At 37.9% G+C, this 72,089-nt stretch overlaps 1 protein-coding gene across 3 annotated transcripts; it reads left to right on the top strand.

Moving 5' to 3' along the window:
- Positions 1-23,837: 23,837 nt before the first annotated feature.
- On the top strand, positions 23,838-52,617 carry P2RY1 (purinergic receptor P2Y1). Of its 3 annotated transcripts, XM_081953674.1 has the most exons (4): positions 23,838-24,207; positions 27,238-28,318; positions 49,548-49,591; positions 52,237-52,617. In XM_081953674.1, the coding sequence occupies exons 2-4, from the start codon at positions 27,295-27,297 to the stop codon at positions 52,270-52,272; spliced, it is 1,104 nt and encodes a 367-aa protein (XP_081809800.1). In that variant the 5' UTR covers positions 23,838-24,207; positions 27,238-27,294; the 3' UTR covers positions 52,273-52,617. The 3 variants fall into 3 exon arrangements, with proteins under 3 accessions (XP_081809800.1, XP_081809802.1, XP_081809801.1); XM_081953676.1 differs by lacking the exons at positions 49,548-49,591; positions 52,237-52,617 and adding an exon at positions 33,366-33,847; XM_081953675.1 differs by lacking the exons at positions 49,548-49,591; positions 52,237-52,617 and having other exon boundaries at positions 27,238-33,354.
- Positions 52,618-72,089: the final 19,472 nt, after the last annotated feature.

The raw sequence follows: 72,089 nt of genomic DNA, 5'->3' as shown, positions 1-72,089 counted from the left end.
ATTCCAAGGACAGTCACTTGAGGAGGCTGTATGTCACCACCTCTTTCAAGATTGGGGGCATTACCTTTTTGTCTAAGAACACAGCATTGCTGTAGGGACCCAAACAAGGAACATCTAGATTCATAAGAAATATTATGAATCATGCCCCTTAGCCATGCAGTAATGTTGACAGATTCGACTTATCAAGGAACATAGATGGGTGTGGAATGTTGCAAGTACTGTAGACAGTTGAGGAAGAAAAAAGGGCATTAGAATAAGATATGAAGCATAGCGAAGAAGATGCACTGAAGCTAGTACACTATGAAGGCTTATTGAATACTGGAGAAACTGGAATCTTGTCAGTGGCTAAGAGCAGGAAACTTGAAGGAAGAGATTGTGGGGGGTTCTGGCTGCACAAAGATCAACCTTCAGTAACAAGGGATACAAAGCCAGAATTGAGAGCACACAACAGCCATTTCTCCATACAAGCTAAAAAAAATGGTGAACTACTTAGTTTGCTGCTACAAGATCACACAGAATGCAAACAATGACATGATAAAAGTACCAATAATGGTGCGCTGGAATATCTACAAGAAATATCATTTTTTTCCCTGCAAGCAAGAACTAGTGAGGCCACAAAATAGACAACATAATAGAAACTGAAAAAATTAAAGTGCTCCGGGACTTTACAATTAGAACAGAGAAGCACCTGCAACATAACACCCCAGACTTAACAACCGTTGAAAAAAAATCTGGATAGTGGATGTTGCAATACCCAGACCCAGCAGAAAAGAAGACAAATAACTCACTAAATGCAAAGAAAAAGAAGTAGAAAACAAAAGATAGTACCAATTACAAATAGTAATAGGTGCCTTGGGTACAATTCCAAAACATCTGGATCACCACTTGAATATCATTGGCATTGATAAGATTACCATCGTCTCTCAAGCACCAAGAACCAAAAAGAGCATGTACTGATACAGCTAAGCAGATTTTTCTTTTACAGTTCCACACCTATTGACAGAATTTTGCCAAACTAAAGCAGTCTGCTATCTACACAAACTGATACTCAGAAAACTATTGGAAAGGGGATATCTTCACCCTCTTTCTCTCACAGAAACTATTGGGACTGAGTTGTCTCTTACGCTTCTGGAATGCATGCCCTCCCTCCTGGCAATCCAACCCATTACATCTCATCTCATCACTATTACAAAAGGTAGTTTGACTTGGAGGAGTTTACCCACACAGATATCTTTAACACTATCAAAGAAAAACATCTGCCTACCTCTGGTCCCTCGGAAGAATTCAATAAGTGGCTAAAAATGCAATCTAAACATCTGGCTGACTATGCAACCAACACCAAGAAGGATAAAAATAATGGTAATATATTTTTAAACATCTTAAAAGTGGATGATTGACAGATTTAAGTTTCCTAAGGAATTATCAGACTAGTACGCATTTATTAAGGAGATCCTAACCTAAATGGGACGCGGTTGACGCTGTCAATCAAAAAGGTCAGTGGTTCAGCAGTTCAAATCCTTAGCACCACATAACAGAGTGTTACTTGTCCCAGCTTCTGCCAACCTAGCACTTTGAAAGCATGTAAAAATGCAAGTAGAAAAATAAGAATCACCTTTGGCGAGAAGGTAAGAGCATTTCGTGCACCTTTAGTCATGCCAGCCACATGACCACCGAGACGTCTTCAGTCAGAGCTGGCTCTTCAGCTTTGAAACTGAGATAAGCACCCCCCCCCCCAATAGAGTCATGAACGAATAGCACATATGTGCAAGGGGAACCTTTACCTTTCATCTAGCTAAAATGGAATTGAATATACTAAAAAAGAAGGGTTAATTCTCAGAAAAGATATGCAGGATACTTCTTTTCAATGGGAGGAAGAATTCCTTCCAGTTCTAAGACCTTTAGACTTGTTTTGCCTTGAGCAGGAAGAGTTCTTTTTAATGTCTACAAAAATAAATGGACAGCTGACACCCCATTGTAATTCTCCCTTCAGTTGTCAGATGCTAAATTAGGAGAACACGAGCAGATCCACCATCATCTGTAAAAGAGAGCAAGGCAGCTCACAAGGCATCTCCTCTGGTTGCTGCCATTGGAAACGGAGATCTGTTTTGAGCTTAAAGAACTGTCCCCATTAATGTAGCAAAGTCTTGCAGAGATTGCGAGAATACAACATTTGAACATATTTATGAATGCATCAATTTTGCTTATTATTTATTAAAATATTTATAACCAATTACTTTCTTATGATTGTAGGGTATGAAATTAACAGAATAAAATGAAATATAAATAAAATTTTAAAAAGCTCATTTCAGTTTATTATGTGATTATCTTGATTTAGAACAACTTTGTTCATCCAATTCACCAGATACATTTTTAAAAAAAGTGTCAGCAAAGAGAGAGAGAGAGAGAGAGAGAAAGAGAGAGAGAAAGAGAGAAAGAGAGAGAGAGAGATGAGTTTCCCTGTGAATGCTCCTTTTTTCCCTCTTCTTGGTTTTTTTTTGGGGGGGAGGGGGTGCTGCTTCATTTCTTTGATGTGAATTTAATGGTGACATTTAATAAGCTTTTGAAAAGTTTGTCTGATATCTTCAGTTAACATAAGCAATATAGTGAGAACTGAATATACATTGCTTTAATAAATAATATATTTTAATAAAGAACAATGAAGTGTATTCCAGTGCTTATTTTTCTATATTTGTGTTAGACAGAAGCAATTAAAAGTAGATGTGTATTTGACCAAATGCATACCTTTAAATTATACAATAGGCTGCAGCAATATTCATAGTCTTGAAGTTAGTTCAATTGAGGCTGGCTGTCTTTGATTTTTCCTTCAACAGCTGCTATGAATCAATCTAATTTCATTAAAAAGAAAATATCAGAATCTTCTCTTTAACACATTAAGCACTGAATTTAACTTACCAATTTGCAGAAAAGCCCAGTATTGCTACAGTGGAAGCAATGGGGAGCTGTCTTTGGCTAAATGTACACAACCATGTGCATCTTATATGTAGGAAATTACATCCACTGGGGAAATAGCTATGAGAATTTAATCTGCTCACTAAGGCTGATCATCACATGGTCAGCTATGTTTAGAAATGTGCAGCTCTGTCTGTCTCTCTCCTTATACAACATTTATTCAAGAAAGTTTGGTTGCAATTTCTATTCCTGTCACTGGCATATCAGACAAATGTGGTGTGTCATTAGCCTTGACAATGGGATTGAATGTTTAAAAAATGGCATTCTCTGTCAAACCATTGTCAGATGTAATATACAACATACACAGACATGCATAAAAGCATGAGGTTTTAGTGTCATGGTAAATAGACATTCCCCACCCCACTTTCACCTACGATCATTCTTGCCTTTCTTCTCCTATTCTGCTTGCATCGCTTCCATCTTTCTGATATAGCATTTTGTTTAAAAAAAATATCAAGAATATGTACAGTTTTGCATAATGGCTTACAAAAGAAATGAGAAGCTAAGATTTCATTTGGATGAGTTGGTGCCCCTATTTCCTAAATCTGATTTGAGAATACATTGACTATTGTATCTAAAGTCTGTAGTTTAAAAAATACCACTGCATACATTTTGGTGGTGAAATTAAAAACTGCATCTCCTATTTATCAATGAACCAGGGTTATCCTTATTCTAGAAAGTTGTATTTCACAGCCCATTCTGATGACAAGTAATCTCTTAAATGGAGGAATTAAAGTAGAAGAAGAGAGGATTACTAAATGCCTTTTGGGGTCTGATATAGCATAGAGGTATGAATTTTCAGGCTTTCAGGTATTGCTGAGTTACAATTTCCAAGTCTTCTCACGAGATGGATGGATGGTACTTTTAGATATGAAAAAAGTGCCACTTCATTTCTCAGGCAAAGATATCACCTGCAACAAATTTGTAACAATTGTACACTTATTTCAATTTAAAAAGGGGGATAGGAAGGATCCCAAAAACCATAACCTTAAAAATAGCTGCCATTTACCAATTTTAGCATACTCTTCAAGAGCTAACAAGAGCAACTTACTAAAGGATTGTAAAAATAACAATCAATCATGAAAGTAGTGGATAATTTCAAGAAGATGTGATATTTCAAGTCTTCTTGCTCTCCTGCTTGTGGATAAATTGGTTGCAACAGCCATTAGATAAAGAAAAAGGCTTAGCCCTAGATCAGGGGTGTCCAAACTTGGGAACTTTAAGACTTGTGGACTTCAACTCCCAGAATTCCCCAGCCAGCAGTTGAAGTCCACAAGTCTTAAAGTTCCCAAGTTTGGACACCCCTGCCCTAGATGATGAAGTCTCAACACATGAGAAAAATAGCAGTTTGGATGCTTTCACTTTTTCTTTATCTTTCCATGCTGGGTGTGCATCTTTTGTGTGGAACTATTCACAAGCATGTGTGCATTTCTCTTATGGGATAAGGCCAGAAGTGGCATTCGGCAGGTTCTGACCAGTTCTGGAGAACCAATAGCGGAAATTTTGATTAGTTTGGAGAACCAGTAAATATAACCTCTGACTGCCCCCACCCCCATCTATTCTCTGCCTCCCAAGTCCCAGCTGATCGGGAGGGAATAGGGATTTTGCAGTAACCTTCCTGTGGAGTGGAGAGGGAATGGAGATTTTACAGTATCCTCCCCCCGCCACGCCCACCAAGCCATGTCCATCAAGCTATGCCATGCCCGCCAAGCCATGCCCACAGAACTCGTAGTAAAAAAAAATTGAATCCCATCACTGGATAAGGTCTCTTTAAGGTCTCTGCTAATGCAAGATTTTTTTTTTCTTTTTCAGGCTATATCATTTTTGCATGCAATCAGGTTCTCTAATATCATTATTTCACTGCACAAACTCTTGCACAAGAAGGAAAATAGAGTAATATGTATACATACATATTGCAATATTTTTCCTATGTGGGGTATGGCACAGTCATTTCCTGAGTAAAAGATATCCTCAGCATGCTAAAACGAACTTTTTAGAAAAAATACCATGCTTTCTTTTCTTTCTTTCTTTCTTTCTTTCTTCTTTCTTTCTTTCTTTCTTTCTTTCTTTCTTTCTTTTTTTTTTGAGGAGCAGAAAAACAAACAAAACATTTTGACTCAAATAATGAACCTAGATTGGTGGATCTGGTCTTTCAATATTTTAAATACAGGGGTCTTTAATTTTTTTGTTCTGAACTCTGAACTTCAACTCTGAAACATGTTGAGATAGCCAGCATGGTTTGAGTGTTTCCTTTTGCTTACAGTTTAACACAAGTAGGATCAGAGAGCCAGGCTTTCAAGTACAAGAATAAAACTGTGGTTTCCAGGCACCGGCTTAACTCAAAAACTTTGTTCTGCAAAAATGAATCCAGAATACTTCAGTGATGTATTAATCATTATGCAGACTAAGCACATGCTTAGGGCACCAGGCCCGAGAGGGCACCACGAAGTTGAGAAAGAAAAAGAAAACCAATGAAGATTTGTACAGTATGTACAAAGGAAGGGGCACCAAGATTTGTCAGTGCTTAGGGCACCAGTGGCCTTAATCCACCACTGGAATACTTAAAGGCAGATGTAGAGAAATTAAAACAAAATAGGTAACCATTGACTGAGAGAATCAGTAGTCTGTACAACCTGGACTGAATTCTAAAAATTGTAGCGATGCTCATGGTTCAAAAAAACTATATTTGTATTGGAATGTACAGTTCATAATGCTAAAATTACAATTTTGGTTTCCCGAGGAATTGGATTATTTATCCAGCACCTGCTGTCATCATAACTGTCCTGTGAATTATTGTTATACACATTTCATGAATATCCAGGACTTGCTATATCTTAAAATTCAAACAATAGAAACCACCTGGGTCACATAATCCTATTACATTTTTGACAAAGAGTGAACATTGCCAAAAATTCATTTCTGGAATTTCTTTGGCTCATAAGTACCATATTTTTCAGATTATAAGATGCACCGGAGTATAAGATGCACCAAGATTTTGAAGAGGTAATTTAAAAAAAAAAGTTTTTGCACTCTGCAGTTCTCGCAAATTCAATTTTTGTGAAAAATGAGGCATGCAGAGAGTTTGAGAAGATTGCAAAGTGCTCCTGGGGGCTGGGCCCCCCAAAAAGAAGCAAAAATGGTCCATTGTTTGTTTGTTTTGCCCTCCCCAGCCCCCAGGAGCACTTTGCAGGCCTCCCAAACCCTCTGCACGTCCATTTTTATCAGCGGGGGGGGGAGGGTTGGGAGGCCAAAAATGCTGTATTCAGTGTATAAGATGCACCCAGATTTTCACCCTCTTTTTGGGGGAAATATGTGCATTTTATACTCCAAAAAGTTTGGTATTTACAAACTCCGGGTTTAAAGTCTAGCAGGAAGAGTGTTGACTCAATGAAGGAAGACCAGCCCCTTTTGGAGCCTCTGAAAAATAATTTGCTTAAGAATAATGCCATAAGACATCCAATAAAAATATTCTTGTGACTTAGCAGGGACTCTGTATAGCAGGACTTGGCAGCCTAGAGCTTCAGCAACTGTAGCTGTTCTTCACATAGAACATATAATTGTGATGAAGTGAAAAAATACATTTTTCTCCTCTTTAAGGAGAGAAAGAGAAAAACCCTGCTGTAAGCCTTGTCTGAAACGCGTCAATTTTATGAAACAAAGAGTTCCTCAAAACTTCTCCCAAACGAATGTTATGCATTTCTATGATGTCCCCTCCCTGACTTTGTGGCCTTCAGCTCTCGAGAAATGATAAGTGCATCCTTGGCTACAAGGACTTCCCTCCTCCCATCCTCTGATTGTCCCCCTGAAGCTCTGCAAAGCTGGATGCAAACAATTCATCTGTCCCATGTCTTTAATTTTGGTACCCTGCAGGCTTGTTCTGCATATTAGTATTGGCAGACTTCAGGATTGCAAGAATGTTTGTGCTTACTCAAACCCTGCTGAATTTATTTTGTTTGCTATTAGAATCCTGCTATGCATCACCAAGAGACAGATGCCAGAGAGTGGCTCAGGGGCAAACACACGCTTGGAATTAAAGAACAAGGTGCCCTTGAGCAGATGCTCAGCTCGGATATTTGATTTTAAGAGGGCACAACTCACATTCTTTTCATGTGAAGCTACATTCTGGGTTTCCTTCCAATCTAATTGAGAGAATGGAATAATTTGGCTATCTGTTATTCCTCTTCCTGAATCACAAGAAATGAACTTGCTGAACAGCTAAAGATCACCTATTGGTCTGCCAGCTGATCACAAAGCCACCTTTGCCATTTCTGGTTTCCCTTTTCCTTAATGATTCCCATCTAAAAGTACAAGCAGAGAGCCTAGAAATCACTGCATCAGAAATGTCTTGGGGAGATATATGCCTTCTGTCCAGGATATGAGATCAGTAATGGCACATTAAGTACAGAAGTTATCCAGGGATGAGCTTTCCTTTGTAAAATACCTCTGTGAAATTGAGATTTCCTTCATAGCAGGAAAGGGGAGAAGGACAGCCAAGCCTCCCGCCTTCCAGAGCTGATTTTGAATATTGTTAACAAGAGACTCAGTCGGTCAGATGTGACCATAGTTATTCGTTTTGATAACATCAAAATAACAGCAGGCTGAACAACAATAAGAACACTCTACATGGCTGCCATTAAAGAATACCAGAATCTTCAATTGATCCCAGTTGCAAAGGAATCTTGATTGGGGCTGGCAGGAGGTTGCCTAATAATCCTTCTAATTTTGAATCCAGGTGGTAAGTGCTGACAGACATAGAACCAAAATTAGGCCACTGAAAGGATGGAAGATGTTTCATATTTGGACTGCAACACTCTGTACAGAAATAAAGAAATAATTAAAACTCTGATTTGTTCTACTATCTAGTGCAGTGGTTCCCAAACCTTTTCAGTCCACCACCCCCTTGGTGCTACAAACTGATCCTCAGTGCCCCCCCCCCCCACCCAGTGGTGGAATTCAATTTTCTTCTACCACTTCTGTGGGCGTGGCTTGGTGGGCGAGGCTGGGGGTCATGTGACTGGGCTGTTTGCATGATGGAAGGAAGATAGCAACAGTAAAATTCAAAACTGTAACAATTAATTGCACATTTATTCAAAATCAATTTAAAACCCTTTTTAGTTAATGTTAATTCAACAAAATTGTTGAACATGATCCAGTGATACCAGGTTTTCAAAGTCTGATAGTCATTTGTCAAGAACCTTAGTGACTAGTAACTTAGTAAACTCAGTAAAATTTAGTAACTACTTCACTGTTCAGTAAATTCTTAATGTGATGAATGGGCTTGATGAAGTGATACCAGTTTCCCAATGTCTGGTTTTAAGTCACTTAGCAGGAGTCTTAAATCACCATGTTCAGTAATCTGGAGATGATTTTTTTGCTTGGAGAGAAGTTGGATGACCACACTAAAGCCATGTTCCACCAAATATGATGTTGGAATATGATGTCCCCTGTCATGGTCAGATCACTCATTTCTCCGGCTGGACTTCCCTGGCGCTACCCCCCACCTCGAGGAGGCGGAGCCAGACTGTCCAAGTTGGTACCGCCCCAGACACCTGATGGAACCGGATAGGTTCCAGACGGAGCTTGGGCCACTACCTGTAGCCCTGACCCGCTCTCGGTCGGAGGACCTAGTGGCCGCCTGGAATAGGGTGGCGGCTGGGGCCTTGGACCGGGTTGCGCCTCTGCGACCTCTTCTGCGGCAGCGACCCACCCGGGCTCCTTGGTATACCGAGGAGCTGAGGGTGATGAAGCGCCATAGGAAACGTCTAGAGAGCAGGTGGAGGTCCTCACGCTCCGAATCTGATCGAACACAGGTAAGAGCCTATTTACGGACCTACCTTGTGGCATTAAGAGCGGCCAAACGTAGACATTGTGCCGCTCTTAATGCGTCTGCTGATAACCGCCCTGCCGCCCTGTTTAGGGTAACCCGCTCCCTCTTATCGCAGAGGACGCGGGAAGCCCCCTTGCAGGGCAGAGCAGAGGAGTTTGGGGAATATCTGCAGGACAAAGTCGCTCAGATCCGGAGCGGATGGGCCCCCTTCAGTGGACCAGGGGAGCCGTCAACAGTGAGTCTTGTGAGACCATTCTGGGAGGAGTTTGACTCTGTTGCCCCCGAGGATTTGGACAGGTTACGTGGACGGCTGTGACCCACCACATGTTCAATGGACCCGTGTCCCTCCTGGCTGGTACTGGCATCCTGGGAGGTGACACGAGGCTGGCTTCTGGGCCTGGTGAACGCCTCGTTGGGCGAGGGATCCTTACCAACTGTCTTGAAAGAGGCCGTGGTGAAGCCCTTACTCAAGAGGCCTTCACTCGACCCGACAGAACTAGCTAATTACCGTCCAGTCTCCAACCTTCCCTTTCTAGCGAAGGTTGTTGAGAATGTGGTGGCACAGCAATTTCCGCGACACCTTGACGAATCCGAATATCTAGACCCACGCCAGTCCGGCTTCCGACCCGGGTACAGCACGGAGACGGCCTTGGTCGCGTTGGTTGATGATCTCTGGAGGGCCAGAGATAGAGGCTGTTCCTCTATCCTGGTCCTATTAGATCTCTCAGCGGCTTTTGATACCATCGACCATGGTATCTTATTGCGCCGGCTGGGGGGGGGATGGGAGTCGGAGGCACCGTTTTGCGGTGGTTCGGCTCCTACCTCTCCGACCGGATGCAATGTGTGTTGACAGGAGGGCAGAGGTCGACCCTGAGGCCACTCACTTGTGGGGTGCCACAGGGGTCGGTCCTCTCGCCCCTTCTGTTCAACGCATATGTGAAGCCACTGGGGGAGATCATCCGTGGTTTTGGGGTTGAGTACCACCTGTATGCTGATGATACCCAGCTGTACATTTCAACCCCAAACCACCCCAACGAGGCTGTCGAAGTGATGTCCCGGTGTTTGGAAGCCGTCAGGGTCTGGATGGGGGACAACAGACTCAAACTCAACCCCTCCAAGACTGAGTGGCTGTGGTTACCGGCATCTCAGTTCAGCCAGTTGACTCCATCACTGGCCATAGGGGGCGAACAATTGCCCCCCGTGGAATGGGCGCGCAATTTGGGCGTCCTCCTACATGCCCGGCTGTCAATGGACGATCATGTGGCAGCCGTGGCAAGGGGGGCGTTCCACCAGGTTCACCTGGTGCGCCAATTGCGCCCCCTACTGGACCGGGATGCCCTACGCACGGTCACTCACGCACTGGTGACGTCTCGCCTGGACTACTGCAATGCTCTCTACATGGGGCTTCCCTTGGGACGCGCCCGAAGACTGCAGCTAGTCCAGAACGCAGCCGCGCGGGCTATCATGGGGAGTACTAGGTACTCCCACGTAACACCTCTCCTGCGCGAGCTGCACTGGCTGCCTGTGGTTTTTCGGGTGCGTTTCAAGGTTTTGATTACCATCTTCAAAGCGCTCCATGGCACAGGACCTAGCTACCTGCGGGATCGCATCCTGCCACACACATCCCTGCGACCAATCCGCTCTCACAGGGAGGGACTTCTCCTAGTGCCGTCCACCAGGCAATGCCAACGGGCGACGCCTAGGAGTAGGGCCTTTTCTGTGATGGGCCCAACCCTCTGGAATGACCTCCCCCCCGACATTAGAACCACCACCGACTTCCGCTCCTTCCGACAAAAATTGAAGACTCACCTGTTCCGATTAGCTGGCCTGGCACATTCATAACTTCTACCTCCTGGCAGATATATTCTAACTGGTATTTTAGGGGAACTGTTTTTAAATTTAACTTATGGGATATTTTTTAAGGGTTTTTAAAACTATATTTTAGATACTTTACTTAGATATGCAGTTCTTCTTTTAACCTCCTCCATAACTATTTAATTATTTAACTATTTAATTATTTAATTATTCATGTTATGTATTTTATGTATGGACTGTACACCGCCCCGAGTCCCTTTTGGGAGAGGGGGCGGTCTATAAGAGCAAATAAAGTAAGTAAGTAAAGTAAGGAAATGCAACAAGGAGCTTCTTAACCACTGTCCATAGTGATCAGAAATTTCTTTCTGTAACCAAAACTCTTGGTACGATTTCTTAAACTTTGGCTTCAGCTCAATGTCATTTTACAGCTCTATGAGTTCCTCCACTACTCCATCTTCTTCAGTATCTAAAAATGGATTTATCACCCAATCTGAAATTTCCATCAAAAGAAGATCCTGATATCGCTCAGACATATCTTTATGCAGCATGTTCAAATGGTCACAAAAAACTTGAAGATCATCATCTTGTATCCTACCTTTTTTTTTCTAGCTCAGAGAAGCTCGGAAATTGGTATAGCTTGCAACGGCCTATATTGCACTTGAATAGAGTTAACTTTGAAATAAACATAGAGATGACAGATTTGGCCTTAATAATAATAATTTCCTTGCAACTGCAAATTCACTTCATTGAACTTTGCAAATAGTTCTGATAAATAAGCAATGTCATGCCTGATCTCTTTGAGTTCACCACTGAGCAAGGCACTCTTGTCTTCAAAAAACTCCACAACCGTGTCAAAAAGATTGTAAAAGCGTCTCACACAGTTGCCTTTTGATAGCCAACGAACTTCTGTATGAAGCAGCAAACGATCAAAATCTTCATCATTGAAAAAGTGACTTATGACCATTTTTGATAGTTATGACCATTGTAGCATCCCCATGGTCGTAATATCAAAATTTGGATGCTTGGCAACTGACTCACACTGTATTTATGATTGTTGTAGTGTCCCGAGGTCATATGATCATCTTTTGCAACCTTCTGACAAGGCAAAGTCAATGGAGTAGCCAGATTCACTTAACAACGTTAGTAACAAGTGCAGTGATTCATTTAACAAGTGACAAGAAAGATAATAAAATAGGGCAAAATTCACTTAACAAAAGAATTTTTGGGCTCAATTTTAGTCATAATCTGAGGACTACCTGTAGTCTGCAGCAGGAGGAAAAAGGCTTTTCAGAGAGCAAAGAGATTATAGTTTGGAATGTAGGCAGGAAGAGAGCAAGTTTGTATCTTCCCTAGCAATTTGTGAAATATAGGTGGTCCTTATCTTACAAATATTAGTTTAGTGACAGTATGAAGTTACAATGGCACTGAAATAATTGAGTTACAACTGTTTTCACACTTATAACCGTTGCACCATTCCCATGCCCATGTGATGAAAATTCAGACACTTGGCAACTTACTCATATTTATGATGGTTGCAGTGTCCCGGGGTCATGTTGATCACTTTTGTGACCTTCTGACAAGCAAAGTTAATAGGAAAGGAGGAAAAATGCCACTTTATAGCTAGTACAACTAATGATTAAAGATATTTCACTCATTACTGGGAATGAGATCAGGGCAACGACAATTCATTTTGGGGGAAAACACAAGGATGTAGTCAGGACATGATGTTAAACTGCACTGTAAGCTACTTTTATTAGGTGTGTCAATGCTTGAGAACCACTTGTCTCAATTCCACAAACTATTCTGAACAAAACGTGCCTCCATCTTTCAGCAGATCAGCCAGCCAGCTAATGCTATAAAAATTATTACTAATTTAAAACACATTTTCTGGAGTATTTACAGCAGTAGGCAAGATTAAGATTGTTTATTAATCCAGATGATTTTGAAAAGAATCATATTAATAATACTAATGCTATAGGAAAAAAAACATGCATCTATGAAGTAGTTGCAAAATCACACCCTGCCCCAGCATGAAAGGATTACAACCCACAACCTCTTTTGTATGATATTCAATCCTTATTTACATAAAAGTAGTTCAAGCGGAGTATATGCTCTTCCTCTTAGAATCACATTCCAAAATTTCAGTTTCTCCTGCAATTTTTTATGGAGGCAGCAGCTCAGTTTCTACACAGCATGACAGACCGGCCGAGGGTCTCCGTGCACTCATGTCGGGTGGGACAGGACCTTCGGCTCTTGTGAAGCTGTTCACCCACACGCCCATTCATTAAATAACAGTGTGCCGCGGAGAAGGAAGGTGGTAAAGCTGGCGAGAAGCAGGAAAGACAACTCCATCGCTACGTTTAGGGATTCACAGCCATCACCCCCGCAGCTGGAGGAGCAGTTTTAACTGCCAGTCACGCACAACGAAGAAGAACCCAGCCCTTCCACCCATTGAAGGTGCACGCGATACCCAAGTTTTTCCAAAGGTGCAGTGTCATCGGTTCCTGGTGAGGCGAGACTGAGCCGCCTACTCCACACAAGCCATGCGGGGAAGGACTCTCGCTTTCAGTCCCATTGCATTCCATTCCACGCCTGCTTGCTAAGCTAGGCAAGTCGGGAGTACAGTACAGCAGAACACCTCCAGCACTCCTCTGCCACCTCCCTTGCCGTTTAGGGCGCCTCCTCCTGCCCCCCTTGCCTCTTAGCACCCCCCTAAGTCATCCCACCGCCCCCAGGGGGTGATACCACCCACTTTGGGTACTACTGATCTAGTGGTTACTTGCATATTTGCAGTCCAGGAATGGTAGATCTATTATTTCTTCTTCTTCTTCTTCTTCTTCTTCTTCTTCTTCTTCTTCTTCTTCTTCTTCTTCTTCTTCTTCTTCTTCTTCTTCTTCTTCTTCTTCTTCTTCTTCTTCTTCTTCCTCTCCTCCTCCTCCTCCTCCTCCTCCTCCTCCTCCTCCTCCTCCTCCTCCTCCTCCTCCTCCTCCTTCTCATCCTGCTTCCCCTTCCCTTTTCCCTTCCTCCTCTTCCTCTTCCTCCTATCATGTTTGTATCTGGAATGCATATTCAGAATATGACTTTGTTATCACTGTAACGGATTGTAAAGAATTTGTAATTTTATTATATGTTATATGTTGATGCTGCATTTACTGTAATTACTTGTTTGCTATTGTATTTAATTGCCTGCCAGCTATTGTTTTACATTTTATTCCCCAGTCCATCACTAAAAACATACAATTATTATCTTTAGTACATAAATGTTTGAATTTATTAAATAAACCCTTCAGGAAAAAATTGCCATGACATCTTCTATACTACAGAAGACCTAGAAATTGACTTTGAAATAAGTGGAAGGGAAAAGGTAAGCAATCTGCTATGTACTTCCAAACAGTTACCTTGATGCCTGTCCCATTTGCTTCCTATCCCATTACACTTTGCCTATTTTTTTAAATTCAATTCAAAATTAAATTTGAAGCCAATATGATGAAAAGCTGTTTGATCTTATCTCATGTCTTTAATTTATTCTGCTATTCCTTACTCTGCTTCTGTACTTTTTATAACTGCTTATTTTGAAAGGGAACAACATGCTGTATATACAGATATTAAAAAGCAAAGTTATAACCAGAAGCCAACATGGGTTTGTCAAAAACAGATCATGCCAGACAAATCTAATTGCATTCTTTGACAATGTGACAAAACTAATGAACTAGCAAGATGCTGTCAATATAATTTACTTGGACTTCAGTAAGGCTTTGATAAAGTAGACCACAGTCTACTACTTGATAAGATAGAAAATTGTGGTTTATATGACACCACTACTAGAGGCATTTGGCTGACAACCACGTCCAACGTGCAGTCCTTAATGGATCTACATCTACATGGATGAAGTATGTAGAGGGGTAGATAAAGGCTCTGTCTTAGCCTCAGTATTCTTCAATATCTTCAGCTAGATATGTATTTAGACAAAAGGGTAGAAGGAAATTCATTAAATTTGCATATGACACCAAGCTGGCAGGAATAGCCAACATTCTAGAAGATAAGCTTAAGATACTAAAGGATCTTGACAGACTTGAACACTGGGCCCAGAGAAATTCAATGGTCAGAAAAGTAAGATTCTAGGTTTAGGCAAGAAAAAATCAAATGCATAAATATAGAATAGGTAGCACCTGGCTCAATAGTAATAAATCAGAGAAGGATCTTGGAGTCCCAGAAGGCAACCACTTAAATATGAGCCAGCAATGTACTGCAGCTGCCAAAAAAACTAATGCAGTCCTAGGTTGCATTAGCAGAGGGATAGAATCAAGATCATATAAGTCTTAGTACTACTTAATAATGCCTTGGTACTTCTACAATCTTATTGGGATCACTGAAGGACTTCTGGTTCAAAGGATTGAATGATGACATCACAGTTGCCCAGGGGCATCTTATTGGGGTTCCTTTCACATCCCTGTTAATTTGTCCACCAAAGTGGTACCCATATTCTCACGGTCATCCATTTTTAAAACTGCAGGGTTGGCAGGAACTGGAGCATGTGACAAGAGCTTATCCCATCCCATAACTGCAACTAGGCCTTCAACACAAGCCTACTAATCATCAACCCAATATCCTAACCTTGTGAGCCACTATGCTCCTATATAATGCATTGGTAGAATCCTTCTTGGAATATTGCATACAATTTTGGTCACGGAGTGCAGAGAAGAGCAACAAAGATGCTTAGGGGACTAGAGGATAAAACATATGAAGAACAGTTGCAGGAATTGGTTGTGTCTAGTTTAATGAAAATAAGTAGTAAGCTTGACATGATAGCAGTGTTCCAATATCTAGGGGCTGCCACAAAGAAGAGGAGGTCAATTTATTCTCCAAAGCACCTGAAGGCAGAGCAACAAGCAAGTCATGGAAATTAATCTAGAACCTAGAACTAAGGAGAAATTTCATGACAATGAGAACAATTAATCAGTGAAATGACTTGCCTCTAGAAGTTGTGGGTGTTCCAGCACTAGAGGTTTTTAAAGAAGAGATTGGACATCCATTTGTCTGGATTGCTATTGGTTTTCCTGCTTGAGCAGGGCGTTGGACCAGAACACCTCCAAGCTCCCTTCCAAGTCTGTTACTCGGTTGTATACAACCTTCCAGCTTCTAACATTATATTTACTTACAGAAATATCCTGAGTTCCACTGGGACAGAGGAAACCATTCTGAGGAACACATAGCCCACATTCTGTAGCTCATCTTCACATCATTTAAATGCACCTTCTGGCACAAATGTTGCCTACTTCTATTGGCTATAATTCCTTGGTGTATTTATCCCTTGCCAAAACTATTCCTGCCTGAAACATTTTTTTTGAACTCTTATTATCTTTTTGAAGAGCTCCTAGATGTGTTTACATATTTGTTTTGATCCAGTTTTGGTTGCCAGTTTCTGAACCTTTTTTTTTAAACTGTTAAAAAACTGTTATTTTAAAAAAGTTTCTGTTAGTATTTTTATGTTTATCTAGCCATCATAAACTATTTCTTGGGATATGTGGTGATTTGGTATGCACAAATATGTTGTCATTGTTTACTCTAAGATAAAAGAACAAGTTGTGTAATGTGACTGCTTGGTGGTTTTTTTTGGAACTGTCAGAAAAAAAACTTAAAAGAAAAAGAAGGCAGAAGCGTTATGTTTATGTAATAAAGATTCAGTTACCTGGGTATGGAGCACCTCTGTATTCTAATAGCCTGCTTTAAACAAATTAAAACCTTCACCAAGACCACCTGATGGATTTGTAACTGGCTGACAAACTGCAGTCAACGAGTCGTCCTTGATCGTGCTACATCTTCATAGAGGAAAGTAAGCAGTGGGGCACTGCAAGACTTTGTCTTAGGCCCAGGCCCAGTACTCTTCAATATCTTCATAAATGACTAAGATGAGGGAATAGAAGGGGAACTCATCAAATTTGCACATGATATTAAGCTGACAGGAATAGCCAACACCCTGGAAAACAAGCTCACGGTCCAAAAAGATCTTGATAGAGTTGAACAATGGGCCCAATCCAACAAAATGAAATTTGATATGGAGAAAAGGTTTCACACCTGGGCAGGAAAAAAACAAAGGTGCAAGTACACATTAGACAAAACCTGGCTCAAAAACAGTAACTGTGAGAGGGACCTTGGAGTCCTAGCATGTGATCACTTAAACATGAGTCAGCAGTATGTGGCAGCAGCCAAAAAAGCTAATACAATCGATGGTTGTATAAACAGAGGCACAGAATCAAAATCATGTGAAGTATTACTACTGCTTTATAAAACCTTAGTAAGGCCACACCTGCAATACTGCATCCAGATTTGGTCACTATATTACAAAAAAGGATGTTGAGACTTTGGAAAAAGTGCAAGGCCTAGCAACTGAAACCTATGAAGAACGGTTGCAGGATTTGGGTTTGGCTAGTCTAGAGAAAAGAAGGATGAGTGGGGGACATGATAGCTGCATTCCAGTATTTGAGAGGCTACCACAAAGATGAGGGGGTCAATTTATTTTCCAAAGCACCAGAGGGCAGGACAAAAAAGTATAGATGGGAACTAATCAAGGAGAAAAGCAAATTGGAATTCAGGAGAAACTTCCTACCGGTGATGACAATTAACCAGTGGAACAGCTTGCTTTCAGAAGTTGTGGATGCTTCATCACTGGAGATTTCTAAGAAGAAATTGGATGGTCACTTGTTTGAAATAGTATAGGGCCGTGATGACAAACCTATGGCATGCGTGGCACATAGAACCCTCTCTGCAGGCATACGAGCTATCACCCCAGCTCAGTTCCACCACGCATGTTCATGTGCACGCGTCTCCTACTGGCCAGCTACTTTTCGGGTCTCTGCTGCACATGCACGGAGCGCATGTGGAAGACACATGGAGTGAGGGTCATGCTCACATGTGCAGGGTCACATACACAAAGGCAGGAAGTGGGGAGAGCGTGAGGGATCACACGCACATAGGCAGGATGTTGTGACACATGGGGAGGGGTCATGTACACATTGCATTATGAGCGCGGGCATGCAGGTGCGCTGTCATATGTTTGCACATGTACTTTTGGCACGAGATGACAAAAAGGTTAGCCATCACAGGTAGAGGGTCTCCTGGTTGAACAGGTGGCTAGACCTCCAAAGTCCCTTCCCACTCTATTCCGATTGTATATTTTGCCAAGCTTCACTATTTATCCTTGGTTTGACAAAACTTGCACTTTCATTCAGAATCTTTTGCAAGGGCTGTGGGGATTATACAAAATAGGTCCAGATGATGAACAAAACTGACAACTTCACACTTTCCATATTTATTTTTCTCTCCGTATTCACGGAAAGTTATTCTTCATTTTAAAAAAAAACCAACCAAACTAAATAAATCTGCAGTGGCTTCTGATTTAGATGAGTTCACTTCTGTACAATAAAATAAAAGAAGGGTCCTTGGGTATAAGTTCCATGCCTGTGAGGGAAGGTAATTTTAGTCTACCTTGGTTAAGGCACCAAGGTAGAAACAGAAGGCTGTAATTTCTAGCTCAGCCTTAGGCATGAAGGCCCATCTGGTTGACTTTGGACCATTCACACTCTTGTCAGCCCATGATGCCAGGTTCAAACAACAAGCCAGTTAGTCAATTGCTGTTGTAACCAATGAATCAATACTTGGTTGATCGAAAAAAGTGGATCCTGCACTTGTGGGAAAACATTAGAACTAAAATAAAGATTATATGAGTGAAAACCAGTCATGTTCATTATGGGATAAATACATTGAATAAATGTATTGTAAGATGTAAGATTAAAGATATTTGCCTTTTTCTTGGTTCACAGAATTCCATGACCACTAAACCTACAATGAAAATGATCGACCTACTTGAGCTGTTTTCTCTCCCAAGTTGAATATAGAAGACAACATGTCAAGCTTACTCCTTCTCACAGTTTTTCCCACACTAGCTAATTTTATTGGAACCCAACCTTGCTGAGAGGATATAGCTATATAAATTTGACAAATAAACAAGCAAGCAAACAAACAAATGATTTTTGAGCCAGCATAATAATATGATGACAGCAGATTCAATTTATCACATTTTATGTTTTACCATTTGCTAAACAAATAGGTTTCACAAGACTGATATAGTTTCTATCTCCCACCCATGATCATATCGGATTCATATGGAATTACCAATGGAAATTAAGGCTGGTCTGATTACCAAATCCATCTTTCCATAGAAAGGGAACTACAGTTTTTGCTACTGTGAGTAGGACAGTTGTGGTACCAGGAGTGAGAATCAAATGTTTTCCATTGCACAAAGTAGTAGAATAACAAGCTTTAAATTATGACTGGAATGAGACAGTATTAATATAATGTCAGCAATGGATAAAAATGGGGCTGCGTGTCAATGATGCTATAAGAAAATATTGAGGAATAATTCTTAGAATAGAAATGACAATCTCTGTATTTAAAATTAACAGCTATACAAACAAATTATAATAAACAAAATCTGTACAAACTAAATACCTCTGTTTTCAACTAGGGATCACAATATTCTCCATTGTAATTTTTCGAAACAACTAAGATTAGATTTTATCTTGAATTGGGGGGGGGGGGTATTTTAAACAGAAGCTGAGCAGCTGTTCGCTGGAGAATATTGCAACTGTTTTCTGCCTGTATTCCCAACACTGTTCAGAGCCCGGAAGCCTTCTGAAGCCCTTTCAATTCTGCATATGCTATGCCAAAATTTGCTCTGTGTTTCACATACTGTATGTTTTAGCTGCCTAAAAAATAGGCTTCTTTTACTTTCTTATTCTCACGGTTTTGGGGAGCTTCTTTTTAATGTACTTTGACAATGTATTTTAAACTTGTTATATTTTCACACGTGGCAGATGGTCAACTTCCAGTGTTCATCTTTATATGATTTATGTTCACATGCCTCGGAAGCTTTCTTGGTGGTATATATTTCCAATCTGAAAATGGTCAATGGGAGGATGCCATTTGGGAGATATGCAATTCATGGAAAGCTAGACACGCTGGTGCAAGGTTGATGTAACAAGAAAAATAAGACTTTCACAAAGAGACACTCTTTGACCTCCATGTGGATCGCCATACATGAACATGCCAGTCCACCAAACTTCTCTTTGAAATCATTTTTCAAAAAACTAGTAAAAAGGATACAGAACAACTTGACTAGAAGAAGCTCTTTGGGATCTTCGGGATAACCAATTTCGTTGTATTTAAGTACAATGACAATAAAGATTATACTTATCTGAGACTTGGACCTTTTTTTTTAACTTCATTTGAACAACCACCGATTTTCTATCCTGTTTCCAAAAATAAGAACTCCCCGGATAATAAGCCCAATTGGGCTTTTGAGTGCATGTGCTAAAATAAACCCTCCCTTGAAAATAAGCCCTCCCCTAAAATATTTAAACACAGGAGTAGCTGGTCCCCGCCATATCCTGGGAGGAATAAAGGGAGGGGGAACATGCCCCACATGCCCTACATGCACCTGCAATCCACATAGAATGGCCCCATGGATACCACTCTCACAAACCTTAGCTACCGTGCCCCTTCTCTTAGTGGCGGTCATGGTGCTAGAGCTGGCAAGTGTGTGCCAGAAACAGAGACAGAACTTCTGGCCCTCTCTGGATCAGCTGATCCATGGGATGAGGTCCTGTACCTCAAAAATAATAAGACATCCCCCAAAATAAGGCCAAGCGTTTATTGGGGGGGTCACCATTAGGGAAATATGTTATGTACAAACCACATATATAATACATATATAACTACTACAGCCTCTTAAATTCCAGTGCAAATCTATTACATGAATAATTTCAGCAATCTTTAAAACATCTACCAGTCATATTATCAGGATGATGATAATGTTGTTGTTGATGATGATGATGATTTGGACATTATAGATAATGATGAGGGCAACTGTGGTTGAAATAAGAATGCTAAAGTCTATCTCATCCTTTCATAGAAGAGACAGCTTCAAACCAGAGGCTTATTAATCCACAGCTCTTTCACTTATCTACTAGCTTCCCTGGTACCGCATGCTAATAATGTAGCAGATAAACAGTAGCTTTCATTTGCTTACAGGAGATGCCGTGAACTCAGTGGCAGAGAATGCGTCTTGCATGCAGAAGTTGTACATTCAGTACTTGCCCTTTCCAATTAAAAAAAATCTCGAGGAACAAAATTTGCAGGAGACAGGAGCAGTGCGAGGGCTACTCGATCTGGGAATAGGAGCAGAAACTGTTCAGAAATCAAAATGACACAAGGTAGTGGTTAGGGAGTTAAATATTCCTAATCCCATAAATATTTATGAAAATTGTAATTGGTATAATACATCTTTAGCCATTTTGGAAGGGCTAAGCTTCTGAAATCAAATATTTCATGTCATCTTATTTCACTTTTTAAAGCATTCAACACAGCAGTAATTGAAAGTATGACTGCTGCTGCTAGGAAGGATTCAAACCGAAAGCAATGGCTTCAGGAATTAAACAAACATGAACAGTGGATGAAAAAATAAAGTACCTAGTGGATAAAATCTGGATTTATTTTGTGTACACAGGCTTGTTTTTGACACACACAATTGGATTCCAACAAGTGTCATTACGTAAGGGTAGAATATTTGCTCTCATACACTTGCCCTCATGTGTAGCATAGAGTTTTGGGGGAAAAAAAGGTTTCAGATCAGAGTGCTCATAACTACTGTCCTCCTAGAAATGTTTGCCTGCTATATTAAAACCTATGCATTTTAAAAGAATCCCTGCCAGGTTGAGCTTGATTTCTGAACTTGTCTATGCAATTTTCCTGGCAACAATATGGAAAGGAGAGTTGGAAGGGAAGGGATGGGAAGGAAAGGGAAGGGAAGGTGAGGGAAAGGGAATGAGAAAGGGAAAGGGAAAAGAAGGGGAGGGGAGGGAGGAAAGGGGGACGGGAGGGGAGAGAAACAGGGAAGGAAAGAAGGAAGGAAATAAATTATGACATTTTCATGGCTTCATCTATGTAGTTTCTTGGCACAATAAGAACATGTTTTGCAACATCCTTTTTTCAAGATACCTTTTCAAATTCCCAGAGACCTAGTTTGGTGTAGGCTTTAAGGCATCAGGCTATAAACCAGGAGAATATGAGTTTTATGGCAATCTTAAACCCAAAGTCAGCTGGATAGCTTTGGGCCAATTACTCTTTCTCAGCCCTAGGAAGCAGGCAATGGCAAACCACTTTGTCAAGTGCAGAGATTAGTCTAGGCAGTGACCAGGAGTCCAAAATCTGATTCAAAGGTATTCATCCCACAAAGAAAATTCCTGAGATATTTCCCTACCCAAGTATTAATCAAGCTGACCCTTTTTGAATGAATCAAGCATGCCTAAGTGCTATACCTGGCTAACATATACAGAAGGATACCAGCTTTTAAGGAACGTCCCCATGTTTAACTTTCAGCATTTAGTTAAAAGGGATGCTATGCTTCAGAATAGTCCTGCTTTTCTTCATCTGTAGGAAAACATACTGTTTCTTTGGATTATCATCTGATTTACAGAGAGCAGGCAAAAGGTCTTTTTGTGCATGTATATAGTATGTATACATATTTATGTGGGGATTCCAGAGAGGGAGATTATATAAATTTAAATACTTTGTATCGTTGCGTGTATCATTCTAAAACAAACATATATATTTTTTATTCATAAGAAGGAAATACCACTTCGGAATATTTTTCTCTCTCTCAGTGCGTAAGATTTTCAACAGACATTTATTTCAAAGATGCTTTTTAAAGAGGTGATTGGCCCTTCTGTTTTTTCTTTAAGACATTTCACTTCTCATCCAAGAAGCTTCTTCAGCTCCTTTGGGACAGCCGTGACCTGGATGATTGAGAATCTCCATAGACAAGAGGCGTTTAGAACCTGTAGCCCAGATTAATGAAGAGCAGCATCTAATTTATCAACCAAACTGTTTTAAGCAATTAATTCACTAATTAAAACATTCCTATCAGCCAATGAACTGATGAAACTCTGCACTGCAAATTTGAATACAAAGACAAGCATAATATGGAAATATTTTCTGAGGAACTCTGTTTGCTCTCTAACCAATTGTTGCTGTACGGTTGCTAATTTATACTGTAATCAAGACAAGTGCAAAATGCCATTTTAAATTTTCACAGCAAGCCAGACTCAAGCAAGGCTCCTTTCTCAAAGACATCAGAATGTCTTTAGTTAAGATAACTGGACAGTTTTTTGTTCCATATAGCATCAACCTTGTGAACTCTCAAGTTTCCCCTTTTTGCTACGTATTAGGGGACTGGAGGCTAAAACATATGAAGAACAACCCACTGGAAGGAACTGGGTATGTCTAGTTTAATATAAAGAAGGACTAGGGGAGACATGATAGCAGTGTTCCAGTATCTCAGGGGTTGCCACAAAGAAGAGGGAGTCAAACTATTCTCTAAGGCACCTGAGGGTAGAACAAGAAGCAATGGGTGAAAACTAATCAAGGAGAGAAGCAACTTAGAACTGAGAAATTTCCTGACAGTTAGAACAATTAATCAATGGAACAGCTTGCCTCCAGAAGTTGTGAATGCCCCAACACTGGAAGTCTTGAAGATGTTGGATAGCCATTTGTCTGAAGTGGTGTAGGGTTTACTGCCTAAGCAGGGGGTTGGACTAGAAGACCTCTAAGGTCCCTTCCAACTCTGTTGTTCTATTCTATTCTTATTCCAAATGGACAGTGATTATAAACGTGTGTGTGTGTGTGTGTGTGTGTGTGTGTGAGAGAGAGAGAGAGAGAGAGAGGGAGGGAGGGAGGGAGAGGGAGAGAGAGAGAGAGAGGTACATGTATGGGTAGATATATACATTCTTTTGAAAGCAAGCAACTGAATTTTATTTTTAATGTAAGCCACTGTGCTCCCAGTAAAAAAAAAGGCAATAAAGGTTACCATCTCTTAATGTGTCCATCAGTGCACATCTGGATAAAAAGTCAGATATCCACGTACGTATGAATCCTCTTGATTTGATATTATTTGCTCCTTGGGAGCGACCTGAACTCACTCTCAAAACCCAGATTGTTGAGCCGCAACAATCGCCAATTGGTTTATTTTTGGCAGCCCTTCCACGGCAGGAAAAAAGAAAGAAAAGAAAGTGGATCTGCCTATGCCCACGCGGGGAGGAAGAGCTTCAGGGGGCGGGAACCAACCTTTAGCTGAAGGCGGCTTCTTCCCTGCCGCTCTCAGCCGCCGCCGCTCCCCGCCTCCTTGCGCTCCCTCTCGCGGCTCGCCTGCACTTCCTCGCCTGCCTGCCTGCCTGCCGGAGCCGCGCGCCTTGACAGCGCGCTCTTCGCTCGCCTCGCCACTGTGGGAATGTGGCGGCGATCGCCGGGAGGAGCCCAAAGCTCGGGGCTCTGACGGGTCACATGCTTGGCGCCGCCGGCTCCCTGCCGCTTCTCCCGTCTCACCCGGGAGCCGCGAAGGAGGAACCGCGGCATGAAGGAGAAGGAGGCGACGGAGGGCGCGGGGGCAGCAGCAGCACCACCACCACCAACAGCCGCGCTAAGAGCGCCGGCAAGGCACCGCGTTGCCCGCTCGGGTCGAGCGCGTTGAGGCGTTCCAGGAGGTAAGTCCTCTAAACCGCGGACGAAACTTTCCCGCTCGGAGGCGAAAATAAATAAATAAATAAATAAACCTGGAAACGGCGGGAGCATCGCTTTCCGAAAGTGCCCCCTTGCAAGCGCCGCCTAAAGTCTTTGCCCAAGCCAAGAGATCTACGGCTTCGTTTTCTCTGCCGCGGCGCCTGTCATTTTGGGGGGGGGGGGGGGGGAGAGGAGGGCTCGAAGAGTTTGCCTGACAAAGTAACTGAGATGCGAGGAGGCGCCGAGCTCTGTCCGTGGGGGCATCCTCGTGTTCCCCCCCCCCCTTCCTGGCGCGCGTGGTAGGGGGTAACACAACAGCCCCCCCCCCGGTCCCGTAATACCGGTTGAAAAAATAGGGCATGGAGCTAAAAGCGATGGTTGAGGGTCTTGGGTGGTTGCTTTTTTCTTTTGCTGACACTCTTGCGCTAAATTCTTAAGTCGGAAGTTAAAAAAAAAAAGTCGATTGGAGTGGATGTGCCGAAGCGAGAAGAGCCCCGTCAAGCCGAGACTGAAAAGAAAAGACGGCGGAAGAAAGAGACGTCAGGCAGAAGGCGCGTTCTGTACATGTCCCGGAGCTATGCGGGGCCTCTTGTGCTTGACTTGCAATCCGGGGCTGAGCTTTTTGTCTGGAGATTGAACCCATTTTGTTGACTGGAGACTTCCGTGTTGTGTGCATTTAGGGCGGAGGGAGGAGCTGCCGTGCAAGGATAAAGGGGTGGTGGTGAAGGTGTATGTGTGTGTGTGATGGGCATAGAAGCAAGAAAAGTTAAGACCTTAAGGTGTTACTTTTTGCTGCCCTTAAACTAGGTACAGATCTCCCATGTGACCCCACGGAGGTTGATATCACTGCTAACCCCACAAATCATGATTGAGAATGATGGCCCCACAGATATCAATATGCCTTGGCATGTTGTGTGAACACAGACATTGTGATTTGTTATAGGGACACTTGATGGTTCAATATATGTATGGATAAAGCTATGGTTTCATAGTTTTTGAGGAGCTGGAGTGCCAGAACTGGGGACATAGCCATAGGTGTCTAAGGATGCACAGCTAAATTTTCTTCATTTCATTTGTCTTGCTACAGCTATCTTGTTGTCTGATACTCTGTTCATTTCTATGCAGTTTAACATTTACTGTTGCTCCCTGCAGTTTTCTTGTCCACCTGCTCCAGCTTTTTGGGCTGTGTGTAATCCTTCTCATGGAATACCAATAATTATTTTCTTGGGGGGAGGGGGTATCTGGATTATGTCCCCTTTTCTGCCACCACCCATATAATTTTCAGAAACTTTCCCACTATCTTCAGTCATTTATGATCTCTTTAACTCGAATTTAAGAAACCAAGCTACTTTTCTGGGGGTGGTGAAGCCATTCATATGCTGCCTGAATAACCGTTTCTTATTCCTCCTTCCCTCTGTCTTCAGTAGCCAAAGATTGTTGAACTGAAATATTTACTTAGGATAGTTCTAGCTCACATTTAATTTGCAGATTGCGTGGAGGCCACCTGTAGCTGTGATTTCTATCATCCATGGCTCTGAAAAGGAATTAGACCAGATTGTGGCAACTGTGTTTGTCAACAGCCTCTTATTAGAATGGTTCTGGGCTATTTTCAGGTACAGAATGCCATTTGCAGAGGAAAAAGTAGAACACCGAGAGACTGCTGCTATGTCATATATTAAAGGAGGGTCCTCTGATGTTGTTAAGAATAAAAATATAATGAAAATATGTTTAGGACGGGTATCTAAACAAATACAGAAATTTATTTGGATCTTATTTAAAGACCTTAATCTCTGCACTGTACATTCCATTCATTTTTCTTTGAAAGAGTAGCGATTGAAAACTCTTCTATGATTAATCTGCATAGAGAAATAATCTCCTAGGTTACTTCATTAAACAATACATATTTAGAATGGGGAAAATGTATGCAGAGAGAGAGAGACGTGCCAATAACCATATGGCAATTCTGATCAGTAAATGTCAGGGAAAATGGTTACACTATTTCAGTAATGCCAAGTTTACACTTTTTAAAAACAATCTTCCTGACCTGCATCCATTCCATCGGTTTTTGGCCTTTCCTAAGCACTATGTTTTGGCAGCTTGCTAGTGATCAGCTAGATTTAATGAATGGTGCAAGAGATGGCGCTGGGGTGGGGTGGTCTTAATAAAGAAGTTAAGTCAAGATTGATTAAGATCCTTTACACCATAGGATCTCTCAGTGGCTGAATTTTTCAGTAAGTTCATTCGTTTCCATCTGCCTTCCTGGTATATGACATCCCAGCATATAAAATGCAGGGTTTTTCCAGATGGACAGTTTTTTTGTCCACTATTAATACCAGTGAAAAAAGTATGGCAGAGGTCTTCTGCATTTTTCTCCTTAAATAGATTTACTCCCCTCTTAAGAGAAGGCATCAGTGGTGGTAGGCAGAGAGGAAGATTGCTACAAATGGAGATTGAGATCTGCAAAATTCCATGGAGTCAGGGTGATTGGATGAATAGCAGCCTCATCTGGTAATGCCCATAAGATGCTTTAGCAAAAACTGATACTTGACTGAGTTTTACAGTTTGTAAGGTCTAGTTCCGTGGGTTACATTTTGTGGCAAGTGGTAGGGCATATGGGGAAATAGATCACAGGTTGAAGCTATCATATTCTAGAAAGAATACAATATTGGCATTCAAATATGGGCAGTAAATTAAAGCATCTCAATTGGTCTGCAGGAACATATGCCTGCCAAAAAAAGCAAATGTAGTACTTATGGCCCTGTCAATTAACCAACTTGTAGTGATTTTTATTGTTATTTAGTTATTTAAATTCTAAGTTTGAAGATACTGTGAATGTTTTAATATTTTTCTTTTCTCAAGTGAGCTACCAAAAGTCACCAGATTGTAGCAGGATAAAAATAAATACCCGGCTTCTAGAGCTGCTGAAAATTGAATATGATTTTTTTCCTCCTGCCTGTTTTGCTGCATTGTTTCTTTTATTGACATAGCTTAGATACTTTCTTTCTTTTCTCTAGGGACACTTGCTGATTCTAGATCTTGAAAGCCACTGATGTGAACTCATTGGTGTCACCATGACTGAAGCCCTCATTTCGGATGTCCTGAATTTGACTGAAACCCATGCGCTGGCCATCAATTTGACCAGCAATGCCACTAACAAGTGTTCCTTGACCAAAACTGGTTTTCAATTCTATTACTTGCCAGCTGTCTATATTGTAGTCTTCATCACTGGATTCCTAGGCAACAGCGTGGCCATCTGGATGTTTGTCTTCCACATGAGGCCATGGAGTGGCATCTCAGTTTACATGTTCAATTTAGCCCTAGCAGACTTCTTGTACGTCCTGACGCTCCCTGCCCTAATATTCTACTACTTCAATCAAACGGACTGGATCTTTGGAGATTTCATGTGCAAGCTGCAGAGATTTATCTTTCATGTCAATCTATATGGAAGCATATTGTTCCTCACATGCATCAGTGTGCACAGATACACTGGGGTGGTGCATCCTTTGAAATCATTAGGGAGGCTGAAAAAAAAGAATGCTGTTTACATCAGTGCCCTGGTCTGGTTTATTGTGGTGGTGGCTATCTCTCCCATCTTCTTTTACTCTGGGACTGAAGTAAGGAAAGTGAAAACCATGGCGTGCTATGACACAACAGTAGACGATTACCTGCGTAGCTACTTTATTTACAGCATGTGCACCACTGTCGTCTTGTTTTGCATCCCGTTCATTCTGATCCTCGGTTGCTATGGATTAATCGTGAAAGCACTGATTTACAAAGATTTAGACAATTCTCCGCTTAGGAGGAAATCAATTTACTTGGTTATTATAGTGTTGGCAGTATTTGCTGTGTCTTATCTTCCTTTCCACGTGATGAAAAACTTGAATCTACGCGCCCGGCTGGATTTTCAGACTCCGGAAATGTGTGCGTTTAACAACAGGGTTTATGCTACCTACCAAGTAACTCGAGGGCTAGCGAGTCTCAACAGCTGCGTGGATCCTATTTTATATTTTTTGGCTGGAGACACTTTTCGGCGAAAGCTCTCAAGGGCAACTCGGAAAGCCTCAAGACGGAGTGAGCTCAATGTGCAATCCAAAAGTGAGGATATGACTCTGAGTATTTTATCTGAGTGCAAACAAAATGGAGACACAAGCTTATGAATGGTTCCTTGTCCCTTCCTTTTCCTTCCCTTCCTTTCCCTGCTTTTTTCTTCTTCGCAAATGCTCTCTATCCTTTGCCATCCTAACTTTTGATTCTTATAATACTGATTTTGTGCATTAAAAACGCCCAAATCATAACCAGTGAAGAACATGTGTGCATATGTTTGTGTGTGTGTATGTGTGTTAAACCATCTTTTAGTTGCCAAAAAGACTTTGAGGAAACGAAGTGAAATTTAAATTCTTTTAAAGGAAGAAATGAGAAAAGTGTCTAAAATGTTAATGTAATGGAAATCATGGTGGCATGTACAATTTAAAGAGAGAAGAGACTACGCGTCTCTTTCCCTATATATACAACCACATCCTTGACTTAAAAAAAACCCTGAGAAATCAAATATTTATGTAAGATCCAACTCTACTCTTCTCTGTCCAAATTTCTTCCTTGTTGATTGCTGTGGTCATAGGAAGGGAAGGATGATCTATGATCATCTATGATTATGGGCTAATACAAAATCCTCAAGAATATTATAGCTCATTACATTCATTTAAAAGAACAAAAGCCCTTCCAGCAGTTGGCCATACTTTACTCAGTTTAATCAATAAGAAGCCTGCTCTTACTTCTTTATTTTATTATAGTTGATTTTGGTTTCATAATTAACTCAGTGCATATTAGCCAGTTTGAATTTATTACTTTTATATTGATTTGAGGTACTTGTATCCCGGTGTACTTGTAAGTTCCCTTATTGTAGCAATTTTGGATAGAGAATTAAATTTCTGTGCACTTTATCATTTTGGATTCCTACTGAGAATCCATTATCATTTATTTTGTGATTTGTTCTAGCTGACCTATCAAAGCAGATAATGTTCCCTCCCAGGTCTGGATCAATGTAGAAAGTAGAACTTTGCAGCACTTTGGATTTGATTCTAAGAAGGTATTTCAAAACAAGTTCCCACAAATGTGCTGACTGCTTTTAAGACTTGCAAACTGAAGCTATGGCTGGGCTCTGCACATTCAAAACATCTTTATGGAACTGAACCTGAATCATTGCATGGTCCTATCAAATAGTCATTCCCAATCTGGTGTCTTTAGCAGCTCCCCCAAGAATGGTTACCTAATACATCTGGAAGCCTCCATAATAGCACAGGTTGATATGAATGTAAATAGTATATACAATAGGATAATAGAATATGATTCACTTACTCACTGTTCACTTACCCATACAGGATTCGGGATTTAGTATATGCTGGAAAATGTGAGTTAACAGTTCTGCCTGTATAGAATAAAATATAAATTCTTTGCTTTGGTTGATAATACCAATAATAATAATATTGATATGGCTAGGACTGGGGCAATCCATTGAGCTCTTGATATGCCTTTCCTACATGCCTTGATATTTATTTGCTGGTGGAAATGTTCATATGAATATAAATTCTGTTAGCAACACAAAAATTGGATATAACCACTTTTCTGTTGTTTAGCTCATTGTGTTTGTTATTTTCAGAAGAGATGTCCTCAAAGCCTTTAAAAATCTCTCACCGTAGCAAATATAGCATATCTCCTCCACTTAAGAGATGCAATTCCTATTCAGCAATTTAGATCATTGCCTAATTTTGGAGTTGGTCTCAGCTTTTCACTGGATAAAATAATGAAGCTTATCTAACAGACTATATTTTTGACAGCATAAAGACAGGGATTTGATTTATTTTTAGGTTTAATTTGTTTGTGTTAAACTAAAGCACTTTGCACGACAACAGCTGTTTTTCAGGCAAATTGTTTACTTCTCTAGTATATGCTTTAGTTCCCCCCCTCCCCCACGGTCCCCCAGAACAAGTAAAAACTGCCGTTGCTTTTGATTAGTTGAAAAAAAAATACGCCCATCAGAAAGATCTGGTGCCCAACTCCACATTTGAGGAATTTAGGAATTCATGCAGTCAGAGGGAGAAACGGTTGGTTTATTTGAAAATGGGAAAACCAGTTCAGGTAGGCTGCCTAGGTGGCTCTGCCTCATCTGATTTAGATCTATAAAGAGGACTTTCAGGCTTTTCCAACCAGTGCATGAAAAATGATAGGACAACAAGGCAGCATGTCAGCTGAGGAATTCTGGGAGTTGAAGTCCACACATCTTTGTTGTTGAGGTTGAAAACACTGGGTTAAATGCTTGAATAGGGCTCTCCCATACCCTCATATGTTTACGTGTTTGAATTCATTCTTAATCAACCCTTCATTTCCAACTTATGTGGGTTTTAAACTCTTAAGGACATGCTTGAATTTGTTTATGTTCGATTTTTCACCATTAAACAGCATGGATTTTAAAACAGATAGGACGTTAATCTCTGTATGAGCTGTCAACATCTAAGGCACACTTTGACAGAACCATTTCAGTGGTAGTATCTAATTACTGGAAATCATTATTGTGGGAGTTCCATTGACTATCTTTTTCATTAGTTTCAAGTTGATAGGTGAAGATCTTTGTGTCTACATAGTTTTTAACCCATATGATCTCTGCAGTTAGTTTTCATTCTATTATGTTGGCTCCTGCTTTTTACCTTGTTCATATTTTCAGCCTGCTTGTTGTTTTCTTACATTTTTATGATGTGCTTTAGACTTATAAAACCAGACTTAAACTGCAAAGCTCTGGACATGCATGAAATAACAAGAAATAGACCCATAAAACTATTTCCTTGCTACAATCTAGTGGCTGTCCAGATGTTTGCTGTTATAAATACAGCATTTAATCAATTTTTATCCTGTTCAAGGAAACATTCATTCATACCAAGGTGTGATATTTTATATATATAAAATAGGGCAGAATATAAGTGTGGAAAAGAAGAATATAAAGGAAAAACCATCTAAACTAGGTCAAGAACAACATATCATGTTGCATTTACATTTAACAAGCACATCCTTAAAATGGGAACTTGAAAAACAAACATTTTTAACCACTTATATTTACATATATTAATATTCTAAAATATATCTGAAAACTTTTACTCTAGGAACCAATGTTTTAAATTGGTTTATTTATAATTCTTTTGTGTACCAAATGAACAAGCTGTATAATCCTGTAAATGGTTTTAACAAGTCCTGACAGAAATCCATAATTTACCGGAAGAATATAAAGAATCTATTTTCATCTTTCTTATTCATACTCAGTAGTTTGCATATGAACAAGAATTGCTCTAAAAGTCTCTTGGCAAAGCTTCAAAACATCTCAAAGATAAATGAAATTCCATGGAATCTGCAAAATCTATTTATTTTACATATTAACAGCAGAAAGAAATATGTTGTGTTAAGGATTTCAGAATGCTTCTTGTTTCTCCATCAAAAACTGAATTGGTTATTTATGAGATAAGAGATTTTTCTCCAACGTAGTGCTAAAATACGTTTCTCCATCATGCCAAGGCAACATGGCTATTGGCTATCTTGTCCAAGGAAGATGGTGGGAAGTGGTGGCCACTGCCCCTGAAACAGCAGTGGGATTCACTTACCTTGTCTACCGGTTCGCAAATGTGAGAGGTTGTGCGGTTGCACTGGCTTTGCTTGCTCGCACCTCATCAGCACATGTGCATTGCTTTCTGTGCATGCGTAGTGCTCGCACATTACATTGGGGTAGGTGGGCGGAGCCTCCTGCAGCGCAACTACCAGTTCGCCCGAAATGGAGAGAACTGGATGAATACCACCTCTGACCTGAAAGCATAAGATCAGAAGAAAGTTAATTTCTATATACAGGATGTAATTTTAGGATATAATTCTGTGTTTTATTACTTGAAAGTTAACCCCAATGAAACTTACATCTGAATCAAAATTCCACTTAAAAACAATTTTAAATCTATTCTACAAAGATTGAACTATATAAAATGCAGTTGCTTAAGGCCACAATTCAAACATTGTTGCATATGCAAATCAAACTGTTTCTTAAAAGGCCAATTCAAATGAATTGAAAAGTCAAGACATTTGGAATAAATAAATGACATTTTAAAATTTCTTTTTGTGATTAATGAATTGTATCAAAGCCTTTTTTGAGTATCAGCAGGAAGGGAAATATCTTCCCTGTGGCAGTGAGAACTGTGATATTTTTTTAACTGAGACATGCCTTGTTAACACAGCAATTGAATTAAGAACAAAATTATAGAATGGGCTTTTCTAAAACCTTTGAATTTATTTACTCTTTAGAAATATATTTTAACTTTCACATATCATATTCCACTTTTTCTTAGTCTGGGTATGTAATAGATGGACATTCAGGAAGTTAAAAGTTTCCTAAGTCTATTGTAACTTGCTAAGTTCTGGCAAAATGTTTGGAATTCTGCAGCAAGGTTGTTCAGAATTCCATTTGTTTTCATTTGTTCAATGTGGCAATGATGATTCTCTTCTGGAGGTAGATTTCAACCATCTTTTAAATTGGGTCTCCTGTGAGCCAGAAAGATTATTTATATACTGGAAAATCTTTTCACCCCAACATCAAGGGAAAAAAGGAGTTACATTTTGAGTGACAGGACTGAACCTCTCTTAAAAGCTGTCAAAAAATAACAAAAAAGGTACCAAGCAGATTATCTTATTAGAATAGGGCATTTCCCGATTTCTTAGTGGTGTTTGTAAGAATCAAGAATCACCACCTAGAGTTCAGCGGTAGCCTGCTGGCATTTTTCTCATATAGGGATCTCAGGAAAATATAAATTAAGTTTATTTAATAGATTTAAAATTCATTAAGAAAATGACATGATTCATTCTTCCAAAAAGATTGGTATAATTAGAGAGAATGCTTTTTGTTCATGTTTTAAGATCACTGCTCACCTCTGCCAAATTAAATTGGCTTCTAAAATCTGACCTAATTTCAGAAACAGCTTCTTATTCAATGCAGTTAAAAATAAGAAAAGAAAGAGGATATACCTACTGCCTTAGTTGTTAATTGAATAATCAGGACCTGCTTGATGTTTTATATGCTTCACTGTTATGAAACACTAGAAAATGTTTTTTCTTTTAATAGGGCCAGATCTTGATCCATCTTTGGAAAGAATGTGATTCCAAGACAGCAAAGTAAAACATGGCGATGCAAAGTAGGATCTTTACTTCAAACAAATTTGCAGGATTAGCAAATCCCTGGATGGATATAGTACTGAATTATAGAACTAGAACAGACCATCTAGATTCCTGAAAGCAATTATTAATGCTTAGTGCAGAATCCAGATTATGGTATCTGTGACAGATGGCTATTCATTAAAGTTGTACATGCTTAAAAATGGTTTGGATGAAGTACTTCAGACATTATATAAGTAGAGTTCTTCTCCATTTATTCAATGAAGAAGTCTAACTGCTGCTACCTGCTATCTAAATTCCCCATCAAAGCTTAAGTGGCTCTTAAAGCAGCTGTAGTTGATTGTATTATCAAGCTGGAGTTCTTCTTCTTCTTCTTCTTCTTCTTCTTCTTCTTCTTCTTCTTCTTCTTCTTCTTCTTCTTCTTCTTCTTCTTCTCCTCCTCCTCCTCCTCCTCCTCCTCCTCCTCCCCCCTCTTCTTCTTCTTCTTCTTCTTCTTCTTCTTCTTCTTCTTCTTCTTCTTCTTCTTCTTCTTCTTCTTCTTCTTCTTCTTCTTCTTCTTCTTCTTCTTTGTTGCACTATATAGAACAGGTCAAGGATTCTCTGTGTCATCATTTTAGATTTTGTTGCCAGTTTACATTTACCTTCAAAGCTAAATGTAACAGGTTTCTTCTAGAACAGAACATAGCTAAGACCCACTGATCTTTCTCCATTTTAATGCTGTCTGTGTGGTTTAACATGTTTGATCCATATCTTATTGATTCTGTAGGGTCATGCTTGCTTAATACTATAATCAACACTATATATTGATTCTAGAAATAGAGATAAACAGGTGAAGAGAATGGATTCACATGACTTATCATTAAATTATACTTTTCAGTAAATATAATAGAGAAAAGGCATCATTTACAACATGTATGCATCTCTGTGTGTAGTCATATTTGGCAACAAAGAGAGATACTGCAGATTTTTGCTTATTTAATAGCCTATGTGGAAATAGAGTGAGCATATGTGGCAATTGAGAATGATGGGTATATATATTATACTCTGTTCTCTTTATGGCCCCATGCTCAAGATGGTTTCTCCAAATACAAAAACAATAACAAAATTCATATTTTGGAGAATACTTCCTTATGGAAGAATCTTGGTTGATGGTATTTATCAAACCTATTTTACTGGAGAACTAATGGCTTTACACACATCATTTCTAACTTGTTCACCAGAAGTGAAGGAACAGTTGTTCACTTGCCAATGTTTCCAATGATCTGACTTTGTGTATTTGTTATAGCCATGAATTAAGTTTTAAAAGAAATCATTAATGTAACCAATTAGTTGCCAAGCATTAAACCAATGGCCACAATCCTGGTTTCCTCTTTGTGGTTCTAATGTATGAGCAATAAGGATTGTGCAAAATTTCAAAAAGGTACTGTCTTTCAACGAATTCTTATGTGAAGTATGCTTCAAATCCTGCTTTAACAAATAATGTAGGCCCCCTCCCTTCTAATATTGAAATAAGTGTCTGAATTGATTTCCATTATAGTCTTTCCCGATGTGCTGATATCCAGAAAAGGTTTGTGCATCTGGAGCACATGAATGGAATTTTCTAGCAGCTTTTCTAATCAGCTTATGAAATGCTGGGTGATTTTTAAGGCGACTCATTGAAGAGAAATGTGTCATCTCACCTGAGTCAACTGGACATGAAATAAATGCAGAATGTAAAATTTAAGTTCACTTTCTTTAATGATCAAACCAGGCAAATGTTATGATTTGGGTTCAGTTCTACTTTCCGTATAAATACTGAAGTCTGGAACAAATTTAGATGTTATAGAATGCAAAAAGCACATTTTAGTGTGAAATTATCTATCCATTTGTCAAGCCTCCCACCTACACTGTGTTCATTTTTTTCCATTTTAGATATCATTGCTCTAAATTTGAACATTTTACTTTTTTTTGTTCTTTTTCCCCATTTTTAAAGGTGCTTATAGATCAAGGATAGAAACAAAATAGTCAATTTTGTATTCTCAAGAATTGCAACTGATATTAGCCCTATCTAGTATGGCTCAAGGCCAGGAATCTTTTGAGAGTTATAATGAAGAACATTTCTTAAAATTTATAGGAACATTTATAAGGCATTGGATTTCCTGTCCCTTAATGTATACATGTACATACCTGAAGCAAGGAATGTTGGGCATTTGCAACCTCCTATTTTCATTAGGGCTACCAATTCTTGGTAAATATATATATATTATTTGGGCTCCAAGATCACAATAGAGTAACAAAAACTATAGCGCTTTTCTGTCATCTAGCAGTCATCAAGATTTTTACAATTCAGAGAGGGTATTTATTTCTATAATGTGTTACAACATCTTTGTTTTAAACTAGCTTTCATGGCATGATGCACAATTTTAGATAAACACACACTCCATTTCCCCATCTTTATTAAAATGCTCCATCCTATCCTATGGCTTTGGGCTCTTCTGTTTCTTTAGATCTGAGGGCCATCTAAAATGTATTGAAGTTGTAATGAAACACTGTCTCTTCCCTATGATTTGGCGCTTACCATTATCAATGATATGGTTCGATAGGAAATCTCTTTAATCTTATTGTCTTAACTTGCCCATATGCCATTTATTATAAGAGGAATTTGATTTCAAGCCAAGGATTATGAGATAAATAATTTCATATTTATGCTTAAATGACATATATATTAGTTCCAGAAGAGTACGGAGAGAGATTATTATGAATTTTCACTAGGTTTCGCATCATGGAGATGGGTTTATTCTTTCCTCATTCAGGTTGATATTTTGGGCTAGATATGTTGTATTTTTGCTGCTCCCTCCACCATCCTTTTTTTGGTTCTTTTGCATTCCTCTACTATGGTTGGATCTCTCTGATAAATTTTGGAAACAGATGAAAGGAAGTGCTTTTACTTAACAAAAGTAGCTTTTGCCTTATTTGTAACAGCAGGTGAAAAGTTCTTCAGCAAGTAATTTAACCATGCTAACTGAGAGATTATGGAAACAAAAGGCCAGAAATGAAATGGGGATCCCAGGGAGAAAAAGGTTATAATAAAAAAAAGGAGAGGAACTATTATTATTTCTTTGTAGTGAATTGGCAACGTTGAATTGTGCCGAATTTTAAGGACACAAGTTGAAATCCATAAATGTTTGGGGGGAGATAAATTGTACAGGTAGTCCTCGACTTACAACAGTTCATTTAGTGACCGTTCCAAGCATTGGTGAAATTCAATTTTTTTCACTTCTGGTTTTGTGCGTGTGGCCTGCTGGGCGTGGCAGGGGAAGGATATTGCAAAATCTCCATTCCCACTCCACTCTGGGGGCAGCCAGAGGTGGTATTTGCTGGTTCTCTGAACTACTCAAAATTTCCGTTACTGGTTCTCCAGAACCTGAGAGTACCTGCTGAATTTCATCCCTGGTTCCAAGTAACAATGGCACTAAAAAAGTGACTTATGACCATTTTTCACACAACTGTTGCCACATCCCTATGGTCACATTGTCATGTGCTTGGTAACTGGTTCATATTTATGACAGTTGAAGTGTCCTGAGGTCATGTGATCAGCTTTTGAGAACTTCTGATAAGCAAAGTCAATGGGGAAGTCAGATTCACTTAACAACCATGTTACTAACTTAACAATTGCAATGATTTACTTAGCAGTGACAAGAAAAGTCATAAGATGGGGCAAAGCTCATTGAACAAATGTTTCACTTAGCAACATACATTTTGGGCTCAATTGTGGTCCTAGCCAAGAACTACCTGTACACATTTCCCTCTTTTCCTAGTTCAGATGCTTGTCGGGAAGGACAAAAATTGGGAAATCATAAAAAACCTTCCACTGCCCCCAAAATAATATTTTAACAATTTACCAAATAAACAGCTAATTACAGATTTCATTCATGCCCTATTATTGCTGTAAATTAAGTTTTATAATAAAGCAATTTTCCATCTCTGAATTAAATTTCTCTTTTCAAATATCCTGGAATCTAGGCTTTTTTAAAAAATAAAAACAAAATATTTGTGCCTTGCGAACAAAGGCATGGAAGACGATTGTAGGAAAATAAATCTCAAACATTCACATATCCTGACAAGCTGCACATTCACTATGCAGATTGGAACCTGGAAATTAAATTGTCTACGTAGCAATAGAGCAAAAATCTGTTTGCTCAGTGCTTTGACCATGCCTGTTCAAATACAAAATATTTCATAAGGGCACAATTTAACAGTCCAAGCAAAGAATGCAAAGACAAGTCACGAGTGTTTCAAATTAATATGAAGGAAAACACAAAGGTGTAATTTATGTGCTAAATGTTTTACAGGTTTGGGTTTTATAGTGTGTTTTCAAGTGCAAATGTGAAAATGTTTTATTTTTCTACTTTTCTGTAATATTGTTGAGTAATTCAAGATTTATTAGTGATAACAGTGTCATTTGATTTGCCTAAAGAGACAGTGTTACTTGATATTTAAGCTTCTCAGGTTCTGTTGTGGAATAAAGCTTCTAGTAATTTAAGGAATAAAACAAAAATTAACTGCATATTTCTTGAATAAAAAGATTGTCCATTTTTGTATTAAAAGTCTGTGTTGATTGCATGCGGTTTTTGTTAAGGCATGCCAAATACCGTCTTGTAACATTTTGGTGGCAATAGAACTGAACTGCTTCCACAGAGTTTCTAGCATTGTACTGAGCTACTTACAGAATAAACAAAATCCAATAAAGTGATAGAACATTGATTTGTTGGCTACTACATTATTACAGCATTCTGCTAAATGCAGAGATACTCACTTCAGGCCTGAAGAGTATTGGATTGAAGTCCTCCATTTCAGACAAGAAATCAATCACAAGGCTGGCTGTCAATTATTCAATTTACTTGATTAATGCAGGTTGCTTCTTATCAGACCCATTTTGTTGTAATATTCAGAAGGAAAAGTAGGATTTTTGTCTTATCAGAAAGCTCATGCTTCGCATTTAAATTGGGTGCTGAGTTTTATCAGGCCTTTCTCTCCTTCTTCCCTTTATGCTCACTATTCCTGCAATAAACTCCCTTTGAAGATTTAGAGATTTACTTTGGGGGGGGGGCATGGGACATGTCCTCAAGGGCTTTGATAATTGGGAGGAAAATCAGTGAAAATTATTTGTGCTAATAAAAAATAGAACCGCTTTGCTGTAACAGATTATGGTTGAATATTATTTTAGCTCAAACTATTATGCACATTTAGCTGGAAAATAAATTAATTTGAACTGAATGAGGCTTTTTATTTTAAAAAAATAGACACATGTAGGATTGCACTATTAAAGTGCTAGTGGAACTGGTCCCAACCGAATGCTGAAACTGGCTTCAATCTGAGGCTTTCTTTTGTATCAAAATATAATTTTCCACAAATCATAGGCAGTACAAGACTGAAATAAAGAATGCAACGAAATAACATGTTTCTTTTTCAATTAAAAATGGGGTTTTCTTTCTTCGTTTTTTTTTTTTTTTTTTGTCTTTGGGTTTCAGCCACACTCTGTACTTGAAATCTGACTTATTATAATTGCAGTTTGACATCGCACTGAGCATTTTGTTATATGTATATGCTTCCCAACTGTAATTTCACTGCAAATAAATACAAGTGGGGGTGTTCAAATAAATTGCACAAAGCATGATAAATGGCCAACATTGTTTTGAGTGAATCTCAAAATTAGGTACCACCAACTCCAGATTTCTTCAGAGCATTGAAGATGATCCATAGCTCAGTGGTTGCTGATATTAGTGTCAGAATTGGAAGTAGTTCAGTCTTTCTAACTTTCAGTACCCACATATTAGCTCATAAGATCCTGTTGTAAATTGGCTCTTGACATTTTGGAAACAAGCATAGCCACCCACCCACCATCTGATCACAGCCTTTGTGGTATACTCAGTAATTAACACATTATTGAATTCAAACTGAATATTTGAGAGAAGGGGGAGGAAAGAAGGGAGGGGGGAGAGAGGGAGGAAGGAAGGAAGGAAGGAAGGAAAGAAGGAAAGAAGGAAGGAAGGTCCACATAGTATTAAGAGAGAACTAATACATAAACTGCATTTATGGATTCAGCAGCCAATCTTTCTCCCTATGGATTGGTTACTTTCTTAATTTGATCACATGAGTTAATTCTACAAAGGTATACGACATGGAAAAGAAATATTCATATATAAATAAAACAAGGATACATTATTAGCATTTTGACTTCAGTTAAAAATGTAGTAATACTGCTTTGTTACATATTAACCTTGTGAGTATCAACATTAGCTGTTAGAGAATTTCTCCTTTCAACAGCCCTGTTCAACTTGTAGATCTCCTGGTGGAAATGTTGATGCTGACGTTTGCCTAACAATTATTTGTTAAATGTCGAAGGGGTCTATTGTGGCTGTGTTAGTTATATTACTGTATGTTTATTTACTTTCAGAAGTATCGTATATGTTTATTTACTTTCAGAAGTATCGTAAATAGGTATCCTATTGCATCGTCTGGAGGGGCTGGGGGTGAGGGGCACCGTTCTGCAGTGGTTTTCCTCCTACCTCTCTGGCCGAGTGCAATTTGTATTGGCAGGGGGCCAGAGGTCGACCTTGAGGCTGCTCACTTGTGGGGTGCCACAAGGGTCGGTCCTCTCGCCTCTCCTGTTCAATACATATATGAAGCCGCTGGGTGAGATCATTCGTGGGTTTGGGGTAGATTACCATCTGTACGCGGATGATACCCAGCTGTACATCTCTACCCCAAACCACCCCAACGATGCCGTCAAAGTGATGTCCCGGTGTCTGGAAGCCGTACGGATCTGGATGGGAAGTAACAGACTCAAGCTCAACCCGTCCAAGATGGAGTGGCTGTGGCTACCGGCACCCCGGTTCAACCAGCTGATTCCATCACTGGCCATTGGGGGTGAACATCTGGTCCCCGTGGATCGGGTACGCAATTTGGGCGTCCTCCTAGATGCCCGGCTGTCAATGGATGACCATGTGACAACCGTGGCAAGGGGGGCGTTTCACCAGGTTCGCCTGGTGCGCCAATTGCGTCCCCTATTGGACCGGAACGCCCTTCGCACAGTCACCCATGCGCTTGTGACGTCCCGGCTAGACTACTGTAACGCTCTCTACATGGGGCTCCCCTTGAGATGCACCCGAAGACTGCAGTTGGTTCAGAATGCGGCCGCGCGGGCAGTCTCGGGAGTCGCTAGATACTCCCACGTAACACCTCTCCTGCGCGGGCTGCACTGGATACCTGTAGCTTTTTGGGTGCGTTTCAAGGTGCTGATTATCATCATCTTCAAAGCGCTCCATGGCACAGGGCCTAGTTATTTGCGGGATCGTATCCTGCCCTACACATCCCTTCGGCCGATTCGCTCACACAGAGAGGGACTCCTCCGGGTGCCGTCCACTAGGCTGTGCCAACGGGCGATGCCCATGGGAAGGGCCCTCTCTGTGATGGGCCCGACCCTCTGGAATGACCTTCCCCCTGATATTAGAACAACCATGGATCTCCGCTCCTTCCATAAGAAGCTCAAAACCCACCTGTTTAATCTAGCCGGCTTGGCCTAATTCCTGCTCTCCCACCTCAGTCTGTATTTTTAAATTTCACGGGTTGGTCTTAGGCTAAGTTTTTAATTTTTATAAACTTGTACAGGGGTTAAAAGTTTAATCCGATTTTAACTATATTTATGATTATTTGTATGGTTTTTAATTTGGTACCTGTACACCGCCCCGAGTCCCTTCGGGGAGAGGGGGCAGTCTAGAAATTAAATAAAATAAATAAAATAAATAAAATAAATAAAATAAATAAAATAAATAAAATAAATAAAATAAATAAAATAAATAAAATAAATAAAATAAATAAAATAATAAATAAAATAATAAATAAAATAAATAAAATAAATAAAATAAATAAAATAAATAAAATAAATAAAATAAATAAAAAAATAAATAAAATAAATAAAATAAATAAAATAAATAATAAAATAAATAATAAAATAAATAAAATAAATAAGTAAATTGTTGCATTGGGCCTGATTTAGGATTTAATCTGGATCAGAAGAGCTCTTCTGATAATAATATTGCTTTACGTTAAAATCTGTTATCTCCCAAGTTCACCATGCTCCAATCTGATTTTGAACCTGATTTGTTGGTTCAAATAACAATTTGACTTCAAGGCAGAGTTCTGAAACTCTAGTTGAACCTGAGCCAGATCAAAAGCAAGATGCAGGAATTGTCGATGGTACTCAAGCATCCATCCACTTGACTATTATTGCAAATACTCAAAACTGTTTTTAATGTGTGGATAATTTTTATTTATTCATTTATTAGATTTGTGTGCTGCCCATCTCGTTTCAAGGTGACTCATAATACTAACTTTTGATCCTTTTAGAGGAAATTGTTCACTCTGGAAAGCTAGAGAAGTACTTTACACCCAGTCTGATTCAAAATTCATTCAGTGTAATGTATACTTCTAGAACTGGCTCTTGAAAAAGATAGTTTATTTATTTATTTTTAATTAGCTTTTATCCCACCTTTATTTTTTTTAAATTAATAATTCAAGGTAGCAAACATACATAACATTCTTTCCTCCTCCTGTTTTCTCCTTGTGAGGTGGGTTGGGCTGAGAAGAAGAGAGTGACTGGCTCAAGGTCACCCAGCTGGCTTTCATGCCTAAAACAGGATTAGAACTCAGTCTCCTAGTTTCAACCTTAACAACTATACGGAACTGGCTCTCCAAAAAAAAAAAAAAATTATCTCATGAATTTTTTAATTTCAAAATAAATATAGAAAATAAGTAAGTAAGTAAAGAAAACCACACATTGATTTATAGCAGCCTAAAATTTAAGCACATTCCAAGCACTGAAAAAAATTGTTTGCCTACTGGGGTAGTGGGAGCAAGTGACATAATGTTGTGTTAAAAACTCTGTCCCTTATACTTCTATTTATGGGTGATTCAGGTAGAAAAAGGTAGCGCTTGAATGATTGTGACATACATTTTGTCATTTTGGTCTCATTGTGATTAGAAACAGATGCTTATGTTGTACTTGTAGCATTATATCACATTACAGGACTAGGCAGGATGGATTTGATTAATCCTTTTAATGGGAGATTGCTGGCAGCCTATAAAACAAATCTATCCATAATATGAAAGTGAACATATGGCTATTATTTAAATGAGCACCAAAAAGAAAAGGAAAACTCTACATTCGTGACTCTAACTAATTTAGACTCTGGTTTTGATGTTCAGAATGGGGGCAGCAAAAACATACCTAGCTGCATTGCTTTGAAAAATAATTATAATATATTCAGAATATTATCCAACCATTTAGTATCCATAGTTGGAAAATGAGATTTTACAGAGCTTAGTCTCCACATAATTTCATGTGAAATTACTCCTTGGGATATTAAAGTGACATTGATGGACACTTGGCCCAAAAATAGATGTCTTTAACTTGGTGACTGAATCAGAACTAGTCTGTGCAGGAAATACCAACTCTGTTTTAAGTACATTTGAATTTTATCTCTGCTACAGCCAGAGGCTAAAGTCACAGTCATACATCACCAAGATTTCATATCTTAAAGTAAGGATTATCCTGCATGCATCTAACATGCCTATTATGTATAAAACTAAGGTTTATTACCTGAACAAACCTCCACTCCCTTTATATTAGACATTGTGAATTGGATATAATTCAATTAATCAAAGACATCATTTATTTATTTTTCCAACATTTACATGCTGCTTACTCTTTTCCTTATGAACCATGCCATCATTTTGAATACCTGGATCAATTAAAATACAGGAATTGAGTCAATTCAGTTCACAATTCTGACTTTATTGGGGAGAAACCATCATTGATACAAATAGCAGGACTATTTTTATTTTATGAAATCTGTCGACAAAACAAATAATTGCTCAGACCTAGTGTGTATCACTTTGCAAAATAATGATAACTGGCATATCCAACTATTTGGCTTAATTTTTCTTTTAGGTCTGGGATTTTAAAAATATATAAAACCCAGAGTAAGTGGGAGAGTACTAGAAGTAGTAGATGTCCAACATCTAATCAGATGCCCACCAGAAACAATGGATTTATGTTTCCAAATTCATAGCCAGCAAGCTCAGTAAACATACTGGTTGGAGATTTTAAGAGTTACAGTCTCCATTTCTTATGGCTATAGTGGGTACTATGTATTGTGTAGTGGGATTCAGCAGACAAGAACCAGACCAGCAAAGTTGTAACTGCTTTTATTGACTCAAAATGGAACTGGGGAACTGCAGACAAATGCCTGTGATTTATACTCTAGGCCCACAGGGCCTTAACCAATCAGAGAACTAGAAAAAGCCCGCCGAAATATAAATGTTCCACATTTCCCTCCAAAACAGTTAGGGTCATTTAAAGATTAGTTTCACTTTAGCACAGTTAATACAACTATATGCATTCAATACATAACACCATGAATGATGTTCATTTAAACAACGTAAGAAATGCCTACACTCAGTAATATTATTCTGTTTAGTTTAGCTTCTCAGCTTTCAGATGGAAATATTTTCCAACCTACTTGGTTTCTTTTGCATGCGAATCCCTAAGCTACAACTGACTCCCAAATGACTCTTACCCACTTTGGGCTTATAAGGTAAAGACCAACCTATTTTAAATATATCAAAATGTCTTAGGAATTAAATAAATGTGACTGCTAAATTGAACGTTCCATACAATTGTAATTTATGTATTATGTATTTTTATTGTAATTCATTTAATACATGAAAAAATACTTGCTAAATTGGATAGATTTATGCACACATTTTGGATTAAACAGAAGCATTGGAGGGGGGGGGAGGGCAGGCGGGGAAGCAGGAAATTCTTGGTTGAAACAAAAAAGTAATATTATGACTATTGTTATTACAATGTTGCCCAGGGGAAGATAACAATTATTATTTTATGTACCAATGTTTTTGTTTTTTTATATTTAACTTGAAAATATTGAGTCAGAAGTTACTGAGGAAAAAATTAATCATTTTTTTAAAATAATACAATTCTTCCAGGGCTTACATATGCTCAACTGTTTATTTACCTCCTTTATCTCTTCAGGAAATTGCAGGCACTATAAAACCCAATGAAAACAGGAATATTGGCTATGCTATTGAATGGCACTTGAATCATTCAGTAGCATAGCCAACATTCCTGTTTCCATAGCTTTTTATGGTGCCTGTAATTTCTTGAAGAGATAAAGGAGGTAAATAGTCTAAACATATGTAAACCTTGAAAGAGTTGTATTATTTAAAAAATGATTCAAATGTCCACTTCTTTCTTTCTTTCTTTCTTTCTTTCTTTCTTTCTTTCTTTCTTTCTTTCTTTCTTTCTTTCTTTCTTTCTTTCTTTGTTTTATTTATTGTAATTTGTCAAACAGAAACAAAAACAGGAATAATATAAAAATACAATGGCAGGGACAATAGGAATGGTAGTGTGCTTATCCAAGCCCCCTCTATGGATCTCTTAAGTATGAAGTGAGGTCCACGAAAGTCAATTTGTGACTAAAACTGAAAATTTGTAGCTGAGACAACTGAATCAGGTAGAGCATTCCAGACTTTGACAATTCTATTACTTGAGTATTGTTGGAGATTTAGGACACCATTTTGAATAAAGCTTCCTGGCTTCTTTCAAGAAGGCCGATATGGGTTTGAAAGTTATCATAGACTTTTCAAACTATTGATTGACTTCTTTTTGAAATGTTGATGCCAACATTTTATTGAAAACTCTGGTGTAAATTCAATGTTACTTTGGATTGTCCCTCCTTCACCGTCTGATTATATAAAAGGTCAACAATATCTAAGTAACATTAGATTCTTAATTCATAATTTTAGGCATACCGTCAGAAAAAATGGATTTGGTAAAGGTAGATTCTACATGGAATGCAGGAAATTTAAGCAAGCTTTTGTTAAATATGGATTTGCTTATTTCATAAATTGGATCAGGAATCCTTTGGCATGATTTATTACAGCTGGGATTATTTTGTTATCCATTTAATTGGCACAGGGAATTTTAATCTCCTATAATATATGATTTGGTATTGGAATTATTGGCTGGTCTTAACAGGTAACTGAAATCTTTATCCAAAAATAAAAATTTCAGAATGCTAATTATTTTTATACATTGATAAATGATTATGTTATATAGATTGCAATATCCATGGGATTTGTAAAAGCTGGGAGTTTGCTTGGAGTTTGAACTCATTTAAATATCTTCCTTCAATTTTCAGTGTAGATATATCAGATCAGTGGCTAATGGCAGAATCAGTTTATGAAGAAATATAGAATGTTATAATATACTGCTTTAAGATTGATATGCACTTAGGTTATTTTAAACAAATTAACAAGGGTTTGAGAAACTTTATGGGAAAAATAAAATCCATTAAAAAAATCAAATGACAATTTTCATAAAATGAAGTATTGGATTTTCCCTGTTTTCATTTTACCAATAAGCATATGTGATGACTTAGCTATCTAATGACATCCAAATGCATTTTTTAAAAAAATATGGACACAACTAGAAAGTTTCTAGGTCCTATTTCTCTGATCTCAAATCAGAAACTTGGTTTATTTTTTTAAATCAAAATTCCAGTTATATTTCCAGCATTAAAAGCTGTAAGACATATCCAGAGATTTTGGGGTGAAGGTATCATTTTGATTCTCATTCTCATGCCAAATGTGCATTTTGAGATAATCCTAATTGGAAAATTGTAACTTTGTTTCCCTTTAGAGTTCTTGGGCTAATATTTTAGATTAAGCTATTGTTAATGTTTAATTCATTTTTGGTATCATAAACAGATTTGTACAGAACAAAAACTGTAGAATGAAAATATGACTAATAAATTAATGACATATTTATTTTTGAATATCCTGTGGCAGATGAAAACGGTAAAACCAAATTCTTTTCAGAGATTGTGATAACAATTGTATTCTTAAAGTCCTGTGCTTTTCTCAGGCTTCCTTTATTAATAACTTCTGGTAGTAAGTTTCCCCTGTGGTTATGAAGATCTATACAAGAAGCTTCTAATTGTACCAATATCTTCATGGAACTGAACATAATTTATTTGCCATTAAGATTCTGAATTAGTCACCATTTGTTCTACTGGATGACTCAAGGTTCTTTTTTCCCCTCATGTTCCCAGTGTTGTCTACCACTCTGGGGGAAGGTGTTGGTCTGAATCTGTTTAGCTTTTTGTGATTTGTTGAGGATAGCTGATACTGTCACTAGGTTTTTCTTTCTAAGCTGAAAAAATCCAAATATTGTCAACCTCCTCACCAGAGTATGGATCCAGGGCTCCAGATCATTTTATTTGCCTTTCTTCGTACTCTCTCAAATTTTACCATGCCAATCTTGAGCCATAATGGTCAGTAGGAGAGCACAATATGCTAAGGGGTTTTCTGCATAATTCATTTTTATTTTCCACCATTATCTTGACGACATCAAGTTTGTCTTTTTCACCCCACCCGTGTATCAAGTGAATATTTTCATAAACTTTTCCCGGCAACCACAAATCTCTTTTCTGATCAGTCACAGGTGGCTCAGATTCCATGAAATCCTTGGAGAATCCTAGTATTTTCATCTTTCTCTTGTAAAAACAATTCCTTTTTTTACACTATGTTTCTTGCTCCTCATCCAGTTTAGTCCTAAATAAATGTAGCCCTACTACCAAATTTGTCAGTCTGAGGAAAATGGAAATAAATTATCAGGTAATTACGTACATATAATTTTCAAAACTTTCAAAGATTAAAAGCGTTTGAGTCAGAACAACTGCATTTATTCTTCTACAGCTTGATACACCCGTCTATCACAGATGTCTACAAGTAGGACAAGCTTAGAAAGCTACTTCCAACATGTAATTATTTGAATTATTTATTGAGGCAATAATGTAAAATACATGGTTTGTATCATTGGCAAGAATACTATTTTACAGCTTCTACTTGACACAACATGTGTATGTTGATGAATTTATTTTTAGTAATACTTAACATTAATTTAACTTGAACAAATATCATGATTACCACCTAGCAATGTCTTGGATTAATCCGGAGCAATTATTTAATTAAATAAGCAAAAATTGGCATAACATTGGAATGTTCTAGTTCTCTTATTTAGAAGCAATGTGAGGGATATGCCATGTTTTTATTATAATATCACTGATTTCACCCTTGAGTCCCTTAAGAATTTTCAGATGAATACCATCTGGACCTGGTGATTTGTTTGTTTTCAACTCCTCAGCAAGATCTAGATCTCTTTCTCACCATTAAATTCCCTGCCTGAAAATGTCAGCTCAAGAATAATTATCAGCCTTCCACATTCTGCATTAAAAGCAAATAAAGAAAATATTCAGATTTTTGCTATTTCCATAGTTTCCTTCAATGTTTCTTGCCTTTAACACTCAGCAATCCAGTTATTTGCCATTCCCATGGTTCTAAAGTACTGCGTTTCTCTGAAAATAAGAGAGGGTCTTATTTTCGTTTGAAACCCCCCCCCCAAAAAAATAAGTGCTTGGTCTTATTTTCAGGGAGGTCTTATTATTTTTGAGGTGCAAGAGGCAGCGAGCGTGGTCACCTCATGGCAGCTGCTGTGTTGCAACATTTTCAGGGAGGGTTTATTTTTTGGGAAGGACTTATTAAAGTGTATGCCCTCAAAAGCCCAAATGGACTTATTATCTGGAGAGGTCCTATTTTCAGGGAAAACAGGATATTTTTTTGAAATCCATTTTATTCTTCAATATTATTGATCTTAATATTAATCATGCTTTACTAAAACCCCACTTTAAATCAAATATGAGCAAATAGTATAACTATACACTATATAATTGAATATGTGATTTGGAATGGTGGAGGTTAAGTACTGTATGGGGAAACATAGGAACTATTTTTTTACCATTATTAAAAAATATTATTTCCTGTTATCTATAAAACATTGTGACCTTTATCCTCCTTCTTTGGGACAGAATGGCCTTTTCTGAAGAAAGCCTTCTGTTCTCTAAGAGGGTTCTTCATTTTGCTAATTAATTCTGTTACTAGTATCTTGGATTTGGTAGCAACTCTCTTGACTAACGGCATATATTCTAACCAAGTTGCTACTGTACAACAATGCTTTTGAGTAATATCCATGATTATGAGTTGCTCAGCAGTGGTTGTGCAATTAGTTGTTGACATACAGCCAACTTCTGATGATGGTTCATTGAAAATGATTCCATGAACTTTTTCCTACTCAACAAGGGATCTCCTAACACAGAATTCAGTTGTTCTTGTAGGCCATAGTTCTTCCGTTTTTGCAGTTACATAATATTTATATAAAAGGACAAATTAAACATGCAACATTCGGACAGGACAATATATATTTTACGGCAAACATTTTTTTCTAGTGAAAGAAAAGTATGCAATTCTGTGTTGTTGCCTGCATATGACCAGAATGGTACTTGAATTCATAGCCTTAATAATAACACATGACCAGGTCCAGTAGCCAAGTATTCATTTCTTTATCAATGTATGTATTATCAGAGTGCAGACTTTTTGCTTATATACACAGAAGTACAGCCAGAAAATTCAAGTGATCTCATTGTGTATTTAATATAGTACCATGCTGAATAATTTACAAGTTTCTCACATTTATTTCTAATATAATGGATTTCTAATATAGTGGATAAAGTAGACTTCTCTCATTCTGTTTAACTAAAAGACCAAGCCTGCCATCCTTTGCCAAAATAAGAAATCATTACCAGAGAATCTACAGTGAACTCTGAAAAGCAAGGATTGTTGTGTTAATGGCTTCCTTGCTCTTTTCATTTTCTTCTTTTCAGTCCTGTTTGTGAATAAATAGCAGCAAACTTCTTCAAACTTTCTTTTAAAGCATTGCTGGCAGATTCTGCAACAACTACTTCCCTTAATAGGTTTAGGAAATCATTTAGCTCTTTCAGAAATTTCCTCTTAGTTAAGAAGGACTTAATCAAAATGGGACCTTGCACATTTAAATAACTAGCAGTATCTTTTAACATCTTTTATTTTTTTAATAACAGGATTTTTGCACAATATTCTCACTGCCAGGATTAAAACAAAACAGAAACAAGCCCACACTCTTTGCGTTCCTTTACAGAGACAAGTCATCAGAGGCTCTTCGCTGTTTTTTCATACAGCAAGGTAGGAACACCTTTGTGTGCTGTCCTTTTTAAAGTAAAAGTAGGAAATATGGGGACTTTGCTGTCAATAGGCTCCATGGCTTATAAAAAATTGGTTAGTGACAAGCTATCAATATATGAGACAGAGAGAAGAGAAATATCTGCCTCTCTTATTATTTACAAGAATACCCATATCCTTTTTTGCTTTTAAAGGTGGATATGCACAGCTGCTGTTGCTGGTATTCTGGCTGACATTTTTTTGTTTAAGGATTTCACTCCCCATACACACTGATAACTGCTTCTAGAAGCATCTGTTACAGGAGTATCAAACTATCAGGAGTATCAAACTATCTTCAAAGCGCTCCATGGCACGGGACCTAGCTATTTGTGGGATCGTATCCTGCCCCATACATCCCTTCAGCCGATTCGCTCACACAGAGAGGGACTCCTCTGGGTGCCGTCCACTAGGCTGTGCCTAGTGGGCGACGCCCAGGGGAAGGGCCTTCTCTGTGATGGGCCTGACCCTCTGGAATGACCTTCCCCCTGACATTAGAACGACTACGGACCTCCGCTCCTTCCGCCGGAAACTCAAAACCCACCTGTTTCACCTAGCCGGCCTGGCCTAATTCCAGCTTTCCCACCTCAGTTTGTATTTTTAAATTTTATGATTTGGTTTTAAGGTTTAAGTTTTTAATTTTTATAAATTTGTACAGGGGATATTTAATTCAATTTTAGTTTATATTTTAGTGTATATTTTGAATGTATGGTTTTTAAATTTGTACCTGTACACAGCCCCGAGTCCCTTCGGGGAGAGGGGGCGGTCTAGAAGTTTAATAAATTATTATTATTATTAATTATTGTCACAGTGTCATCATGGAAATATTGAGACTTTTTTCCCCTCTGCTAAACCAGGCATGGGCGTGGCCAGCACCTGACGCACCTGGGCCGCATTTGACAGCCCTGATTTATTAGAACACTAGCACCTCCAGATTTCTTCATTTATGGGAATAAGTGAAGGCAAAGAAATACCAGACGTAGAAATGCAAGGGAGACTCGAGATTTATTTTTATCTTCATGCCTGCAACAGAATTAAAGTGACCAACCAATATGCCTGTCCTGCAGTCTCTAAGAGAAGATTTATCTGAATGAATGAGCAGCTGAAGTTATTTTTTACATGTGAGCAAGTGTTGTGAGTGTGCCCGTTCTGCCTCAAGGCTTTCTTTCATACAGCAGAGGTAGAATGTGGTGCTTCTCTAAGTACTGAAGTGGAATCAATTTCACCTGACTAGCGGACTTATCTCAAAGAAACCATTTTCTGTGGATATACTGCTCATGTATGGAGATTTTTATGGGCAATCCAGCAACATATCATGATTGTCTGATTCTGTTGGCTAAAAATGGGCCCACTCTGCTTTTAAGCTTTGCTTCACTCAAAGCTGGCTAAAATTAAAACACTTCAGAAACTCCAAGCTGTCCTAATTTTTATTTGCAGTAGGGGAACAAGCTCTCGCTAAAGGTATCGACCAGGTGTGTCAAACTGTCGGCCAATGGGCCGGATGCGTCACACACTGGCCATGCCCACCCCAGGTCTGTGAAGGGGAAAAATGTCACAACATGGCACCGCAATTTGACACTCATGCATGGGTGAAATCCAGCAGGTTCTGACAGGTTCTGGAGAACCAGTAGAGTAAATTTTGAGTAGTTCAAAGAACCAGCAAATGCCAACTCTGGCTGGCCCCAGAGTGGGGTGGGCTTGGAGATTTTGCAGTATCCTTCCCCTGCCGCACCCACTAAGCCACTCCCACCAAGTCATGCCCACAGAACCCGCAGTAAAAAAAATTGAATTTCACCACTGCACTCGTGGTATAGACAATTGGATGGGTTTTAAAATGCGGATTAAGAAAGTACTCCCATATTCATTTTTTTAAAAAAAAACAGGCTTTTTAAAAATAATCACTAGTCTATTTATGAAGAAATCTATCCATGGCAGTAAATTCTAAGGCTGAACAAGTCTGATAACAAAAAGTGCTTCTGAGCTCACGCAAGCTAGGTCTACAGCTCTCTGCTAGTCATTAAAGAACTGACTTCCACTCAAGGCAGAAACAAATGCTATTTCTGTAGGAAATCGCTCATTATAGTCAGTACAACCCTTAAAGCAAGGACATCACTTTTTCAGGCTTCTGAGCTGATAGATTGAAAAACATTGATTACTTTAATGAGCAGCAGATATTCTCATGCTACTGTGGATCAGGAAGCATTTGAAGCATTTGTGAAACAACCACAATCCTAGTCAAAATGTGTCATTTAAATTAGACAAATTTCTTACTGATGAATACCAGTGAAAACCTGCTGGATTAAACTCATGTCTTTGGCTACAATTTTGACCTCCCACAGCGACTAGTCAAAGTCTTATTGGCAATCCTTCCAGCGGGATATAAGGCCAATTCTTAAACTTTTGTTCCCCCTTCCAAGCCCTTGGGATGTGCTAGGATTGAAGGTAAAACAAGATAAGATTCTAATCCCATAAGAAACTACATAGAGTGTTGCCAAAAGCAATTAAAGGAGGCTGCCCGTTCAGTCAACATTAGTTAGAAGTGATTTAGTGGTGATGTTAGCTGCTTTGTAACCGTCCTGTACTCTAAAAGAAATCCTTTGCTTGCCTTTCAGAGGTCAGAGATGACAAACCCAGATTCAAGAGGATAATAGCTGGAAATTAGAGTTATATAATAACATTGGAGAAATATTTCACTCTCTGGGAAGTTTCACCAGGCCCGCTCTTCATTCTAAACTAGAGTTCATGGCACTCAGAAATGCTGAGATTATGACATACTTTTCAGTAGATGTTCAAAACAAAATTGCATTATTTTCTGTTGTTTATGTAACCAGTAGGAGCTATTTATAATGTGCTTGTCCTTAAGTGAGAGCCCACATTCTTATTACTACATAGCAGCAAAAAGAGGGGGGGGAATAATGCTGGGGAAAAAAGCATATCTAGAGACTCTAGACTGATGGATACCTTCCAAAGCACCACAAAATTCCTATTTGAGAATTACAATTTTTAAATTTGAAGACCTTGTTTAACACAGAGTGCATTAAAAGTTGACTTTCATTGTTATTATTACACAGAGAATGGATTTGCATGGTACTCTCTTAGCCAAACTATTAAATATATATATATTTATACATTTATACACCATTCTGAACTTGTTTAATTTTAATATTGGTTAGAGTTTTGATTTGGGTTAAACTTGTCTCTTAGTTTATATTACAATTTGTTGCACAAACCTGGAAAAATAGGTTATGTCAACTACTAGGTTAAATATTGTGGTCCACCCAGCCATAATGTCTGTGTAAAACACAATCCACAGATATTTTTAGGAAATAAATAAACACAATAGCACTCAGAGATATCACAATGGAGAACCAGATAATAAAGTTTACCACAATGGCAAGCAAAATGTTTCTTGTTGAGATATAATTTCCTTGCAGGAAATCTGAGGAATGACTGCCTTCCAATGGTACGTGTAGCTGAAACAAGATGTAAATGTGGCTATCGCAGAGGTGGCATTCAGCAGGTTCTGACCAGTTCTGGACTGGTCCCATCCCTATCTATTTTCTGCTTCCCGAGTCCCAGCTGATCTGGAGGAAATTGAGATTTTACAATATCCTTCCCCTGCCATGCCCACCAAGCGATGCCCACAGAACCAGTAGTAAAAAAATTTGAATCCCACCACTGGGCTATTGCCAGGAATGCCAGAAAGGCTCAGTCTCTCTCTGAATGTCCTTTTTTGGGAATTTCCTTTTCTCTTTTGATGACACCTCATTGTCTACTTTTCTCTTTTTCCTAGCCAGCTGTTAGAAAAGGGATGTATGGGTTTGTCAAGTGTAAATATCTTGCTTGCAAGGGAAGCTGAAGGCAACTTTAATTTGAGGGCCACCTTGGCACAAAAGTGACTTCTCCCGAGGAATCTGGTAACAGGAAAGACCTTTAACATGGACTTCTCTTGCTCCAGTAGATGCTACATTAGGGATATAGAGGAAGGGATCTATATATGTTTAGTACTGTAGATTATTTTCACTCATATTGTGCCATTTTCAACACTGGAACAGATGTTATTTAGTTTTAGTCAGATGAATGGGAACAGATGGAATTTTATGCTATTTTCAGAATTTAAAAAATGTTCAGAGTTGATTTGGGCCTATTGTGATTATTGGGGAACAAAAATATGGCAAAAGAAAGTAAGGCTCAGAACCTCATATGGAGTCCTCAATTTAGAAAAGAAATAATTTGCATCCTTGACTGAAGCTCTTAATATATATATTTAATTATTTTACATGCAAAAGGCAAAAGAACGAACAAGAAAATCTCTAAATCACATATCTTAACAATTGTTTCATATATTTTCATATATGTATGTCATGTCATTCAATTAAATTATTAATGTTTGTCAGTTTGCTTATCACTATCATATATATATATATATATATATATATATATATATATATATATATATATATATATATATACACATACATACACCTACCTACCTACCTACCTACCTACCTACCTACCTACCTACCTACCTACCTACCTACCTACCTACATACATATATATATATATATATATATATATATATATATATATATATATATGCTGGTTTTGTTGTATTCGGGTCTTTTCCCGTGTAGGATTGAGATTGTCTTGGCAACATTTCAGCAAGATCTCGTTGCCAAGACAATCTCAATCCTACACGGGAAAAGACCCGAATACAACAAAACCAGCATACCTACACCCTGAAAATCTACAAAAACAATATATCTATATCTATATCATCTATATCTATATCTATATCTATATCTATATCTATATCTATATCTATATCTATATCTATATCTATATCTATATCTATATCTATATCTATATCTATATCATCTATATCTATATCTATCTATCTATCTATCTATACATACATACATACACACACACACAAACACATATACTATTATATGAATCCAAATTTCAGAACAGTTTAACATTTTATGAGTAAAATGTTAGTTCAGATTTAGAAATGACTCTTAACTATTAATCTGACTTTGTGTTTTCTTGTTATGTCACTTCAAATAAGATTGACTCATTTTTTTTAACCAGATCCAAACTGAAAGACATACTTTTCCTTTTATAGACTACTGGATCAGACAAATGAAATGCAAACATTCACAAACTGCCAATAATATGAATCTGTAATTATATTTCTACTCGGAAAGAGTTTTCCCACTTTTATTTGAAAACTACTGAATTAAAAGTACACATCATATTAAATACATTGTACCTAATTTAAAAATGCAAAAAAGCATGGTGTGTGTGTGAACTGTCATTAGAGGTTTCAAACAAACAAACAAACAAAAAGAGACAAATTTTAACCTTTTCCTTTTGCATCTCAAATAGGACATGGAAAAGGAAAATAGGGCACTATCGAAGAGATGCTAACAATTGTGCTTCAAGGATTGCAAATAGGGATGGCCATTAAATTATTTCGCCAACCCATTTTGAGAAGTGGAATGCTATCTCAAAATTAGTTTTAGATAGTGCTTTTATTTATAAATCATTCATTCTTCGGCTATTTTTACTTTTACATTTCGTTTACCAAAAATATTTCTTGGCTTGTATGCAGCAGTTTGAGAATATAGGAAACGGATATAAGGCATGTTTTGGGGAATGATTTGTAGTCTAAGCTGTTATACCTCCTCATGCAGCATAAAAAGCCTTAAATATGCTGAAAATCTAAAATCCAGCATGCTTCATCACCCATCATTGGCATCTCCCCTTTCTGTGACTAGATACTGTGTACATGCACATCACTCTATTTCTTTTCCTGCGAAGTACAGGAAAATAATAAAAAATAGCAAGCAAAAGAAAAAAAAATCCATACCATCCTATCAGAACTTTCTGTTTATCTTCATCTATTTCAATCCAATCCAATCATCATTCACTGTTTCCATATGCAATATACTTATTGCTTATTACAATATACTTATTTTATACTGGTCATTCCTGCAGTAGCATACCTCTAACATCATAACTAGCGCTCCATGTATACAGGTAGTACTCAACTTACAATGGTTCATTTAGTTCAAAGTTACAATGGCACTGAAAAAAGTGACTTATGATTACTTTTCACACTTGTGATTATTGCAACATCCCCATGGCCATGTGATCAAAATTCAGACACTTGGCAACTGACTCATTATGAAGGTTGTAGTGTCCCAGGTTCATTTGATTATCTTTTGGGACCTTCTGACAAGCAAAGTCAACGGGGAGGCCAGATTCACTTAACAACTGTGTTACTAACTTAACAACCTCAGTGATTCACTTAACAACTGTGGACGGAAAGGCCATAAAATGGCAAAACTCACTTATCAGAAATATTGGGCTCAGTTTTGGTTGTATGTCACGGACTACTGTATTTATCTATAAATACATTGAATAATCATAGGAACATCACACATGCTTCCCTGCTCAATGCTGAATTATTCCATTTATTCTTATTGGTGAATATCACCAAATCCTAATTCAAATACATATGAAACACTTTAGAAAGCAGACAGCCTTCTGGAAAGATTTTTTTTTTGCTCAAAGCTACTGTAAGGCTGATAAGGTGCATTAAAAATTGAATTGGAAGAAAGGAGAAGCAGTAAGAAGCACAAACTGTGCAAGAATAGAAACAAGTTGCATTATGCAATTCTCAGAGAAAGAAGCAAGTTAGAGATAACTATCTGTAGTAAAGGGCAAGTTTTTTTTCCTCCCTGTTACCATTATGGTTTGACCGCTATTTTTTGTCTTCAATAAAGTATGCAGGAAGATGATGTCTGTAACTAAGTTGATAAAAACACTTGCTTGCTTTCTTACAATTTTTAAATTCTTATGTGAGAAAATGCTTACAAGGTTTTGAAATAAAAAGTTGGGGTCAGGAAGAAAAAAAAGATGAACTGAAACTACTTTGGTTAGTTGAGATTTTCACATAATATTTTTAATATGGAAAAAGAAAGAGTAAACTTGGTTACCAGCTTCTTGGTCTGGACTAGAATGCCTCTTCAAGTGGCAATTTTTTCTTCACATCATCTTATCAATGATTTTTCCTTTTAGACCTTTTAGTTAGTATTTGAGATACAAAATGTTTCTTGAAAGTTGGTATACAGCATGTGTCTTATGTCATTATGTCCACTGCATGTACCAATATGATTTTGGGTGTATTATAAACAATTACAACACATTGCTTATCTTGACATACACGCCAAGAAGGACAGATGGGAAGCTTCCTCCTCTACCATCACCAATACCACTTCCTTTTATATACTTGCCCAGCTGAGAGAATAATTTTTCTTCTACTCAACTAATATTAACATAGGCTGATATAAGGAACTCAGGTTGAATTTCAGGTGTGGAAACATTCATAAAATATCTGGATTGAATTTTTAAGCAGTATTATCAAGGTAAGGGGACAGAAATGTATCAAAAGAAGATGAATAGGTGCCCATGCTGGGAAAATGTCATATGAATATCAGGTCTTATTACTATATATCTTCAATGGCAATAAATCAGCTAATTGATACAAGGTCTTTTTGGTGCAATGTAACCTTTGTGATACAAGTAGAGTTCTACTACTTTCTAATTTATGACATCATTCTTCCCATTAGGGAAGCAGTTATTTAATTAGTTCTTAATTTAAGAATCATTTAGGCAAGATGGGCAGTGCAGGAATATGATGAATGGATGATTGAATACATGAACAGAGAAAAGAAAAGAAAAGAGAAAGGAAAGGAAAAGATAAAAAGAGGGAGAGAGATATAACTATGGATTTCAAAGCCCAACCAGCTATTTTAGAGAGTTATATGGAGCTTTGGAATTTATTCAGTTAAGGAAATTGAGAAACTGAGGCTTGTGAAATTTTAATGGGATGTGTGGGTTCTCCTTCCTTTTTAGACCCAATTAAAGGTAATAATAATAATAATAATAATAATAATAATAATAATAATAATAATAATAATAAGCTTTTATTTCTAGACCGCACCCTTTCCTAAACAAGACTCGGGGCAGTGTACAGTCATTATTAAAACCATATACATTTACATGTCTACAGTGGGACTAGAACTCACAGTCTCCTGGTTTCTAACCTGTGGCCTCTAGACAAAGCTGGCTCTACTTTTGTTTCTTCCTTTTGAATTAGCTAATGGACATCTCACTCTTTTTCTCCCAGGTTTACACTGGGAGAAAAATCCTCTTTTCAGTTCCAAAAAATAGGTACCGTTTTCCCTGAAAATAAGACAGAGTCTTGTTTTCTTTTGGCCCCCCAAATAAGCACCTGGCCTTATTTTCAGGGAGGTCTTATTATTTTTGAGGTGCGGCGAGCATAGTCACCTCATGGCTGCTGCTGGGTTGCAATATTTTCAGGGAGGGTTTATTTTGGGGGGAGGGCTTATTTTAGAGCATTTGTTCAAAAGCCCATTAGGGCTTATTATCTGGGGAGATCTTATTTTCGGGGAAACAGGGTACTAGCATTTTCTAGTCTAATTGCTCTAAAATTTCCATATCTTGTTGAGGAGTTCTGACATGCATCATTCCCCTTGGACGAAAAACTCCTGAAAATACTGATGAGGATCCACTGCTAGAATTTGAGACAAACCCAATTCCCTCAAAGCCCAATTAAGATGCGAATCACAAAGCCACCTATAGTGCTTCACCCACCCATCTCTCCCTACAATAATTCTCACTGTCAGCAAAACTAGTGACATAAGAGTCTGGATATCTGCATCTCATTCATTCTTTGTTTTGCAACTTGACCTAGGAATGAAAAGAAAATTGTTTGTATATTACATTAGCATTTAAAATTAAGAAGTAAGAAACAAGAAAAGACGGGAGAAAAATAACTGGAAAGCATGCAGCGTTAACATGGTGAATGGCTACTTAAATGAAGATGTGTCTTCACTGAGCATGTTAGACTGAGCATAATGTGGTACAGGGTTTTTCTCTCTCTCAGTACAGCACAGTGTGTACTGAAAATTCCTCCAAATTTGTAACAAGTGAATGAAAGGAAAGCTGTTCTCACACACACAATGAGCTTCACATGGATTCAAAAGAAGTTTGACCCTGAGACCACCCCTGAAATGCTCCCAGCCCTGTCTTCAGCCAAGAAACCAACTGCTGCCAAATACTCTGATGATAATCACTCCTTTGTTTGGGTTCTACTTGGCCACTAACCTTCTCCAACATGCAAATCTATATACCAGCTTTTACATCCATCACTCAACACAAAGATGGGTACTATTGTCTGCCTTAATACATTGCTTCTGGTGTTCCAAAGGATTCATGAAAAAGCATCTTCTTAACTGCCTTCCTTAAGATTAGCGGTGAAGGGCCCAACCTGACTCTAGGGCAGGAGCTCCATAAGGCTGGTGTGACAGTTACAAGTGTTTTTTTTTACCCCAGAGCCTCAAACTCAACCAAATGTGGCTTGGAAGGTTTTCTACATATTATCTGAGCTTGCATACAAAGGATGGTTGATGCCACTTGTAATAGACAGTCTCATAGATAAGGCAAGTAATAAGTAATATAAAATAAGATTTACAGGTACAAATCCTATTTGTTTAATGGATCCTACTGTGGTCAACAGCATCTAGAATAGACAACTGTGCAAGGGAACACAACTTCAATTGCTTGCTAATAGAAAACCTCTGAGTAAGACACTAAAGATTATGTTGCTGATCAATATGAATGATTGCAACTAAACTGGGACATTTTTCAAATAGATGAGTGGTCTATTAGTACTTCAGTGAAAGGAAGTTGTTCTGAAATAAAAAAGAACAATTCCATATATGAATGTGTTGGATGCCAGCCAAATACACACAGAGACAAGACAGTCATGCATTCATATTCTTAACAGTTTTGCCATTCGCAGTCTTATTTGTAACTCCCAGCATTTCCAGAAGTAGGAGGGCTACATACAATATCCCATTTTACAGAGGACACTCCTCTATGTATCTGAAGGACAGTTTATCCATGCCCCACTTTAAAGAAGGCTAGATATCACTAATTATCACATTAGCAGATTGAATAGGTAGCACAGAAGTTATTTTGGTAGTTTTCCTTACTATGGTGTTGTGTATGTACATGAACAGATATATTAAGAGTTCTACTCTATTATAATAAAAGCACTTCTCATGATATAGTTTTGTTTATATTCCAGTAGTTATATCTAGCTTTCTTTCTGCCCATATTCAAATGTACATAAATCTGCCACTTCTTTTGTCTTCTTACCTTGACAATATACAAGTAGTAACATATATTTGTATTCTTTCTGTGTGCTTTTGAGTCAGTTTTGACTCTAATGAATATATGGACAAGCGTGTGTGGTTTTCTTGGCAAGATTTTCAGAAGTGGTTTTTCCTTTCCTCCTTAGGGGTAAGAAAGAGTGACTGCCCAAGATCACCCAGGTAGTTGTGTGCTTAAGGTGGAATTAGATCTTATTATTTCCCAGTTTCTAGCCAGGTTCCTTAAATGTAATGACACCAAGCTGGCTCTCATATTTTTCTTTTAATTAGACTTAAATTGTAACTGCTTTAAGACCAATTGTAGCCTAAAAGCTGAGTACGGGTATTTTAAAGTATATGCAATCAGTCCAACAAATAACTCATTCTGTTCTATTAATGATATTCTCAGAAAATATTTGCAGCAGGTATTTCATGTGGGTTTTTTTTTTAGGCTGATTCAAACTTCATGTACCAAAGCGTAATGCCTACAAAGCTTTCCTTGGAAAGACTTATTCCACACATATGTATGCTTTAAAATAAGTAAAAGTCATCTAGTACATGAAACATGATGGTTAATGGAGAAAGTATCAGGGGATGCTTGGTATTCTCTGAGTTTGGTAAATTTCCTGCACATCATTCATTACCAGATTGGGTAACATTATCAGTTCTCTTAAAAGATCTGCAATAAGGAAACATCTGCAAGAAAACCACTGAGTTCAGAGAACACCAAGAACCCAACAATTCAAGCATGGGTTGCATGTATTCTTTATTTATTATGAGTTGCCTTCATACCTTCTATCATACATTTCCCTTTTTAAAACTACTGTTTTTAACTAATAAACTGTCACAGGGTTGTTGTTGTTGTTTTTTGAAGAATTCCTTTCGCCCAAGTGAGCAAGAGAAAGACAGATCGCCAAACCATTCTAACTCTTAAGCTCCAATATAGGGTAGAGTTTATTTTGCTATTCCTCATCTTGACATATAATCTCCAATTACCTTCTTTATATCCTTTCCAGCATCGCTTTAGCTCCAGTATCAGCAATCACATTACTTAGAGCAACATAGTACAAAACAGCTTAGTACATACTAAATCAAATCAATAGGTTTCTGTCAATATAAAAAGGTGTGTGGAATGGATAAACTGATGCTTAAAAACAGCTTTGTCGAACTCTTGGGGCAGTTATAGAGAGGTTCAACAGTATGTCGATAATATATAAAATATTCCCAAGAAGTAAGAAGAGGGGACAAAAAAAGTCAACCGTATTTGAGATGTGCTGCATTTGATTATCAGCTGAAATGAAAATTAGAAATAAATTACTTCTGACTGTTTTTAAGTAATAAAAATGAAGAAAAACTAACAACAATATAAACGAAAAGAGGATGTGCCTTCAATCCCCGTTAGGCATAAAGCTATGTTCAACTGAATTTTGGGAAAACTTCTTCCTTGCCTGGGAAGTAACCTTCTTGATTATCCAAGAAAGAGTAAACACTGTTAGAATTCATTGAATTCAATCAATGTGGCCATGATAGACTTCATAAAAACCTTTTCAAAATTTCTAAACTTTCTGACTAAAACACCCAGTCCTTGATATTTTAAGATTATGAATTGTTTTTGAATTGTTGGTGCTCAGAAGTAAATCAGATCAATACAAATTTCCTCTTTCATCGAGATGTCCATAGGATTGCATTTACAGAGTAAAAGCTATAAAGTTTAATGTACATGAAAAGGTCAGTACTAATCATCTTCAAATTCTGGTATCTTATATGGAGTGATTTTTAAAAGTAATTATTGCCTTAATAAAACAAAGAAAAAGAAAAAGAAAACTTACCAAGTACAAAAAGGGAAGGAGACACAAATTATAATTAAATGCAGTATATACACACAATTTATAGATTATATATTTTAAAAGTTAAAAAGTACCAATTTTGAAATGGAATAATGGCTCATAAACTCATAGTCTTTGTTATCCATATACTAATGGTCAGAATGAGGGGATAAAGAAAACGAACTTCAATCCTTAGTATAGGATGTAAATAGTTTTAATGGAAATAATTGCAATAAAAGAATAGGAATAATACTAATTTGGTACAACTCATAGATATGATTCAAAGACAATAAACTTTTAAAGATAGTAGCCATGAATTTTACAACCTCTTTAAAAAAAATTGCTGTATCGCCTTAGGATAGGAAGAAATTGTTAAGTATATCTCCTTTCGGAGATTAGAGTTGAGTAGCAGAAGGTAGTAACGAATGTGCCGCTGAATAGTCACTCACAGCCACTGAAGGAAAGCAAGGATAGCTTTACTTTTGTTAACAAAAATAGGATAAACAGTCTCCAAAACAAGCTATAAGTAGTCTTGAATTATATGTACAGTCTATGTTACAACATGTTGATTTACAGATGCTCAACTCACGATTCACCATATAGACAGGTAACTAATATACAGAGTAGCCACCATCCAATACACAGTATTCAATCCCAATACCAAGCACGGAGAACATACAGGAACAACCAGGAACAATCAGGAGCAAACAGTAATAGTTCCTACTTCCTTTTATGGCTGCTTAAAGCAACAGCATCTGATTACATCTCACTTGCATTTAAAGTAACAGATACATTGTTACAATCGTGGCTTATGCATACATATATATGTACACATACACACACACACACACACACACACACACACACACACAGAGAGATACATACACACACATATACACACATTGCCAAGCCGAGACTAGGGTTACATCCCTAACAGAAATTAACTGCTCTTAAGCCATTTTTCTATGCCACACAATAATGTGATCAAAGATCAAACCAGAGCATAGCCATCAGTGATGCTCAACTATCAATACAGATACTGTAGGTTTACTTACTCCTACATAGATGAAAGGTCTACTGTTTGACTAGAATGCTATGAATTAAATCATTGTAGCGGAGGTAAGCTTCAAGCTATGGCCTATTCTCAAAGCTCTTGCCACAATATAATTGTCTTCATGTTGTTAATTGAAGAAATTTGTCTGTGGGTTTTTTTTTATACATGTACTTTATTTTTGAAGACTGGCATGAACAGGTTGCCTAAAATGGAACCTAGAAACTAAGAAATCACCTGGGAAGAATGCAATCTTTTAAAACCACCTCTGTGCCATATAAATTGAGCAGTCTGCAGACACAAAAGCATTCTAATGAATAAATGATATAGTTCATGAATAATATTGACTTTTTAAGAACTTTTTGAAATATTACTTAGCATTTGGGGCAGAATAACAGTTCAGTTTCCACCGACAAAATTCTGAATCTGCAATTCTATGCAGTTGTTTGGGAGTTAAATCAACCTTGGTAAATGCACATTAAGAATGTTCTTAATGAAGGTTAGATAACAGAAGTTAAAACTCAAAGCCCTGAGAATGTTTCTGCATCTATATATTTTTTCCTAAATTATACTCTTCAAGTGTATAATTCAAGAGGCACTTATATGGGTCAGTTATGTTATAAATAAGAGAAGTCATGAATGGACATGTTTTGCAGTGCATCTAGCTAAAAATAATCCCTTGTGGTTTCATTTTCATTACTGCTTTCATTTTGTTGTGGTTTCATTGCTGTTTTTAAACAAAAGAGATCTGCATGCCATTAAAAAGTAATATGGTTCCCTGTGAGAGACAATATTTTATTTTATGATTAGATATTATACATTCAACTGAACAGATCAACCTGCTACATAAGTAGTGCTGTTCATATTTCATTTTTTTTCTGTAGGTTCTAAATCGCTTCATTTTTAGATGAGTAGATAAGTCCAAATGTTTATTTTGTAAGACTGGAGAGGTGACTAGTCTGTTCACATTGTCTACTCCATGAATGAGAGTATGTAGCTTAAGTGTCTCTCTTGTTCATTTTAAGTTGAAAGGCTTTAAACACAGTAGTTTTTCCTAATAAATTTGGTTCTGTCTTTCTATACTTTTACGGCTCGATCATGTAGTTGTTTAGGTGCAGTGACCAGTAAAATATTCAATCAACATTTACTAGTAGGGCTAGTAAACCAATGGTGTGATTCAAAAATATTTATTACTGGTTTGGTGGGTGTGGCTTGGTGGGCATGGCATGGCTCAGTCGGCATGGCTTGGTGGGCATGACAAGGGAAGGATACTGTAAAATCTCCATTCCCTCCCCACTCCAGGGGAAGGTTACTGCAAAATCCCCATTTCCTCCCGATCAGCTGGGACTCGGGAGGCAGAGAATAAATGGGGGTGGGGCCAATCAGAGATGGTATTTACCGGTTCTCCGAACTACTCAAAATTTCCACTACAGGTTCTCCAGAATTGGTCAGAACCTGCTAAATACCACCTCTGTAGTAAACATACTAGAAAGAAGGTGTTTTTTTTCAAGAGGCAACTGGACTTTCTGGTTTTACTTTGAAGATGTATTGCTTCTCATCCAAGCAGCTTCTTCAGCTGTGATTGGATGGTGGGGAATGGAAGGATTTATACAAAAGCACTTTGGGACAACCATGAACTGGATGACTGAGAATCTCCATAAACATATTAGAAGAAAGAATTGTCCTTTCTATTTCACTATATAGTGTTTGATGGACGCTGTAAATCTATTGATTAAAATAGGGAAAGGTGGAGCATGGGAATTTTTTGATCAGAGAAGCAAAGCAACAAAGTAATGTATTCCCTATATAATAAATGTGGGTTTTTTGTTTCCTCCCTGGATTGGTAATAGGGTTTTGTTTACCTGAAAAATTATAAATAATTTATCAATATTTTTAAAATGATGATGAATATGCTTGCTGTGTTCAGCACTTGATATTTTTGGTTGGTATTGATTATAGCAGTACTTAATAGTCATCCATTCCAACTACATTATGATTTCATCAAAAATAAACAAACTAAAACTGTATAGATCAACAGCAGGGCTTATTAATTGGGCTTTGGTTATTGGAATAAATTCCAGATTCAAAAATAAAAAATATTGTTCCTTCTGTACCCCTACGAATGTTTCGTGTTCAGTTAAATTCTTCCCAGAATATCAGTCCCTGCATTTAAAATAAAAATAGCTACATAATATTTCATATTTTATTTTCTGGAACAATTGTCAAACAACCAATGTTCAATCTTTGTGACAAGATTGTTTTCAAAGGAGGCAAAATATTCGTTGCTTAAAATACAATGTGCAATAGAAAGGAAAAAAGGGATGGGTTTATCATACAGATGCACATGTTAGGTTGCTTTCTTAACAAGTAAAACTAAGTAGGAACATTTTTATATGTTGCTTTCATGCGGCTTTTTTCTCTCATGCTGGAAGAACAGCAACAGCAGCTCCTCTGTAACAGTTTAATTTTATACAGACAGCTCAGTGTAACTTTACAGTGTAACTCACTGTAAATTGCACTGTTTGGGGGACCTCATGTGGTAGACAGAAGACAGCTGTTTTCTCTGTACATTACATCTGAATATGTAAGGCCCAGTTTTAATGTGTTAAATGCCTATGGAGTTTCTCAGTCATCTAGGTCATGGTTGTCCCAAAGGTGCTTTTTCAAGACACAACTGGACTTTCTTGTTTTTCTTTGAAGATGTTTTGCTTCTCATCTAAGAAGCTTCTTCAGCTCTGACTGGATGATGGGGAATGGAAAGATATATATTCCTTGCATACAGCTGGTCCTCTGTATGAATTGAATCTAAAAGAATGCAAATGACCAGCTATCTGCAAGGAATATAAATCCCTCCATTCTCCATCAATCAGTCAGGGCTGACAAAGCTTCTTGGTTGAGAAGCGAAACGTCTTCAAAGAAAAACCAGAAAGTCCGGTTGCTTATTGAAAAAAGCACCTTTGGGTTCTAAATTGTTAGGGGAAACTAATACAAATGATTAGTGAATATTAGATAGAAAAGAGATTAAGACTGTTAGCATAAATAAATTAAAAGTAACATTAAATATAAAATACTAAATTGCACTCTAGTGATTTTCCTTGATTATTTTCTATTAATGATACAGAAATGAAATCAAAATGGATTCCACTTCGCTCAACAGAATCTGCCATTATAGAGATCTAAGATCAGATCAAATGTAAACAAGCTAGAACATATGAAATAAAAGAAGATGAAAAAGAAGACCAAAGAATCAAGTAATATCATCTAGAAACAAGGAATACAAGGAAGTGCTGAAACTCACAAATCAGCAAATAACAGCTTTATCCACGAAGATCAACAGATAAGACCTTCAAATGATGGGCAAAAACTCTAATTGAAGTGGAATTAGAAATGTTTCTACCGATTCATCGATAGACAGATTGCAATGAACTGAAGAACTGCAACCCCTGACAAAGAAGAAACAATTCAATTCTGGTTACAGCTATGGGGCAACCCCCCAAAATACCACAAGATTTTAGCTTGGATAAAGGAGGTGGATAAGAATACAAAAAGAAATGGCAATGAAAGAACTTATAATAATAGCAGAAATCGTGAAGAAAGAGATAAAGAAGATCAAGAATCATCAGTATCAGATGAAGATGAACTGCATGACTTTTGGCCTACACTCATTCATTACCCCAGAATTTAAAAACGTAATGCAAGGTGATAAATTGAAGATTGGTTCACCTCTGTTGGAGGTATCTGCTCCAACAATAGAGGCAGCACTAGGCAAATACAGTCCAATTATCTGCTTAGCAAGAACTTTCAAATGACTATCTGGTATGATAAGTTGATGCTGTCCTATAGCAACAAGCTCCATCTACCTGAGCAGAAAGGAAACTGCCTGGACAGCAGAGGAACAAAAGATCAGCCTCTAATTGATAGATGATTTGGAAAAATATGGTGGGTAGCTGCAGGAAAATCAAGATGATAGCTATGACTACAGGATCAAAGTTCCTCACCTTTTAATGTACAACATGGCTGTCATCCTGAGTTTTTTGCAGACATCCTTGGATGAGGAATTCTTGGTTACCACAGGAACCATGACAGCTGGGATGCTATATCCAGTTCTTGTTATCAGTAATGGAATAGTTGCTAAGACTTTGGAGAAGCAAAAACGGCAAGAACATTTAGAAACAATATTTTGTCCTGCTTCGCTGAAGGTAAGTAATACTGAATCAAACTCTCCTCTGATGTTAGTTGGGCCTGATAGCAGCTGGAGTCCAACGTATCTGCAAGGCAGCAAGCTGAGGAACGGATCCATTTCACTTATGTTCTACCAGAACCTTTAGCAACCTGTGACCTTCTCATCAGTGCCAAATGTTAGTGTCCAATTATTTATCTCCTAATTATTAGGAAATAAATTTGTGTCTTGAAATTGACACAGATTTGTTCTAGACGAGCCACAGAGCTTTTAATGACAAAGATAAAATGTGCTCAAACACAACTGAACAAAATTGCATTCTTATCTGGCAGGAAGGAGGGAGAAACTGTATTATCATTGACTTCACTTTGTGCATTCTTCGCCTCAGGCATTAAGTCCAAAGTCGCTAACTATATTCATGATTGCTTTCAATTGTACACACTCTGTTCATCATGCCCACTACAGCTGTAAGGCAATAATGAATAGAGGACACTTGCAACTTGGTTCTTGTCATTCAGGCTCTTTTGTTGCAAGCAGTGTGTATAAAAATGTCAAGAATGTGACAATTCACCATGTTGAATTATTTGTTATCCTTTCATACTATGTCATACGGGGGCAAGCTGCAATCTTGTTCAGCACAGCCAAAACCTTTGTGAGCCAGTTCTGTCAAAAATAAAATGCTGCAAAAATCTGGACAGCCATTAAAGTCAGTGCTTCAGAAACCTTTTCCTTTGGTGTACAAAACCGTTTATCAGAAAGTCCTTCTTTAAATTTTCCAGTTATGAATGTGTAAAGAGTGTGTGTATTGTATCCAAAAGGGGAAAAACACTTTTATCCAATTTTGGGTAATTCCCCCAGGTTAGGAAGCACACCATTAAGCAACTTTGCAAACTTTCACAAACACGTTTGCAATATCTTTACCATTAATCTTAATACATTTCTCTTTGTAATTAATGAACATCTACATATAATGGAAGCTATTTTTCTTATCCATTAATGACCTCCAGAAATGTGGAGATTCATGCATTGAGAGATTGCAAATGTGAGATGGTAAGATTGCAGCTGTAAGCCAATTTAAGTTTATGGAAATCATAAGGTATCCACTAACCCTAATCCTAAAGGGGATTGAAGTCAGTCAGTCAGTCAGTCTCTCTCTCTCTCTCTCTCTCTCTTTCTCTCTCTCTCTCTCTCTCTTCAGAACTGTTTTGTCTGATTTCATCAGTGGGTTTGAGTCAGTGGTGTGTTTCAATTTTTTTTAGAACCTCTTCTGTAGGTGTGGCTTGCTGGCCATGTGACTGAGTGGGAGTGGCTTGCAAGCCATGTGACCTAGTGGGAGTGGCTTGGCAGTTTGTGACTGGGTAAGCGTGGCCAACTTGCAAAATGTCGTGAAACTCACTTAACAACGCTCTTGTTTAGCAACCAAAATGTTGGCTCAGAAACTCTGGCATTTGAAGCACACAAGTGTTAAAGCTGTCAAGTTACAAGACCCTTGCATCCCTAACCCTTTAGAAAAAAAACCTCAGGGGTGTTCAAACTTGACAGCTTTAAGACTTGTGGACTTCAACTCCCAGAATTCTTCCTCCAGTCATGATGGCTTAGGAACTCTGGCATTGAAGTGTGCAAGTCTTAAAGCTGTCAAGTTATAAAACCCTTGCACCCCTAACCCATTAGAAAAAAAAACCCAGGGGTGTTCAAACTTGACAGCTTTAAGACTTGTGGACTTCAACTCCCAGAATTTCTCCTCTCGCTCTTCATCTTGATGATGTGCGGACAGGCGGGGTTCTAAATGGCACTGTAGATTTGTGGAACCTCTTCTATAGAAAAGGTTAGAACTGGCAGGATACGCCCCCCCTCGGTTTGAGTGGAAAGTAATGTAATAGAAAGGAATCACACAGACCTATGTAAATAGCACTAAAATTCTAAAAAAGGGTATGCTTCACAAAAGTGGAAGAATGGCAGAAATCTTTAGAATAATCAACTAAAATTTGTGTAGTGTGTCAGTTACAAGCACAGCATAGTAATTGCTAGAAGTGAGAAAACAAAACACAGGAAATTGAATAGGCTGAACTAGCTAATGTCTTGAATAGAACACAGCACACAGCAGTGCAAAATACTATCACAGTTTCACTCTCACTTTCCTATCATAAAAACAGTAGATGTCAGAAATAAAAATTGGCACTTGATACTTCTCTTCCATGTCATGTAAAGCAAGAGCTCTCCATACCCACCCCTGCCAGCAATATAACCAAGAATGGAGTAGAACCTGACGTCTTCCAGATGTTGCTGAATTGTAATTCCCAACACCTCCAGCCAATATTATAAATAGTTATGGATGTTGGGAGTTGTGGTTGACGGCACAGAAGTTCCTACTTCCCTGGACCAAGAAAGAACAATTATTTATGAGCTAAGCCTCAATTGGCAAATGGAATCAAGAAACAGTAAGTAGAGTGTTGGAAGATATTCATCTGGCAGTTTCTGAAGAATGAATGCTGGGGGACAGGGGAAGACGGAGCAATTTCCTAACAGTAAGATCAATTCAACAGTGAAACCAATTACTCAGAGGAAGTGGTAAGCATTTTTCCAAAGCCTCTGTTCCAACAGACCTAGATAATCATAAGGCAAGTGTAGTTAAACTTAGAATCCCAAAGTAAACAAAGGTTTGGTCCAAATAGCTTCATTATAGAGGGTTGGTCCTGGTAACTGTCCAGTTACATATATCCATTAATTTAATATTTAAACAGAAATGTGATGTTTTCAGAACACAGAACATTTATTGGAAACCAACAATTTGAAGCTTGCCAAGAGTCAATATCCTAGAAGTGTCATTTCCAAACTGATGTTATTTAGTTATGTTGGACTTAGTTTTCAAACCACTTTGACTTGTTGGATTTCTGTTCTAAGCCATATAGCACCATCAGCTTTACAAAGGAAAGATGTGAGAAAACATGAAAAAATTATGAGCAACTCACTCCTTCCGGTGCATGCCAACCTTCCTCATTTATCCTACTCACCTAGCCAATCTATCCACCAGCCATGCTTCTAGGAAACTCATTCTTAAAGTAAATATCTGCTGCTTACACGAGATACTCACCCATTGAAAATAAAAATGGGACTTACTTAAAGTCTTCAGGGCTCATGAATTACGACAAAATTCAAAACAAAATAACAACTGCTGCTGACTGATTATATGAAATCTATGTATTAATGCTTAGTAAAGATAGATTTTTCTCCAGGAGGATCTATTTCCCATGTCTTCTAATGCTATTCTCATCACCTTTGTAACCGAATGCAATCACCATGTTCCTGTTCATCTTCTCTTTCTTTTTAGCTTTTGCAGCATTATAGACTCAGGAGAAATAGGTTTTCACATAATTTTTCTGAAATATAATTTGAGCCGGCTTATTTGTGCATCAAGTAAGAACTCTTGTTTATTTGATCATCAATTTGTTCATTTTCTTGCCTATCCACAATATTCTAAGGAGTCTTTTCTAACATGAAAAATTTGATTGGGAAGTGAAAAAAAGTCATTCTTGAAGTGATATGGATGGCATATAAATGTAATAAATAAAATTGAAAGGTAGTTTTTCTATCCTGCTTCTTTAGCAACTCCAACAACTACAGTAGCATCCTTAAAACTGCTCACATCATCTTATGCAATATAAAAGGACCTCGCCGAAATGTTGCCAAGACAATCTCAATCTTACATGGGAAAAGACCCGAATACAACTGTACCACCATACCTACACCCGTGGAAATCTACGAAAACATATATATAGATAGATATAGAGATAGATAGATAGATAGATAGATAGATAGATAGATAGATAGATAGATAGATAGATAGATGATAGATAGATAGATAGATAGATAGATTATAGATAGATAGATATCATATCGAGAAATAGCAGGAAATAGTTTTCAGAAATGCATATGAATAGCTACATCTATTTGTTGAATATTCCATCAGACCTAGAATTGTTCCCATAAAACCAACACTAAAATCAAGGAGCATTATTCATGCATTTATATTAGCCCGTTCATTTGTGCATATATGGTCTAATTCAGTAGTAATAACTTCTTCTTGCAGTGTTTGCCATTTTCCCCTAAGGCACTTGCGAGATAGTCCAGGCAGGAAGCACACCCAGATGAACAAATCCTACTTACTGTAAGGTTACAATAACAGAATGTTGAAATTCTGACAATACACTTCTCCCTCATTATCTTTACATGAACCAAGAAAATAGGGAGAGGCCCTTCTAAGACATTAACTACACCCACATTCCTGCTGTGGTCCAAGATGCCTCGTATCTGATAGTTTCACTAGTTTTGGTTCTTCCCTCTGCATCCCACAGCCATTCCCACATGCCACTACAAATAGGCAACATTTGGCTCTATGGAAACCAACATTTTTGCAAGGGGGTCACTATGCCTAGAGTAAGTAGGGTGATGGGTAGGTTCACAAAAATAGATGGAATAAGAGGTTTGCTGGAAAATGTATGGGATTTTTTTGTTGCTGTTCTTTAGACAGTGTTAAGCTTAAAACTTATATTATTTTATTTTCACTACCTCAAAAGGGAGAGAAAAATATCTCATTATTTTTTCATTCATCATGATTATAGACACTTCAGGAACTTCAATAAAGAGGTTCATTATCTCCACCAAATAAATAATTTAAATGACTCCATTTCTTCTTTTACATTAAAATCTGAATTTAGTGGAAACGTCTGGAAAAAAAAACAGTGGGAACTGTTCCTACAGTCTTCAAGGGGTGAAGCCTTGATATCAGGTTTTGCATCCCTGCTCTTGAATAATGCAGCGTTACTTTGAAATCTGTGGATAAAGAATGTGGAAGCTAACAGAAATGGCTGTGAAATAAGATTCATAGAGAAAGAAAGATCAGTACACATTTCAGTGGCATGAAAGCAACACAAACAGAGTGCCAAAAGGGCCACCCTTCATAGAGGTATTTATTCTTTCAAACTTTAATTCTGAATAACTGTGTAGTTATAAAAGAGACCAACTGGATTCAATTTCCATTTGTTTAAAAAAAAATATTCATTTCGATATGGTAAAATATGCACATCACAGAGCAGGAAAATGAAATTCACACCCATTGTTACAGAAAGCAAATTGAAATGAAAAACATTCAGAGCTTTG

Source organism: Natrix helvetica, assembly GCF_964273705.1.
Source record: "Natrix helvetica genome assembly, chromosome: 5".
Classification (NCBI taxonomy): domain Eukaryota; kingdom Metazoa; phylum Chordata; class Lepidosauria; order Squamata; family Natricidae; genus Natrix; species Natrix helvetica.
This window is presented reverse-complemented; position numbering and strand designations above follow the sequence as displayed.

Excerpts from the sequence above, each read along its gene's own strand:
- P2RY1 (XM_081953674.1), top strand. The coding sequence starts at position 27,295 with ATGACTGAAGCCCTCATTTCGGATGTCCTGAATTTGACTGAAACCCAT. Across the intron at positions 28,319-49,547 it reads GCTCAATGTGCAATCCAAAA|AGACAAGTCATCAGAGGCTC; the intron begins GTGAGGATATGA and ends GTTCCTTTACAG. Across the intron at positions 49,592-52,236 it reads CTGTTTTTTCATACAGCAAG|AGGTCAGAGATGACAAACCC; the intron begins GTAGGAACACCT and ends CTTGCCTTTCAG.